This window comes from Trichoplusia ni, chromosome 6, assembly GCF_003590095.1.
Source record: "Trichoplusia ni isolate ovarian cell line Hi5 chromosome 6, tn1, whole genome shotgun sequence".
Classification (NCBI taxonomy): Eukaryota; Metazoa; Arthropoda; class Insecta; order Lepidoptera; family Noctuidae; genus Trichoplusia; species Trichoplusia ni.
In genome coordinates this window covers 5,011,949-5,084,037 of record NC_039483.1, presented here as the reverse complement: position 1 = coordinate 5,084,037, position 72,089 = coordinate 5,011,949, and the positions used below count along the sequence as shown (strand labels likewise).

At 33.5% G+C, this 72,089-nt stretch overlaps 1 protein-coding gene across 1 annotated transcript; it reads right to left on the bottom strand.

Moving 5' to 3' along the window:
* Positions 1-23,958: 23,958 nt before the first annotated feature.
* Positions 23,959-48,566, bottom strand: LOC113495012 (dopamine receptor 1-like). The gene is made up of 7 exons (XM_026873571.1): positions 48,165-48,566; positions 44,828-44,915; positions 41,829-42,009; positions 40,198-40,326; positions 33,713-33,958; positions 26,965-27,212; positions 23,959-24,972 (listed from the first exon to the last, which is right to left on the bottom strand). The coding sequence occupies exons 1-7, from the start codon at positions 48,192-48,194 to the stop codon at positions 24,665-24,667; spliced, it is 1,230 nt and encodes a 409-aa protein (XP_026729372.1). The 5' UTR covers positions 48,195-48,566; the 3' UTR covers positions 23,959-24,664.
* Between the last annotated feature and the right edge of the window lie 23,523 nt (positions 48,567-72,089).

The following is a 72,089-nucleotide window of genomic DNA, read 5'->3' as shown; positions in this document are numbered from 1 at the left end:
CGTCTGTTTTTTACTGTTATCGAAGTGAAGTATCAATTCATGTTTAGAAAGGAATGTTGCTTTTAAATTGTAATGTTAAATTGGCGTAAAAACAGAAACTAAGCGGCTTATTCGCAGTTCTTGAATATTATTATTTAACTAAGGAAGCAAAGACTAATATACGATACGTTCAGAGTAAGGCCTTTTCAGTTTGTTTTTTTGTTGTCAGTATTATCCCGACTTATCCCCACAGCTGAAGGCGGGGAAAATTTCAGACTATCCACTCGAAAAAGATCTTCGGTCCCTAGAATTACGAGACCGCTCATTCATGTTCTGCGAGACTTTCACAAGCCTTTTTAACTTTTTCTTGGGAAATGGATGTAAAAAGTGAGTTGCCCTAAATGCCACCTCCAGCCCCTTGTCGACTAACTCAAAAATTCTATTACTTCCTTCCTTCATGGTCCATTTGTATTTTTAGTCTCCACCACGAAGTGAGAGAGTCAGTTCTCCTTTTTAAATTAGACTGTTACAATCAGCAGGAGAGATATAGGTACGCCGTATAGTGAGCGCACAACTGTCTACTCCCTTCTAACAGACAAACAACAGTGATAGTTAAAGTTTTCAGTTAAGCGCTATAAAAATAGATAAATAAAAATAGAAAGCCATAGTAATTGGGTTTTGCGAACGGAATCATGTTTGAGAGATTTGAGAGTGACATCACGATTTCTTGTAATTAGCTTCTTTTAAAGCAGCGTTTAGTAATAGAAGTATTTTAAATCAGACACATTTGTTGCGTGTAGCCGGATAAATGTGCTGATAATATTCTCTGACGGCAGTCGCTAAATATAGTACATTTATTCGCATATTAGCCAGGTGATTGAGTAAACGGGTCGGGTGTTGTCTGCCCGTGCGTTGTTGTTTCGCAATATTAATAAAGAGCACAATATATGTTTCTTAACGTAAAACATTTGGCCGGTTTAGTAAAGCAGTCCAGAATATTGAGCACTGCCAGGATGCAGAAATAAAAGTCGAAATAAAAAAGCCACATGAAAAAATGTGCTTCCGTTGTTGTGTAATGCCTTTCTTTTTTTTTTAAAGGCGGTGGAATCCTGAAGGACACCCGCTCTTTCGGGGGAGTTAACGGGTAGTGTCAGACTCTTACTGACTAAACCTGAACCGCCGCGCGCAATTCTACGTCATCCGCGCTTTTATGTCTCATGCGTCAAAACAGGACTGAACAAATTCTAACCAAACTTGGTACGATTGTAGTCCATGCTCCTGGACAGGTTGTATAACATAACGCTAAGACACATGGGAGCTGAGCACTGAGGATAAATTTGAAGCAAGTTAATGACAGCGTGCTTTCGAGCTCTTATCTTCACATACGTTGATTATACACTTAAAGTATATTCTAAAAAGACAATGATCTCCAAAATATCTACAAAAAGGTTTCAATAGTACAATTCTATATTTTATAAATTAGCCAGAGTAACGTGCTTAATCGTTAGGAATTTCTTCAAAGGGTATTAAACTGTGTGGTGGAAAGAGTGGGAGAGTGTATGTGTTTAGATCTGTTAACACTTCACTAGCTTTTTTTCTCAACTGCCTCTAAAAGAGGGTACATGTTGTTAACAATATATACGTAGGTGAGGCTGCGCGCGACAGCTAGTGTCATTGTGAAACTTTTGGTGCACTTTGAACCTTCTGACGTTATATAATCGAGTGCACTGATCCGATGTGATGAAGGAAACCTTAAGAATGTGGTCTCTGTACGTTTAATCACAATCACAAAAGACAGGAGTATAATGTGCAACATGGAATGTAATTTACGTTCCTTACTCGCTGTAACGTTAAAGGCAGATTGAAACGATGAAAGATAATTTTGATGGCTCTTGATTTAAATTTTGAATTAGGTGTTAGGTGTCATTAAATAACCTTAAAGTGCCTGACATATTTTATGTCCCTATGAATTTAGTCAGTCATGTAATCCAGTTTATGTTATAACAATGACTGATTGTAAAAATTTCACTCATTATTTGAAACCCACAATTTATGCTTTGGCAGAAATTTGAATAAATGGATGTGTTACGTGATGTAACCCCTTATCAATTCATTGTGCGAATGCTGTGGATTAATGGATTTAATCTATACTCTATACTAATATATAAAGCTGAAGAGTTTGTTTGTTTGAACGCGCTAATCTCAGGAACTACTGGTCCAAACTGAAAAATTCTTTTTGTGTTGAATAGACCATTCATCGAGGAAGGCTTTAGGCTATAAACCATCAAGCCGCGACTAATAAGAGCGAAGATACAAAGGAAAATGTGAAAAAATAGGGCAGGTATAAATCATAACTTATATCTTCTACCCTCGGGGACGAAGTCGCGGGCAACAGCTAGTCTGTACTATAATTATAAAGAGGCTCAACATATAGCCGAGTAGCAACAGCGGCAGGTACTGAGAGCTATAGCTCAATGAAGCATTTGTGTGATCCGCGAAGGTTTGACCTGGGTCTGAGTGTCTTTGTGCTTGTAAATTTAAAGTTTGTGAAACCTCGGCAAAACAAGGATTAAATTGAGTAACGTAAGAGTCGTTTTTTAAAGTTCAAAAACTTGCGACTGTCTAAATTTAAATGCTTTATCCTTCCGGTCTATCTTATTATGGGTTCAGAAAATGATTTAGTTTTGAGGGCATTTTTACCTAATTAACTTTTGATTGCACATGTGTTGACATGAAGGTCAGATATTAAAGGGAAAGATTTTAAAAGTCTTTTCACTGTTGTTGTCTAGTTCAATACATTTAAGAATTACTTCAGTATAAGCCATTTGAGAAGGAGTAACTATTGATGATTATAAATGTTACGAAAAATAAGACCAGGTGCACACGTTTGTGTCCATGACGCACATTCGCGCGACGTCGGGTTTGCGGTTCGCGGTTACGAGGCGACGCGCGACCGTACGCGTCAACATTTCGTGGTTTCGTTTCCTACGCTAACTGAATGTTTAAAAAATCTTTTCTTTTGTGAAGTAAATTAGATCTTACTGCCGTTAAAATTCTCTTATGTTTTGACTATAAGGCTTTTGTATTATGTAAAACACTACTTTCACATTTTCATGAAGCTATTTAAAATATGTGATGTAAAATGTCGTTCACGTAAGGAGTTTTTCATTTTGTTTTCTTCTCTTAAGCATAACTGTATTACTAAAATAACAAACAAGCTTAGTCTATTGTAGGTACTTAAATTACTGAAAAAAAAAAACAAATTATTATTTGAGTAGCATTACTAAACACCATTGTTGTATAAAAAGTGTTATTACAGGACGCATTTTGCGGTGTAGTCTGGGAGGTAGCGATGCATTTAGTCAGTGTTTTACGATCGGTAGCCATCTTATCAATAGACTCCTTACTGAACCTAGAATAAGCTGAAGCAACAGTGGGTTTGAGTTTTGTTAAACTAAGCCGCCGGATGAAAGTACTTTCAATGATATTCCAAAGTATACTGAGATAAAAAAAAACATGGTCACAGCAAAACAGTGACGGAGGCCTGAGCCCCAATTCTGCTATGTACAATGGCCGATGAATGAATGAAAATTCGGTATGGGCCGGTACACTCAAGATCAATACAATGAATTTTCAATTATTTAAAAATAAAGATAGATATAAATTTATTCGCAAATATGGGTACAGTACATTTTAATGGTTCTGCCATCTTTTGCCATGAAGGCATGCAAATTTTAATAATAAGTACCTACTTACAAACTAAAATTTAATAATTATGTCTCAATCTAATAAAAACTATAAACTAAGTAATAAAATATTTTTCACCAAGGAATTCATTTATATTATTATTACTTCTTTTTAAATTTAAATAGGGGTATTTCTTTCCGTTGTTTGAGTATTTTATTATAAATCACCGGAGCCATGCAGTAAACGCTTTTGCGCATAAGTACTGTTTTATTTATTTTGTAAGCAATATTCTTAAGAAAATAGAAATAATTACAAATTTAATCCGATTGCTATTCATTCATCGGTCATTTTAAAAAGCAGAATCAGGGCCCTGGTATAAGTCATATTTAATAAGATCAATCATTGATGACAATGTCAACGTGCATTCGTGTAGATTTTTATTTGCAGCGCTGCCTCCCGAACTATACGTATGGGACGTTTTGCGGTGGCCGCCTGCCTGAGCCTGGCCTCGTCGGACAGCACGATTCCGACATTTGTGGTCTTATTAACACTAAAATTGTTGTAAATGTTACTGTATTTTTTATAAAATAGGTTTTTATAATTTAAATATTTCAATTATCGTTTCACACGTCTTAATAGTCCTTTTTCTTAGACACATATCGTCTAGATCCGGTGTCGGTTAGTGTTTGTGTCTTGACTAATTACTTATTATCTTTTTAGCTCTGAGAATCTCAAAAGGTTGAGTAACTACTTTTTAAAATATTAATTAAAAAGAACCTAACATTTTTAAAGTAGAGAGAATTTTAGTACTTTTTAAGTTATGCAACTTTTGTAAACCAGGATCAAGTTTGACTACAAACGAACTGTGTCCCAGGGAAACAACTGGCTGCCTAGGAATCCGCAACAAATAGCTACGGCAGATTTTTAGGTCAAGGGTTTTAAAAGCGTCCCATAATGTCGTAGCGTAGTAAAAAAAAAAAACTTTTTCATAATTTTTTGGTGATAAGATCAGGTTTATAAGGCCAGGTTTAAAATTAATTAAATTACAATAACGGATTGTTGCTTTTCCGGATCCGCCATTTTATTTCATGCAAGGAGGTTACATTGCGAGACAAATAATTATTTTATGTTGAATTAACTCATTAATATTTTTATTGACATAAGTAATGGATTTTGTTGTTTTATTTATATGTTAATAGATTTTAATAAAGTACAGCGTTGAAATCTTATTTTGAGACTGGGCGCTGGCTAAAATCCTCCTTATTCCGAACCGTCAAAATGAAATGTGACATTTCGTTTTGACTTGATTTCTGTTATTTTAGGCTGCCTACACACTAGCGATTGTCCACCCCACGCGTTCGATGAACGTATGCGTCGCGTTGTCGTAACGTTTGCTCTGCAGTTGGAGAATTACGGTATTATTATGAACAAAATGAATTCCAACTAGGAAAGACTCTCTATGGCTGCGCTTTAAAAAAAATAACAGGACGACGGCAACAAGACAATAAAAATAAAAGGATATGGGAGAAAACATTATGGAGTGTACGGTCAAGTGAGAGTGATTATTTTATGCTTTATTCTAAACACATTATAAATGATTCAAATTATTTTATTCATACTTTCGAATTGCGGACCCCTATTTGATGAATTATTACAAAAAATACAAATTTGGATACAATATCAGGATACACATTTGGGGCTTTGTGTACAGGACTTGTCAGGGCTGGCGAGGAGAGGTCGGATGCTAACAGGATTGTACATGGCACCACATTAACGCGGCGCATACGTCGTGCACACGCGGCTCTAGCACGGCGTACTGATTGTTTCAGTAGAGAAGCGGAGACATGCGCTGCGCGTACGTTATAAAACGCCTACGCTGGATAAACGCTAGTGTGAAGGCAGCCATAATCAATTGGATTGGATATTAACGTGAGAGTCGGTAAAAGAGTACAACGGTATTACAGTACTCAGGGTTGGAATTACGTTATAAAAAAATATTTTATTTCTTAATAAAAACAATATGTGTACAAAAGTTCATGATCGGTTGTGTATTTTTCGAGTGTAAGGTAACAAACAAACTCACTTTCACTAGTAAGTAATTTTAAGAAATAATCATAAGGATAATGGCATAACCTATAAAACTTCTGAGCTTAATAAATCATAAGCCTGGCCTTCTATAAATGCCGTGTTTTTTTTCTTATGAATCAGCAATACATGTTCTTTAAAATGAGACATATTTCATTTAGGGACGCGTTTTTGGGTTCCTACCTAAAATGATGTATAGAAAGCTGCCATAGCCCTTTAATCGGAAGTATAAACAGGAGCAGTAGGTACAAATATGTTCTCTAATCAACTGTAAGCGAAAAACAAAAAAAAAGAAACGGTATTCTATCTTGACATAGGCCCTTTCTTTTTTTGGCCACATTGCAACTAATTAAATGTAAGCCAGGATTTACAATGAAGCCAATGAAAACCACCGAAACACTTAAGATCAGTATGTCCCAGGGAGAACAATGAATTGAATTGGAACCCGCAAATAAATTTATCAGAAATAGTAAAAAAGAGGAGTAAGAAAAATTGTTCCACTTCCCTACATGAGACAAGAGAAGAAATAGTTAGTTGAAGCAAAGAAAAGAGACTGAGTTAGGCTCAGTTACCAGGCATCAGGCACCTCTAGTATCTTTCTCTACCCCTCATAGTCCTTACGTCATTATCTGTTTTTTTTTAATAGCCTGTTTTAGATCCTATTGCTGGGCAAAGGCCTCCCCCTTTCTCTTCCAAACCTCTCTATCCTTTGCAATTTTCGGCGACGTGCGTCCCGCGTATTTGACTATGTTATCACACAACCCTCGTCGCTGACCACCTCGTCGACGATGTCCTTCCTTCGGATTATCTGCTAAATTTAAAAGAAATAAACCAATCTATTTCCGATAGCTAATGGTTTAACTCCCCTTCATCCCTATTCTATTCCAAAACTTTCCTAATTTTGTGTAGGTGCGAATGAGAATTAAATTATCCGTTCGGTAAGGGACGCATTACTTCGTGAGGACAATGCGAGCGTATGAATATGAAGTAGTTATCCGACTATGTTTGTTCACATCGGTTGTGCCTTCGTTCTTTAAACATAGCGGTGTTCATTTTTGATCGTCTAGGGTTGTCAAGTTTAGGAAAGGGCTAAAATTTAGTGGTTTCTTAGCTTTACGCGAATGTAAGACATTAAAATAAAACTAGTTTTACTGAAACTGTCCGTGACCATGATACCTGCAAAAGTAGTTTTATTTCAATAATTTAATTAATAAATGTTTTTTTTTAATTTCTTGCTCCACTAGATGTATTTTTACAATCTACCTTTTAGTTCATCAAATCTTTGGAATGGAAAACCGTTAATAGAGGGTTATTCGATTAAGTAAACTTATTGATATTAAAAAAAAGGTAGACCCAGTGTTTTAAGTTTTTTGGCAAAGATTATTAAAAAAATAACCTTGGGTCGATTTAAGGGTATTATAATTAGTATAATTCGTTTCCTATTCGAGTTCCCTGATTTCGGATGTGTTCCGACGATATAATATATGTAAGGTAAGGTAAGATATTAATAGGTGTACCAATATCAAATATTATTAATAGCCATAACAATGAAATTATTATGAAAGTTTCTTAATTGTATTAGATTTCACTTGGCCAGTTTTATCAGAATTAAAATGATGAATAAATTTTATAAAATGACTGATGTAATAAAAACGGGTCAAGTCAAATCTAATTTTCTTCTTGTTTTGGGTACATCGTAATGAAGACTGCATCAAGAAACAATTTTGATAAAAACTAAAACTTCTAAAAAGAAAATTAACAATAGAATTTCAAAAAACATTTTAAATGTATTTTGTAAAAATGAATTTTGTCGAATGAAAATTATATTTAAATAGTTCAGAAAATATTTTAGTCTCAATTAAGAAAGAAATCTGAAAAATATCCTCGAGAGGCAAATGTAGGGAAAAAAATAGAAAAGTTATTGTCGTCTTTGAATCTTCTTTAAATGTTAGCTTAATACAAATTAAGTACCATTGGGAAATTGGATTTTTATTTGACTTTAGATATTCCAGATGTCGAAGAAATATTAAAGCATACAGAATAATTGATATTCAGTAAGGCCGATCTTTCTGATTCAACTTTAGGCGATTTCAATCGAATTGATTAAATTTCTTAATGTAGAATGGCATGTAGCACTTAACTTATAGCAATTATTGTCCACAACTTATTTCACGGTCGGTCACCGATCTTAATTAAATTGTAATAACTGTGTTTTGGTACCGAATTGAGGTTATAATAGTTTTTTACGGGTATTTTGATCGGAACACTATACCAGTATTTCTAAAAAGATAAAGAAATGGTAAGCTTTTGAGAGAAGACTAAATATTTTCCCACGTTTTTATTTATTATACACTACTTTTCTTTTTTGATTGTATCATATTGACAAAAAAATAATTCCATATCATAAAAAAAAAAAATTGAGGCAGACTTTCATTCCCCATGTCGCGCATCTACATTAGTATTTCGATGGGAATTCCTCGAATGGGCGAATCATCCCTACTTTTTACGACAAGAATAAAATTCTCGTAAAGACGGATTCTCGAGCCCGAACGACACATGTATGAATTGCTGTGGCGGTAAAAGCCGCCTCTGTACATTCCACACGATATAGGATCTAAAACAACGATTTTGAACGATTTGCAGTTTTGTAGACAAAAGTTTAGCAAATAATTCCAGTCATTATGACCTCAGGTACTAGATGCCAATTGTTTTCAAAAATTAAGTTTTTTATGTTTCATAGATTTGGTCTGTTTTCGATTGTTTAAAAAAATCTAATATTAACCTTGCATCTCTCAAGGTCTGCATTTTTTTACAAGCTTTTATTTAACTTGCAATATTTGTAAGTTTGTTTAGATCAAATCTTGCAAGTCAAATGAGAACCACTTCTAATTACTCAATCAATCTGAAACTTAACAGAAACCTGGTGGTGCAGCCTCTCGTGATCAGGATCGTCTGATCACGAGAGAACTCCTCTATGCCACTCTATGGTCAATAGTACACAACTAAAACTTGAAATATATATGGAAACCAGATAACAATGCAACAATGCAATGCAAACCCTTACGTTACGCCTTAAGTAGAGTCAAATTGCTAGAAGGAGACCTTATTGAAGAACTTGACTGTACGAAATTAACAGGTAAACGACCATGTAACAATGACGCACTAAATGAAATGGAAAGACAGCGAAATATGTCCAACGAAATCTAAAAATTTAAAAATGTAAAAAAAAAACAATTTCAAAAACAAGCTTTATCATAACACACTTTACACGGTTATTTTATTTTTAAATGTTTAGTTTTCGTTGGACTAGGCGATGCAAACTACTCATTATCAGGAACTGCAACACTAGGAGCTGGTCTTCCTTTCGCCACTTGAGAAGCACGCGAAATTTAGGGCAGCAGACATCCCCTCTGCCGACGAAAGACAAATATGGGAAGGTGGGGTAAGACGGGGTAGCGAGGTAAGATGGGGACCCTCCAAAAATATATAATACAGTATTAATTGAAAAGTTATTTTGACGCCATCTAGTCGTATTTATCAGTACTTGTTAGAGTCGCAAAAAGTTTGTTCGAAGGAGCGCACGATTCTTCATGGTAAGTACATTTTTAAAATTTGAAGTGGTTTTATCTAATTATTGAAGCATATAAAGAGCATGACTGTTATAATGTATGATAAACATAATGTGTGACATATTTTTTTTGTTAATTTGTATTTATTTTACTATTGTAAACTCATTAATTCATGCCGGTTTCTTTTGATTTATAACCTCTAAAAATTCAATACAACTTTTAAGTCCAGTTTGGGAAAGATGGGACACTTATGTGGGGCAAGACGGGGTAGGTACCCGATCTTATCCGCTGAGTTGTTATTCAGTTTGTATTGAGATTGCATTCAACATTAACTATTTTTTTATAGTACAGTTCCAAAAACAGTAATGTTGTCATTTCCTGATGCTTAAATGGCTACACCGCCGTAAATCATTTAGCAAACTCTCCACCTCCACCAACTGCTTCAACCTCATGTCTCAAGCAGGCAACAGTAAATGATTATATAGATAATGATGCATTCCATCTGGTTAGCCCGAAAAAGTTAATGCCTTATTCGCGATTCGCCGAAAAAAGACCAAGACAAGTTCGAAGAAGGGGAAAAGCAGCTATTATTACTGCTTTTCTATATAAAAAAGAATGAGAGGAAAACTAAAATAGGTAGAAACTAAAACCACATGTAACAAACAAAAAGTAAATGACAAAAATAACAATAAAGAGAACTTGAAAAACCGAAAAAGCGAAAAGGCACAGAAGAAGAAGATACAGAATGTCTATACTGTCGCGGCTTGTATTCCGATTATCATACTTGTATCACTTATCGTACTTGAGGCAAGTGAGCGCATTGTGTCTGTGCAGGAGTGGAAGACAGCGATGACGAAGCTGAACATATCTGCCCGGTTTGTGAAGATGACGGCGCTTAAATAGTCTATACCCCATCTTACCCCAGGGGTATACCCCATCTTACCCTATAGGTGGGGTAAGATGGGGTGATTCAGTTATTTTTTAAAAGTTTATATTTTTATGAGAAGAACTTATTTTTTTTTGTTTTGACTGATTGTTATTAAAAGAAGAAAGACTGATTATTTAATTAATAAAAGTTCCTACGTTGTGCAATTAAAAAAGATGGGTTTTATTTATGAAATACCTTAAGGTCCCCGTCTTACCCCACCTTCCCCTAAGCCTCCCTGATCGGACATTTTCATTCAGTGAAGATTTGTATACCAATTTTATTTAACAAAAAACGTTTTCGTCGTATTGCTCGCATAGGAATGCAGAAAGTATTATTCGTTTAAACGCTTACTTGCCGAACATTCTTTTCTCGTAACGGTTTATTCAGGAATTTGTTTTTTTCTGATTCATTGTTTTGATTCGGAGGGTTTGTTGACGTTGTTTTCGTGGGGCAATCTCTACAATTCAAAAAATTAGGTTAAGAATAATATTAAGAATTTTCAATTCAACTCATATTTGCGCGCAGCGCATGTGCGGATAGCTCTTGTAAATACACAGTGACGTTGTTTACTAACACACAGCCGCCGCGCACACGAATGAGTTGAACTAGGAATATGAACGGTATCGAATAGGCAGAGAAGCTTTATGTAGGTAATCTGTATCTATACTTCTATACTAATAGATAAAGCTGAAGAGTTTGTTTGTTTGAACGCGCTAATCTCAGGAACTACTGGTCCAAATTGAAAAATTATTTTTGTGTTGAATAGACCATTCATCGAGGAAAGCTTTAGGATATAAACCATCACGCTGCGACTAATACGAGCGAAGATACGATGGGAAATGTGAAAAAAACAGGGCAGGCATAAATCATAACTTATATCTTCTAACTTCGGGGACAAAGTCGCGGGCAACAGCTATTAAAGATAAATGGGATGGATGTAGGTACATCTCATACTGTACTGACTTCTCCTACCTCAGATGCAGCGAAAAAACTTCTTATCTTAGAAATTCTGTAACAACATAGTCTTGAGTTATTTTAGATACATCATTAATCTATTTTTTATTGTTCTTTTTGTAATAGATTTATCCTGAGGTAGTAGTATTTACATATTGTTATTTAATGTTATTTTAAGTAGTCTTGGGTTTTATGTTTGAGATTGATCCTGAATGTCGCGCATACAAACTCATGGATAGCATTGGAAGGCAACCTTATAATGTATTTATTAAATTTTGAAAGCTTGAGCTAATTTCTGTCTGAATCTCCTTTAGTAATGTATCTCTTTCCGTTGTGGGAGGAAAGCGCTACTACACTATTTGATATGTATGTATGTTTATATCTACATTTACATCGCTCGATATAACAGGTAAGTCCTATATTATGAAAGTGTATGTGAGGTATTAGATGAAAGTTCAAAATTTTCTAACAACCGGTTTGAGTATCGGTTCGGAAATTAAACTTCAAGATCAGCGAAATAGAAGGCTGGTTGGTAAGTAGAACTACTTACTACAATAAATCCCTATCCCTATTAATTTAGAAATGTGAAAGTTAGTTTGTTTGTTACGCTTTCACGCAAAAAGTACTAAACCAATCGTCATTGAACTTTGTACACATATTCTTGAAGGTATTAGAAGTATAATAGGATACTTTTAAAAATATGTTTTTTTTTACGAACCGTAAATAATTGTTCCAACGCCATCTAGCGGTTCATTTATGAAGTTCCAGTCCTGAGTACTGTAATTCCGTTGCAAGGTTTTACCGACGGTCACGTCAAGACCCAGTCATCAACGAACATGAAGAAACAAACTGAAGCCCACGCAAACGGAGTTCGCGGGCAACAGCTAGTAATTAATAAATGAAGTATCACGTTTTAATTGGCGTTTATTGTTTGGGAAGGAAGGTGTGGTATTCTTTTGAAACGGATTTATTAGAAAACTCTACTATCATCTGACTCTTAATCTTCTATCTATCTATCTATCTATCTATATACTCGTATATAAAAATGAAATGCTATTCGTTAGTCTCACTTAAACTCGAAAACGGCTGAACCGATTTGGCTTTTTTTAGTCTTGAAGTATTCGTAGAAGTCCAGGGAAGGTTTAAACGGTGAGAAAATTCGAAAAAATTGCGGAAAAGGCAAAAAAATAACAAATTTAATTTACTAAGGTAAAGGCACCATATTTCGATATTGTAAAAAAAACGGTCTTATCAAAGCAAGGTCTTATTTAATAAATATATTTAGCTGTTTTTTTTTTAAATATTTATGTACACACACAAATAGTCTTACAATTAATGATGGCTTTGGTATGTGTAGGTTTTCTAATAATCGCTCAGTTTAAGGCTTGTAGCTACTTGAATGCATGTTTCATACTAAATTTGCTGAATAGTGTTTAAGATGATAGTTTTATATTGTGTGAGTTTTTGTTTAGTTCAAAATATTATGAGGTTTATATTTTTTATCGAAAACACTTAACTCTTGAGTATGTCTTCACGAATTGAGGAGAAAATTAAGTTTTTAAATACTAAGATTGATTTAAAATCCAAAGACAATAAAGAGATTAGCCTTTCTTCTTTCCTTAATATTTTTTACACTCAGAATTAGGATCAAAATGCATAGGAATGTTAAAATCGGAATAAGGTGCCTAAGACTTCTTTACATTTTACACTATTTAACATTTTTTATCTTTTATACAGTCAATCTGTGAGTATATTTCAAAATTAAGATAAATAACACTTCTAATAAAAATTGCCAATTCTACAGAAAGGTATATTAAATACTCAATTTATGTTCTTTTAATTTATAATGAAAACACCGCGGAATTAGGTGCCTTTACCTTACTTTCCTGTCAAACATTTAACATATTTTAATGTCTGTCATAGTTTGAAAAGTAAATTAAAAGAATTTTTATGGTTTTATATATTGTCATAAAACCTACGTAGTAGCCAGCGGACCAGTCACTTACATTTTACTTGATCAGGTAACTTCGCAATAAAACTATGACCATGACTAAAAAAAGGTAAATCTTTCCCAACGTTTCAAAGGAGCTAAAATATGGAGGATCATAAGGTCCCAAGAATCTATCGAAGAGCGTCAGGAGATAGTTGATGCTGTTTGGGAACATCAGGCTGCATCTCGCTCCGTAGCGTTAATTGCGTTCGATATCTCAGCGTATCTACGCATCTGCTTCTAGATCTCTAGAGGCAAGTGCAAAACATGATGCGCGACAGTCCGCTGGTCGTGAACGTCACGCATTGTATCGCGAGTCGGAGACGTTTACTGATAGAAAATTATGCTTGAGTTCTCAGCGAATTTGCATATCTACTAATAAGTCTTTTGAAACAAGTGATGAACGTGATGGTCAACAGTTTGACCGAGATAAACATAAATTGTACCGAACACTCTCACACTAAAATATTCATAATCAATTAGAAAATCAGAAAGAAAGAATAACTGGAGAACGGCATTAGGAGACAGAAAAAGAGCGCAACGAACATTTGAATTCTGATCGCCTTCGACATTCTTTGAACAATGTCGAAATCATCTGACATAACGTATCGGTTGTGTCTCAAAATGTTGCCGCAAGGCATGGCGGCCTTTTTTAGGTTGATAAGGAACGGAGTGCATTTTCCTATACTCCTATGATTGACTGCGCTACAGATTCCGACATCAGATATGGTTCGGTATATATTATGAAGGTGTTACATGGCAAAAAGAAACAAACGGTATGTTCTTCTCAGTTGGGATAGTACGTATTGAAATATTAAAAAATCCTTCAGAAATATTAAGACTGCTAAGCGGTGACCATTCACATTCCATCTTTTGGTGCAACAGATTTAAGAAGGCCGATTTATGCTGACATTGAATGTGTTATATTTCAGTGTTATTCCATTAACTCAGGAAGGCAATAGGATATATATCTACTATCAATCTATGATTAATAGGAGCAGATCAGTAATGAAATATGTTACAACTAAGGGCAGAAACGCAAAAAAACTAATCCGATTAAAAAAAAATCCTAAGTTATATTTTCTAACCACGCGGACGAAGTCGCGGGTAACAGCTAGTGTTTAATAAAATTACAAAAGTTTTGGAAGAACATATAATTAAACGAAAGTTGTCCAAATAAATCAGATTGTATGAACCCGAATCCGTCAACAAGGAACAAAAATTAATAAAAGAAAAATACTGAAATAACACGGAACAAAGAATTTGATTCGATTCAGACATATCGAAAATGGGGGACCATCTTCGAATCCTTTATACTGAGAACGAACGATATTTTTTTTCAGCTGTTACTCGTAAAATCAGACAAAGAAAACTATTAGGCGATGTTTTTGTATTGAAATGAGTTCTACACATTAATAGAAATATTTTCCGTCTCGTTATGATTAATAAATATTGCTGACTCGGTTTTGTTTTGCTACAAATAAAACTGTATTCATGAAATGTTTATTATTGGTTTGTACCGAATTATTACTAAAGTATTAGTAAGTAACGTTTGGTTGACTTGAGTTAGATTATATTAGTGAAAATTCACGTCTACCGTTATATGACGGCAGAATCTAGGGGCACGGCAGCGACTCCGCCAAGACGAGCCAAGCGCACGGGCACTACCTACCTTTTCTCGAAGCGCTTCGTCGTTTTTTTGAACCCTCATAACTTGGGTTTGGATTATGCTAGATCAACAATTTTTTCGTTATATATTGTCAATAGCGGACTTTTTCAATATATAAAGTTTTAATTACATAGCTGTTATACTTTAGATTTTGTTTATATCTAAAAAAACGCTGATTTCATCACCGACTCACTGATGATCATCAAAATTCTTAGGGTATTTCCTAATGTCCTAGAAAGCTGAAATTTTGTATGTAAGCTAGTATTACAAACAACAAAAAAAATATAAAACTTATAACTTTCATCCCCCACTCCCTTGAACTAGGGAATGGGATTTTGTATGGGACCTGTAATTTTCAACTTTGACGCTAGAGGTGTAATCTGATCTAAAACTTGATATGTGCAAGAAATACAACCCAAAAAAAGAAGAAAAAGAAAATTGTTACAAACAACTTACAATATAGAACTTACAATAAGAAATGAAATCACACCAAAAACATTTTCATGTAAAATGTTGCCAAGAGGAGGCCATATGACTCGCACTGTCAAAAAGTTATCAGATCTCATGTCATCACTACACGCCCTAACTCTACGAGGCCTAACTTCACAAACTTTACATCTTAGTCAAAATATGTGGATTGGCCTTGGGACTTTTCGTAAAAAATTTTTTTTTTTTCTTATGAGAAGTATCCTATTATACTTCTAATACCTCCAAGAATATGTGTACAAAGTTCAATGACGATTGGTTTAGTACTTTTTGCGTGAAAGCGTAACAAACAAATTAACTTTCACATTTCTAAATTAGTAGGGATAGGGATTTATTGTAGTAAGTAGTTCTACTTACCAACCAGCCTTCTATTTCGCTGAGCTTGAAGTTTAATTTCCGAACCGATACTCAAACCGGTTGTTAGGAAATTTTGAACTTTCGTCTAGTACCTCACATACACTTTCATAACATAGGACTTACCTGTTATATCGAGCGATGTAAATGTAGATATAAACATACATACATATCAAATAGTGTAGAAGCGCTTTCCTCCCACAACGGAAAGAGATACATTACTTAAGGAGATTCAGACAGAAAATAGCTCAAGCTTTTAAAATTTAATAAATACATTATAAGGTTGCCTTCCAATGCTATCCATGAGTTTGTATGCGCGACATTCAGGATGAATCTCAAACATAAAACCCAAGACTACTTAAAATAACGTTAAATAACAATGTGTAAATACTACCTCAGGATAAATCTATTACAAAAAGAACAATAAAAATGGATTAATGATGTATCTAAAATAACTCAAGACTATGTTGTTACAGAATTTCTGAAGATATCATGTAGTTTTTTCTTTGTAGTTTATTGAGATTTAATTATACTTTTTATTTTTCAAGCCAAACTGACACCTGGATCACCTATCACATCAATTAACACTTTTTCCCACGTGTTCTTACACTCACTCTCTTGTTTTATGTCTGTTTATCGTTCCGGTTGGCATTTTGTACCTCAATTTTGAGTGATTTTACAACTATAAAAATGCCTGTACCGATTTTGATAAAATTTGAATTTGGTGACCTTTAAAAACGTGAGTATTTCGATTTTTTTACTCCAAACAGACACCTAGATCACCTATCACATATACATATGTAATTTGATAATATTTAAAATACGACATCGGTAGCAAAGCAATGCAACAGAATGCCCTAATTATTTCACACACAATTTTCACGACCTACTTATTTTAAGATCATTACTGCTTTTGGGTCCCTCTCTCTGAATTTCGATCACATTCCACCTTTGGTATTCCACAAGCATCGAATAATTACTCACAATTATTATTGAGGTGTTCTTAATATTTGACAAACGAAAATACTGCAACGACTTTATCAAAATATGAATAGACATTGATGAAAAGGAGAAGTGTTAATTTGAAGTTGTTTATCGACTTCTTAAGTCGTAATAGTTTAAAAATGAAGGAATGTTCTTCGGAAATTGTACTTTTAATAATTAATTGACTTAAAAAATATTAATACCCAAGCGTCATTTCCATTCGAATGCATCGAAATCGGTACAGCCGTTTATATCCCACCACTTACCGGAGAGTGCCTCAAAATTTAATTACAAAATTCCAACCGGAACGACAATCAAACAAACACACAAACAAGAACGTGAGTGTATAAAAACTGGAAAAAAAAACTTGGGAAAATAGAACCCAGTTTCAAAACAGAAATCAATTAATTTTACGTTCCGTAGACTTTTTTAACTTTATCAGTTTTTCACTTCCTTATCGTCTTTCAATATTATAAATGCTAAGGTATCTCTGTCTGTTTGTCTGCTTTATAAATGCTTTCGTGAATATTGGCAGTTTCAGGCAAGTTTATCTAGAAAACATGAGTAATGGTTTCTTTTCTTTTTCTATACGTTACTGAACTTCCATGAAAAACACGTACCTACGTAAAAAGGTAAGAATTTTATTTTTTTCTAGAAAATTTCAAAAATAGCAATTTATTACATGCCATTATTTCAATAATCGTAATACGCCAATAAATTGGAAAACTGTGAATTTATGTGATCATTAATCGTTACCTTTTAAATCTTTGGCTTGCTGTTGACAAATTCATTTTCTTTTATTCAGCGAAATGAACGTGAAAATAATATTTTATACTTTTTTCTTTAACAAACAAATCTTGAAAGTGCCATCTAGAATTATTTTCATTTAATATATTTTTTTTATTGACAAAAACTTTTATACTCATAACCTCTAATGAAACAGTTTAATGAATAGTGAATAAAACTAGGAAGGATTATTTTTAATATAATTTATTTTCTGACTAGAAATTTTTAATTAATACCAAATACCAGCTTTGGAATCCTTGAAGGTTACAAGCCGTCAGACACATTTAGATCATAGAAAATATTATTTACAATGATGGATGAAACTAACATTTCTTCCCTTACAATAGTCATTATTTCCTAGTCGACTTTACATAGAATATAAGCTCTCATATTGCGTAGACGTCGGCTTACATATTATAGAGAAATACAATAGTTTATATTCATGCGTCAATGTATGTCAGACGATGATTTTTAATCGTCATTAAATGCGTTTTACAATAAACAAGACAGAGGCGGACATTCTGTCTGTATTTTTACACTGAGCCCACTAAACGAAAAATATCGACATAGGGGTACTATATTAGGTGCTAAATTCCGAGCCTTGTCAATAACAAAGGATTTTTTTTAAAATATATCGTATTTGTAACAGATTTCAGTTTGTCAAACACCTTTTTAAACCCTTATTTACCAACCAACACTGAGGACGACAACTTTCATTATTTCACATTAAATTATACATTTTACTACTTTTTTAATTGTATTTTTCAAAACTAAGCTGTTTTTGCTTAAAGGGAAAATTTTATGGTTTAACGCACGATAAAGACTTTTTAAGATATCAGAATAAAACTTTTTTTTAGAACGAGTGATTACTGGAAAAATATCCAATTGAAATTGAAAGATTATGATTGGAAAAAAATAATTGATTACGTGTTCTTTCTCTTACTATCTCTTACTCTTTGTCACAAAGTTATCATCGTCATTTATTGTTCAGCATTATAAACTTTTAACTTAGTCCACACGTAGAGCGGATAATTCTTCTATATTTCTTTCATAATTCTTCTGTATTGATTTTTCGAAAATGAAATTAGTGATTGTGATGAATGAATGGCAATAGGACTTTTGACAGTATTCGTGTTCTCGTAAGCATTTTGCCAAGACAATAATATAAATTAATTGTATGAATAGTGTCATTGATTGAATGTTGTCATGCACGAATATTTTTAAACGAAGTCAGCTTTAGAAATCTCATATTTTATTTTGGCTTGAGTTGAGAGTTGTATTTAGAGATTTTAGTGCTTAGAGTTTTTTATTCGCAAAGTCTATGACTTTTGTGATATATGATTATATTTTAAGGTATAATAATATCTATTCCTATGGAGTGTTTGAAACATATATTTTGAAGTCTTAAGCCTTATTTAATACCGCAGAACATATAACACTTATTATCATAATACTAATATTATGTAATCTTTGGTTAGAAGATACTTTTAAATAGTTGAATCTGAGTTATTAATATCCTAGATTTTATATGGTTATCTACATACATACAAGTATTCGAATAATGTTAATTAATACTTTTGCTTCAATGTACATTCATCTACTTGATTGAATTGAGTATTTTCTATTCTATGTAATAGATAAATAATTACTTTCGTTTTTTTACAAGTAATCTATTTAAATCTAATATTTTCCATACATAGCGATTTTATAGCTTTTTGAAGAACGTGATATAAATTCTCTTAAAGGTTTTAATTGTCAATGTAGTTCAACTCAGCCTGCGCGGTGCTGTGTTCAAGCTATTGTCCGTCATCAAAGGTTGCATGCAAATTGTTAATTTATATTACAGTGAAAAATAATTACACCCAGTATAAGTACACAACGCCACTGTATTTACAAGTGATACTCATACAAGGCGCCGTGCGCACAGATGAGTTGAGCTAAACTTATGTCACGAATAAAATATTTACAATTACAAAAACATTTGAATAACGAATCTGTTCTTACAAAATAATCACATATATTATATCGACACAGTATAATATATGTGATTATTAGACAACAGTATTTAAAATTTGAAATATAGATCTCTGTTCAACCAACAAGCAATAAACAATTGAAGATAGAGAAAAACTGATTTCATGTATGCAATGCAATCATACGTTGCATACGACAAGCTTGACAGTATTACATTGCAATAACATTGTTCAATGAAAGTGGCATTCCCTTTTCATAAGCGATGTGACTGAATTGAAAATTTAATACAACGAAGTTGATCAGCGTTAGCACTACAGTCATGTAAGCATACGTTAGCTATTAAAATAAAACTTCTTATATGGATTTTATCGCGGTTTAATTTTAGAATTTAGTTACCGACGTTTCGACACCTTTGCAGGTCTCATGGTCACGGGCAGACTGAGACGGCGTTCATCTTGAAAGGAGATGTTGCCTATGAATTGAAATTTAAAATTAAACCGCGGTAAAATACGTAAAAGTAGTTTTAATTCAATGTCTAACATTCGCGTAAACCTAAGAAACGACATCCGTTGGTTGTCGAGCGATAGTTTCGTACTCCCACACGTATTTGTTCCAGTCTTTGTTTCCTATGTACCAACACGATCTCCTTTCGTGTTGCATACTTTGCGTATGTGAAAAAAGTTTATCTCTCTCTTCAATGAGTAAATTACATTTATACAAAAATATTTACAAGAATAACATTAAATACATCGACGTGATATGTTCTACGATAATGCTGCACATCACTAATGTACATTTACAACTAATAAAGTTCAGTAGCGCTTTTCCCCATTTATATAATATATTACAACACTGTGCTTAAATATTTTATCAGTGGAAGGGAAATTCCTAAATGACTAAGACACAAACATCGTTTGAAGAGTATTGCAGATTTTTATGTAAATCATTATACTATTGGAGGATATAAGGGGATAGAAAGAAAATTCTGGGTAAAAAGAAAAATATATTTTGAAAAATTTAAGCAAAATTAATTGTCATCTTCATCCTAGCCGTTTACCAACTATGTTGGGGATAGCTTCCAGTCTAACCGAACGCTAAGTACTGGTGTTTTACAAAGATTGATTGCGTATCTGATCAGACCTCAAGCCAGTTACCTGGGCAACATCCCCTTAGATTCATAATGCTTGTCAAAGTTTATATCTTATAATTATCCGTAACAACTGTCAACATTGTGTAAATAATAGTCACTATTGCACGGATAGCTGAGTGGTTGAGGTCACCACGCCAAACCCACTCGTGTCGCGGTTTCAATCCCCGCAAAGGACAAACTTTTGTGTGATCCAAAAATGCTTGTTCTGAGTCTCAGTGTCTTTGTGCACGTTGTTTGTAATTTTATGAAACCCCCCGCGACACAAGGATTCAATTCCGTACTGCGGGAGTCGTTTTCTTTTTAAAAAAGAAAGCCCACAGTCTTGCCTGCCTTCCGAAACACGGACGAACTCGTTATGACATATGGTCCCCGTTCACGGATCGACCGTCTCAAATGTGTCAGTTACGAACCTCATACATCAAAATTTTAGCAAAAAATGTATGAAAATCAGCATTGACCTTTTCACTTTATCATCATTCGTTAAAATAATCAGTAACATGTTCTTTCTCTTGAAGTTCGGCGTTGATTGACATTTTTCGGTTTTGAATTAACTGTAGCTTAGGAATATTAACCGTAACCTTACATAATATTAAGTAAAATAGTTGGGAAACAGCAATGTTATTCGTCATCTTAGCTTTTGTGTCTGTTCATGGACTAATAAAGGTTCCAACTTTAAAATATATTTTTTGTAAGGAGGTTACATTACACGCTCTTGCCGCTAGCCACTAGCCTTAGGTCATAGTAGCTTCATGTTATTAAGATCAAAGCCAACCTTGATAAAAATGCTCAGTAATACAAATATATTTTCTAATTACACTAAGTAGTATTACTGTTCATTTTCCAAAAGTTCTGCGTTAGTACGTAGCAAAATATTACGTAGAACCCGAAAATAAAATTGGAAGAAATCTATCCCACCAATATTATAAACGCGAAAGTTTGTATGTGTGGATGTTTGTTCCGCTTTCACGGAAAAACCACAAAACGGATTTGGACGAAACTGAGTACATGCATAGTTTATTACTAGGATTAACACATACTATAGTTTTTATCCCGATTTTATGTTCTCGTGGAATCATTTTCGATTTGTACCGTTCCGGGCCGCGGGCAACAGCTAGTTTTCTATATTTTCTACATCATTTTCCTCTTAGATCAAGGTGGATTCGAAGCAATCATCTTAAGTCGCTTCGGTCACAGTAATGCATAGCAATAAGATGCCCTATTTCTTAAATCATTTTATCTCAAAACATCTGAAAGCGGGCCGATATTATAACGTAACAATGAGACTTGTTAGCCTAGCTACCTGAACATTATTAAAATACAAAATAAGCTTCGTTAAAATTAATTTCGTGTCTTTTGTGACGACATTTTTACCTTAATTGTGATAATTACTTATTTGTTAACAACTTCTAAAGGTATTTTATGGAAACGAAATTCACTTTTTTCAAATTCTGAGAAAACATTAAGAAAACGATTTGATGACTTTAAATTAGTGATGTATATTTATTTGTTTCGTATCTCATTTAATTTTGAGAAATAATTCAACCTTCTTTACCATATTTTCACAATATATTACCATTTTTTGTTCGGTAAGCGTCGGTTGTGTAAAATCTACAAACGAAACGAATCCAATAACGTCACACTGTAAACTAATATCCGGTGTTCGGGCAATTTCATGAAAAGTAATATACGCGAACTAGATATCGGGATTTTAAAGCAGAAAACTGATTTTTCATTGTAAAATAAATACTTTATCCATTTTGAATGTATTAATAAATATTTTTTTGAAAATTAAATCGGATTTATCAAAATTAAATAAAATGAAAAAAAAAAGAAATTCAAAATTTAGTGCCTGCGTTTACAGTTAAAATGAAGATGGATATTACTTTAAAAATGGATAGTACAAGGAATCACAATAATAAGGATGTATTTATAAACTCTAGATCGCTTAGTCTAGTAACATTTCTAAAAGCGTAAATCGAAGCAAACACCTTAACAGTTAATTGTTATGTAATTAAATGACGTGAAGGATTGAAAATAAATGTCATTTCCATACATTTCAGCAATAATTGACAAAAAATAACTGTTTGGTCCTTCAGACAGATTTCTAAAAAATATTGGATACGTATTTTTTCATTTATATCGTAAACGAAAAATGTATGGGATACATTGACAAAACCTCGCGTGACGTCACTCAACAGTACGCTTTTTACTAGCAGCCCTAAGCAGACTTAAGTGCTTTTTATCTTTCTAACTTTTAATGATACATGTGATAAAATGAAAATACCTATCCAATATTTTTTGGAAATCTGTGTGACTGAACAGATTTATATTATTAGATTTAGTTAAATGCCCTATTTCCCTACGTTTTTATACTTTCACTTTCTTATTTGTTTGTTTTTTTGTCGTTCCGGTTGGATTTTTTCAACTCAATTATGAGGCACGAGGCTAAATTTTCAGGGTAGCTTGAAACACGCTGACAATGCAATTTACAATTATAAAAATGGCGATAAAATTTGAACGGAGTGACATTTTAAGAGTATTTCTTTAATCTAGTTTACGTTTGTTCACTTTGATAAAAACGATGATTATCTACTTGACTAGATTGGTATACTTTGCATATTATAAACATTATTATGACATATTTCTGTAAGCTTATTAACTATATTTTATCTATACAAATCTATTTATAGAAATACTTTGACTATTATATTCTATATAAGTTAACAAAACCGAAATAGAAATTTTCTAAAGCTAATTTATACTGATAATTGCTTTTCTTACATCCTAACTTTCCTATAGCTTTAAAATAGATCTGTCGCAAAAATAAATCAGTATCTGATATGAAATTTCAAATTATAAAAATTAATCTCAAAAAAAAAAAATGGCAACTCTCCGTAATTTAGAATTGAAATTATATCAATAAAATGTACAAACGAGAAGATTCACAAAATTCGTTCTAGCATACAAATTAATATAATTTTACGTTATTTACCTATATTAGAACATTTTACATCCCTAACGATATTTACAAAGCAGAAATACATTAATTTATTTACAAAAGTATCACAGGAATTGTAAATGAATTAAAATGGACCTGTTTTGTTTGCGTAAATTATTATTTTAGGTTATTTTGGTTGAGTTTCCACTTTTCTGTTTATATAATCTAGTTTCATAACTTGTATAAATTGACTCAAATTAGGATGAAACATTTAGCTAACAGAAACACAAGTAAATTTCAGGTGTTCTCTTTCAAAAAACTCTTTCTATTTTTAAGCCACACCACCGTAGGACCGGTAAAAAGCTTATCTGAAACCCTTATTATTTCACTTAAACATGAGAAACATAAATTCGTTCTGTGATTTATAAATTCAATTGTGTTTTTCATTCTTCCAAGTTAATTAAACTGTAAGACGTAGATAGAAAGCGTATACCGTATAAAATAATATAAGTTAATTAAGAAAACAATGAGAGAAATTCTATTTAAGAAAATGATAATCCATGCGGAGTTACTTTGAAATGTACACGTTCTTAATGATGCCAAATTTGAGGAAAATCTACAAAGGATTTCAATATGTTCATAACATTTATCTATTACGTTAAACCTACTATTTCATATTAAACTTTGAATAAATTTTCTTCATAGATTTTATGATATCTCTATATCTATAGCTAATGTAAATATTCGATTTAATTATAATGATAAATATGATATTTGAACAAGTGACAATCTATGGAATAGTAAAATAATTGCTATGACACATCTAGTGCTTGGCGTCAAACCTCTGAGTCTTCTTAAGGCTATTTTTTCTTTTCAATTTGTAATGCTAGTATCAAAATTCATACAAAAGACGGCCAAGTACACTATACATAAAATATTTTACAAACTTTTCTTTGTTACACTCCTAATCCGGCGAGTTTTCAATCGATAAATTTCGCCAATAAGACCTCTTTTTGAGCTGCCGCCTTTTGTACGTTTTGCATTTACAGTTTCTAACCCATTTATGTCTTCAGGATTTCAAACCACGTCACTTTTATCGAGCAGTCCATTATTGCTGTTACCGTCTTCTTGTCAAATGTGGTATTCCCGGAGAGGGCGAACAGACTCGGCGGAAGATCGCGGAGTAGGGTCTACTCCCGAAAGACCAAGGGATCCACTTCTGCGGACGACGAGGGTCTTGGTGCCGTAGTCAGTCACGAAGTTGTCATTCCGAGTTGGAGTGTTTGCCCTCACGCTTTGGTACCCACAGCAAGGAGGATACCTTGACGTCAAAATCTTTTTGAAAGCTTCCCTGAATTCAGTGTTAAATATCGAGTATATTATTGGATTGAATGCCGAGTTCGAGTAGCCCAGCCACGTCAAGATCTTGAACGCTAAATCTGGAACAAATTGTTTCATTAGAACCAAATTATAATATAACTTTTCTCTTCTTACGACGCGCGACAAAGCCTTTTGATAAGTTGTACATGTTCATTCAAAATGTTTTGTAAAGTCCATTAAAGTTGTGTTCGAAGTTTCGTATATCATTTATGTCTATAATTTTGTTATCGAAAAAGTTGAAAGAAGCCGCAATATAAGTTGTAAAGAGACCTAAAATATTGTACGAGAAACTTAGTCAAATTCATACTTATTTGGTAATATGGAAAATTATTGGATTGTATGTTATCATTTTGTTGAAGACTTTAATAATTTATTATTTTAATTTATTATTTGAATATTGTCAGTAGGAATAAAATATTTAAAAAAATAAAACCAAATGGATCAAAATTGATTGTTTAATAAATTTAGTAATGCAATCTGTTTAAAACAAACGATGATTAATTTAAAAAGTGTCAGAAGAATATTTTTTAACGAAGTTATATCAACTTTTGTAGAGTAATTAGCTAGTCCATTAATGCAGTAATGAGCTGAGTAAAGTTTTAACTAAAAATAAACAGTGTTGGGTGAAATATTACACGAATTAGCGCAAGTTGACTCTCATTTTGGATAAGTTGTCAAGATTTTTATTTATTTTTGTGTGTGCTACTATCACAGCACGGATTTTTTTACATTTGAAACTATGCTGAATAAGATTGTGTTATTTTGTGCAAATAAGATACTAATTGGACGAAGACTATCAGCTTTTTAATCGCTGTTCAAATTTCGTCTGCTGTTGTCAGTAGTGAAACTGACAAGTTCTTCTCTACCTATCAAAATCGTCAATATTTAGAAAAAAATAATATGTGTCTCTCTACCCCAGTAGTCTATTGTGAAAACCTGTTAGATAAACAAACCATTTTCAAATCTAGTCTCGCTAAAGATCTAGAATCTTCTGAATAAATGTACCTCAGCATGTCACAGCAACTGAGGGTTCCACATCGACTTATAAAAAGTCCGATGACGTAAAATAAAATAAAAAAAATGCTTTTACTAAAATACTTTTACATACTTGTTCAGTTCACTTACTTCGGTTTTTGGTAAATAAAGGCAAACAATTTTCAAATGGTACAAGTTTCGTTATAATTAATCAAATCTCAAGTAATTTCGAACTCAATGAGAGTGCTTCGTTTAAAGCCGGTTAATATAATTTCCTATTGTTTACTTTAATATGGATAATAATAAGGTCTAATATTTCAATAAACAATAAAATATTTATCTAAAATCCGTACATTAATAATTCAAAGGAATTGAGAACATAGCGTTTTGCTCCTAATATTGAATAAAACTTAATAGAACCGCGCTATGAGATTAATATTTAATTCCAAACGGGAATGGCTTAGGTATTCTTCTTTCACAAAATTATCATAAAAATGCAAGGAGAAAGTGCGGCTCGGCGCTTTGCGACGATATTATTTAATAACTTTATAGTTTTTTAATTAAAAGAGGTCAGAGCTTGGTATAGCTTTTTAACTCTATTATATTTCTAGATTTAATTTATTAAACGCTCAACTGAATATATTTGCGTTGTACACGGTGGTAATGATCTATGCTATTTGGTGAGCCTCGCATTCAAATTATTGCAAAAAAGTTATGCTAATGACTTCAATACATAAATTGAGACTATTTGTCAAGTGGAGGAATTTAACTACTTAGGCTACTTATATACGTTTTTTTTTGTATATAGCAAATGATTGTACTGTACACTGTATTGTAATAAATAAATGATAAAAGCAAAAAAAAAAAAATTGAACATATTATATTTGATATTCCTTTAACATTAAATTCTGAATGAAAATAAAACAAAAGATTCTTATACCCTGAATTCATTGTAAAATATCAGATTTCAGGACTCGCAACTAATGTTAATAAATTGAATTGAAAACTCCTTTGCGACTACCATTATAAAGTCTCCATCGAATGTCTACTACTCTATCCAGACAAAAATTACTTACCCGGTATACAAGTTTTGCAGAATGCAGCAACAATATTCACACAGAAGAATGGTACCCAACATAGCAGGAATACACCCATGATGATCCCCACTGTGATCGCAGCCTTATGATCAGACACGTGGTACGGGGACGAGTGCACGTGTGTGTGTACCCGGGTTCGGACTGACTTTGTCCGGTTATCCGGCATTTGAACCGTTCGGGTGACTGCCCGGATTGATTTGACGTGTTTTTGAGCGTAGCAGTAAAGTCTGTGGAAGAAATTTTGGTGTTAGATATGGTAAGATTAGTTCCATTTCGGTGCAGCATTTTCTTATGGGTTAGTAACCTAGCTTGTTTTGTTAAAACTAATTTATTATTGCTTTATTAATTTCTAGATATTATAAGATAAGATCAAGGTTTTCTTCAAAATCATCGACAAGAGCCGAAATCGTATCGATGATAAAATCACTCAAATGGAAATATTACTTTTTGTGTAGGATTACGGAATATAATGTTTTTCAAGGTCGTCGCCCTTCGTAGATTCAACAGGCTTCATATAATACCAGGTAAATACATCATATAAAAGTAGAAAACCACATGAATATTTTGTTGCCGTGTTTCATTGCCAGACAATTTATAACTCTCTGGGCGCCTATAAAAGTCTCTTATTCCACAACATCGGTAATAAATATGGCAGAAGACTTTGATGTATTCGCACAAGTTTTACAGTGTTTAAGCATTTTTAGAATCTTCGAGCCAGGTTTAGTAAAGGACTAACTGTTACTCGTGAATTCACTCGCTACATATCGAAAATGATCCCACGGGAACATAAAATCGGGATAAAAACTATCGGGGTAGCAAGTTTCGTCTAAATCTGCTCTTTTTTTTAACGGGAAAGAGGAACAAGCATCCATGTAGACCAACTTATTTTACGTGTTTTTTTTACTATAGAGGCAAAAGAAATTTCGATTGTCTAGCTATAATATTTTTTCATAGCTGATAGACGGACGCACAGAGAGACAGTCTTGAATCAGTAATATGGTTCCGTTTTAACCGATTTTACCGATCAAAAAGGGACGTTAGCGAAAAATAATGTCAAGAAAACACACTCAACTTAGAACTCCCATTATATATTTAAGTAAACTTGAATGAACGTCGCTCGATTGTAAACCTAAAAGCTTATAAACTTTGAGACGTTAGACTTGACATATTGAAAGGTTCGATCAAAATTAATTGATCAACTTTCTCCTTTGGCGCTCACATATTGAAATAGAAAATTTGACGTGAGACCAAAAAGTTCCACTAACGGAGTTTCATTGAAACTTGATGAAAATTTTGTGTATTAAATAGTATTTTATTCCAAAACTAACCATGAGGCATACTTTCTTATTTAAACTCGATTTTATGCCGCTCCTTCAGAATCTAGTCCATCCAAAGGTTAAAGCGATAAGACCACCCATTGCAGCACCATGTAAATATTTACTTGTATCCAATCCCGTTCTTATGTGGTGTGCAATAAAGAATATTTTCTCTACTTATCTTTAAGAAGACTTATCCATTTTTCTGCTAATAGCATAAATGCTCCTCGTTTATTATAAATATTCCACTTTTGGGCATGATTTTGTCTAGCTAGTGGACTGTTAAGTATTGAAAAATTTGAGTATTGATTATCTGAATATGGTAAAGTATTTAAACCCTGAACGCAAGCCACTTGCATTGAACTCAGTACAAATGACTTTTATTCCATTTGAGAAAGAGACCAGATCACCGCGCTTTCTATCATTGGCATTGCCATCCCTACTAATGTGATGATGATTCAATTGACCGTAAAATTATTGTAAAAGATTTTTGCCTAAATAAAAAAGCCACAAGATAATTAAGATCTTTCGTACAAAGATTTACAGACAAGTATATTCGTCCACTATGACTTAACTAACATAATATACTGAAAGGCTTTTCTTCTGGGATACACGTTTAGGAAACAGATGGAACTCCATCAGTCTGTGCTAAGCTTATGTATCAACCTTGCAGGGCACGTATTTGTTTTGTTTCCACTTGTTTGCTTAGCGGCAAGTTTATTTGACACACAAAAAGTGAATTGGAGAAGTATTATGATTATAATCTCCTTTCTTTAAATATAAACATAATAATTACACTTTAAAATATCCATAAAAATAATATATATTTAATAGAAAAACAGTGTCCAATCGGCCACGGTGCAATTTGCTGGTGTGTGTGACTAGCAAATTGGACCGTGGCCGAACAGCTATTTTACAAATATTGAACACAGAATCAAGAAAATTATTTAGTTAACAAAAAAACAGACAAATGAGACCCTGTTTCTTTCTAAAGTCTGTGGATCCAATAGGGCAACTACTCGCCAAATTATTTTTTTAACAAAACACGATCACAGTTTCTCCTCCGAGCTATAAAAGTTGATTTTATTTTTTCAACAAGATGAATCTCTAGCGCGGATTATAGGTAATCTGGTTTCCTCAAGCCTTGTGTACTTAAATTATTATGGGCTTAAGAATCCCGGCGAAGTTGCCGGTTGCCGTTTAATTTAAATGAATAACACGAAAATCCGTATCTATAATTAATATTTATATTACGTTGCTTAGGCTTCGTAGATTTATCAAATCTAATAATAAACGATGATATTTTGTTGAAATTTGATTTTATTTTGACGAATAAAACTGTTTGCGGCTAGAAGATTGGCTGAAATTACTTTTGAGTCATGAAAGTCCGCCTAGATTTTAGATTGCCCTTATGAACTTAACATAAGGTGACTTTATACTTTTTATTGACAGGACTCTAGCATTAAACAAAGTGCTATGACCATTGGACAGCTTAGTGAAAAAACATGTATCCGAGTCTTGAAATACACCACTACGTATATTTTCTAATTCATGGATACATTTCAAAGTAATTTTCACCTACTAAAATCGGTGAAGGAAAACAACTGGTGTGTGGGGTTGAAACTCTACACTAATTATACGAAAAGAACTCGTTTTATATTACCTAATATAAAAAAATATGTAAATTTTGTTTTAGAAGGGGCATAAGACAAGTAACAAGCAAAATAATATCCAAGGCTTTACAAAACCGAAAATCACAAAACAGAGCACGTAATATTAGTTGTATAACCGTTCAAGGGTTCTTATGGACGTCATGAATCTCAGTTGCCGAAGTGTCATTAAGATAATATTTCCATTAGTCGCTGTATAAGGGAAATAGAAGAGGAGATATATTCTGTCTCAGTCTGACATAGGCCATTAGCTGAGATAAAGTAATAGGTAGGCGATGTATATGTATCGCCTTTTATTTTTGAGTATCAGGAGGGGAAAATGCATTGTAAAGGTGTTCAGAAAATGGGTGAAACAGTTATGATGAAACCAGTAATCGTACTTCGTACTAATATAATAAAGGCAAAAATGGCTACTGAACGGATTTAGACGAAACTTTTAACAGATAGTTTATAATCCTGCTTTTATGTTCCCGTTGTATCATTTTCGATTTTTTGCGGGCGGCCCCGGAACAAAGCTAATCTGTACTAATATATAAATCTGAAGAGTTTGTTTGAACGCGTTAATCTCAAAAAAAAAATTCTAACCACGTGGACGAAGTCGCGGGCAACAGCTAGTAGATAATAAAATGATAATAGCAATTCACAGTCAGTTTATTAGTTGTTAGATGATTTATTATATATTAACTTGTAATAATACCCATATCTCTCAAACTGCCTGCTGTAAAAATTAGACCTTTTAATGCAGTGATTGATGAGTTTCTAATTTCTATAGCTTTTGTGGACGAAACGTCGAGAAAATTCTTTACTTTTTTGTTTCTTTTTAATTTTAGTAAATTATTTGGATTTCATTTTTTAGCGAAGATTGATTCTTCTAATAGGATTCAGTGCTCATTACCCACATATTATGTCTGATTTCAATCATATGTAAAAATACTGTATTTGGAGTTTGGACAAATGTAACGTTAGAAATTAGCCTCAAATTACATTGATCTGAATTATTGCATCTTAAAACTCGAAAATAAATTCTTTCAACTTCATAGCTAATATGCTTCAAAACTCAGACAATCTTCTCGTTTTGGTTTATTCTTTGCTGTCTTTTTGACGACTATTCTGGAGACTATGTTTAATTTTCAAAGATTCGATTATAGAAACATAATATCAGGATAAAAACAATCCTATGTTTTAATCCTGGGTGTTAACTATCTGTGTACCAATATTCGTCTAAATCCGTTCCGGAACAAACATCCATACACACAGATAATAGGAATAATTATTGAAAAAATAAAAAATAAGTCTACTATTTTCAAATCGTATTGCATTTTAAATCAAACTATTTTAACAAATGTTTATTATTTTAATATAGACAATTGTGTGAAAAGGTCAGAGGTCATAAATCTTTCCGAAGAGCGGACACATTGGTCCCTAAAGTAACATTATTTACTTCCTTATATAATTATAATGATGATCATATTTGATAGATCGTCGGACCCCGCTACATTTAGATGGAGTTTGCCTCAACAAAACTGCTTATTTATTTTATTTGGAAATCGTGATCTATCTAAGAAACCTAGTGATTTATTGGTCAAATATTGATACATTGAAAAAAAAAATCATTAAGTTGATACATTGAGTATAGTAAATTTAACTCCACGAAGCGAGTGGTTGAGGTCGCCAAGCGAAACCAAATGAGCGCGACGTGTAGGACAAGCATTTGTGTGATCCATAAATACTTGTCCTGAAACTAGGTGTCTTTGTGCATGATTTAATGTTTGAATCCCCCGAAACTCAATAATACTCATTGCGGGAGTCGTTAAAAAAAATGTTGTTGTATCATATTTCTAAACCATCAGCAGCTATACAACACATTTTATCGACGTATGTGTGAGACGGTTTCATCTCTAGTAAGGAAGGATTTTCAGATAATGAAGGGAAAGCCCCCATTGCGGTCTGTGGCTGGGTGACCATTTGTAAACACACCAAGACCCACAATACACCTTCCGTGGCTCGGTAAGCAGATGAGCTGCAACCACAATCTTTTGAAGCAACAAATTGTTATTGAGGAAAAGAGTCGTATACTACGTGTAGTGTGCAATTTTGCTTTCAAAACTGTAAATTTTCTATAACGGTATACGGTGGGCCTCCCGGTAAGGTGGCCGTGGTTTTGGATTACATGATGTTTGCATGTAGAATCTTAGTGTCTTAATCTCATGTAGAAAACATTTTTATATATTTTTGAAACTAAGAAAATGCACCCTCTTCAATCATACGTTAGTTTAAAAAACGTGGGTGAAATAAATTATTAATTTTAAATTAATTATATTAGGTAATATGAAGGTTAAGTTCTAAGCAAGTATTTTGTGTTCAAAAAACTCCAGGAAGCTATTTTATCGTTTGTATTTTAAAACCTTCGTCTACATTTTTTTGGGAGGTTTAAAGATATATGTTTGGTATCTATACTTTACTTAATATATAAAGCTGAAGAGTTTGTTTGTTTGTTTGGAACTACTGGTTCAAAACAAAAAAATATTTTGAGTTGAATAGACCTTTCATGCAGGAATTTTTTAGGCTATATACTATTACGCTGCGACTAATAGGAGCGAAGATACAAAGGAAAATGTGGAAAAAACAGGGCAGGTATTAATCATAACTTATATTTTTCTTACCACATAGTTGCAAATAAAATGATAAAATTGGAAAATTAAATTATCCGATCATGCCCCTTTGTATGTTTAACTTAAAGATCTAGAGATCTAGAAATATATCTGATTTATGTACCTAATCGCTCGTAAACCTCATCTTAAATTCCAGTTTGAGATAAAAACATACAGAAGCTTTTTAAAATCAGGGAACTGTTAAAGATTATTTATAGAATACTTGAAGTAAATTGCTTAGGATTTTAAATTTCTCCCTTGTAACAACAAGTAAACTAAAATAAATACTGACAAAAGGAACTGTTTAGTCTGTCAGACAGATTTCTGAAAAATATTAGATACGTATTTTTAATTTTATCTCATACGCAAACAATGAAGGTGATACAGTGAAATCTAATCTCGTGTGACGTCACACACCAGTACGGTTTTTCTAGTAATTGATGTTGCAAGTATTTGAAAAGATCAATGCTTGTTCTTTCTCTTGACAACATTAGTTCAAAAGTTGGAGATTTATAGGCCGGTATCATATCATTTTTTAGACTAAGATTACTTCATTAGGAGATCACTGGGGACTGAAAAACTAACAAGTCACAAAATTACTTCATAACGACTTGGGAACAGATAATAATTATGTAAAAAATTATGCGAAAAATCTAAATAACCACGTTTTTAAAAGCCACTCCATTTGAATGCTATCCAAATCGGTTTAGCCCGTTTTATAGCCGTAAATTGCATTGGCATCGTATTTGAAGCTACCCTGAAAATTTCAGCTTGCTAGCTAATCGGAAAGTGCCTCAAAATTTAGTTTAAAAAATCCAACCAGGACGACAAACAAATAAACATGCAAAAAAGCGAGTGTACATAGACGTGGGAAACATATCCATTTCGATGTCTCAGAATTGAACCAATACCATAATCCTTTATCATTGGCCTAGCCTTTTCCCAAATATGTTGGGGTCGGCTTCCAGTCTAACCGGATTCAGCCAAGTACCAGTGTTTTACAAGGAGCGACTGCCTATCTGACCTCCGCAACCCAGTTACCTGGGCAACACTGAACCAATACCATAATATAATAATGAAATTAACTCACCTGCAATATATACTTATCATGACAATGCAGGGCAATATGAAGGATATACAGCTCGACACGACGGCGTACGTCGGCGTCAGTACCAAGGCGCACGTCGGGTACCGCGGCGGCTTCTGCGTGGCGAGAGCCTCTTCGTCAGGTCTGTGGAGACCGAGAGATATGGGGAGGAAGCTGACCAGGCCAGCAAGCAGCCAGATCATGGCGATTGTTACTACGGCAACGCGCCGAGTCACCCAGCGACCGTATCTGTGAACGAAAACGAATTTAAAGCCTACGTTAGTCCTAGTACTATTTTTTTCCAGTGTGTATGTATAATAATGGATACGTTTAAGAATCACTGCTGCAATAATATGGAATATTTTAATCTAATCTTTTTTCCTGAAAAAATATATTGGTCACATTACAGTGAATGAAACTTACGCGTCACAATCCTTATCCTTACATATTATAAAACAAAGCCTGTCTGTCTGTCTGTTCGCGATAAACTAGAAAAGTACTGAACGGATTTTTATGCGGTTTTCAACGATTGATAGAGCAATTCTTGAGGAAGGTTTTAGTGTATAATAAGTTTAGGTTTTGTGTAAACTGACGATATTACAGCGATATTAGTTAAACATGTCGGAAAAAATTAAGCCATTCGAGAGCTTTCATCGAGAACGCTGCCAAAACCTTTCGAGTTACAACAAAACAATGTATGGCAAGTTTGTACCTCTTTAATAGATCTGCAAAAAAGTCCGCGGTGGTATATGTCTATCTTCCAAGGATAACCCACAATAACCATTTTTATGTGTTTTCTTAATACAGTAAAATTATTGGTTACTTACGAACCTCTTTTTAACAATACAGTATTAATCCTTATCAAAATAAATAAGTTAGATATATTATGCATGTAATATAGAACAAAATTGCCTTTTACACTACGCCAAAAATGTGTTAATAGGTAATGAGTTATCGTAATATTAAAATCTCCGCGCGAAAAATTTAAAATCGATGAAACGTAGCGAAGATATCGTTGGCATCTATATACTAATTGTACTATATATATACTAATTACTATGTATATACTATGTATGTACTATGTTTATACTAATTGTTTGTTTGATTGTTTGTTTGAACGCGCTAATCTCAGAAACTACTGGTTCAAATTGAAAAAATATTTTTGTGTTGAATATACCATTAATCGAGGGAGGTTTTAGGCTATATGTATATCATCACGCTGCGACCAATAGGAGCGAAGAAAAAGTCATAACTTATATCTTCTAACCACGCAGACGAAGTCGCGGGCAACAGCTAGTTGAGTATAAATTTTACCATATCGTTACGTCACAAGCTCTCTCCTAAACTTTAAAGCAGCTAATCTTTGTCAATTTTAGTTTTTTCTGGAAATGTAAAAAATACTTGTCTACTTTAAAATTATATAACTCGGGGACTCATTAGTATTTTTATTTTTATTCTCAGTTATCATCCCTATTATGAACGTGAAGGTTTGTATGTGGTGGGTGTCATATTATGGATGTATGTATGTTTGTTACCCTTTCGCGCTAAAGCCACTGAACAGATAAATTTACGTATCCAAGTTAAGTGTAATATCACGAAATTATATAATTTATCACAACTAATGTTGAAAAGTTTACAAATAACAAAAGATCTTTATGAAGGCAGAGAAACGTATTGAATATGTATTGTGTATTATTGAGATCCATTAGGGAACACTGTTTTAGTTTAACTGTAAAGTTTATAGTTGTTGAATTGAAAACTCTTTTAAAGTGGTGATGGATTCTACTTGCAGAATAAATTGTTCATTTCACTGGACCTACGAACACCTATGTACAGCTTACACGTATAAACAGCCCAAAAACTTCTCAAATGTGAGACTTGCGAAACAGGGTTTTGAGAACAGGCTGAATTGAAACAATTAAAAAAAATGTCATCCACCAAACGTAACGTGTGAACATTATTTTTTTTAACATTCCTAAAGCTTATTTTTTTTGCGCCTGAGTAGCCATTCTTGTTTGTTATTAAGTAGTATAATTATTTTTTACCTTTCTATTATGTGCCTGTTACTATACCTAATAAGTGACAACCACGATTGAAGTCAATCATAAAAGTTAGTTAGCTATAAATTAATATTAAAAATATGAGTGTGTTCTGGTTTCACAGATAAGTTAAGCAATAGATTACGATAATTCAATAAACTGGCCATCGTGATGGCTATGATGATAGCGTGATTTATACGAGCGAAGCCGCAGGCTAGAGTGAGAGCAAATTAAGCAGAAGTGGCCTGTGGCTGTCAGATCAGCCGAAATGGGCCGAAATGCAATTTTGCAGCAGATTAACGCTCTAGTACTTAAAACTGGCGTACCCACTGGTTAGCTATTGAATTTCCAATTTCCTTTCAATACCAAAGAAGAGAAACTCATGATTTTATTCGCAGATCGCTAGTTACCTGAGATGACTGACTAGGAATTGCGTAAGAAAATCATCGTGCATCCTATCATTATGGGTATTGAAACGCGTCCAAGCCATTTTCACCTCTTTATGATGATTCGATCACTCAAGCCGGCCCCCAAAATGCAACAGACTGTTAGCTTAGTGTGCTGACCTCTGTCGTGTTTATCAATAATTTGTGTCATCTATACTAATATATAAAGCTGAAGAGTTTATTTGTTTGTTTGAACGCGCTAATCTCAGGAACTACTGGTCCAAATTGAAAAAATATTTTTGTGTTGAATAGATCATTCACCGAGGAAGGCTTTAGGCTATAAAACATCACGCTGCGACTAATAGGAGCGATGATACAATGGAAAATGTGAAAAAAAACAGGGCAGGTATAAATCATAACTTATATCTTCTATCCACGGGGATGAAGTCGCGGGCAACAGCTAGTCTATTCATAATACTTTCAATAATTGACCTTTATATAAAATCACTAGCTTTTCGCCCGTGGCTTCGCCCGCTTCGAGGTCGGTTATATCGCGTTTCCAAGAGAACTCTTCAAAAGTCCGGGATAAAAACTATCTTATGTTCTTTCTCAAGGTCTACTCTATCTCTGTACCAAATTTCATTAAAATCAGTTCAGTGGTTTAGACGTGAAAGCGTAACAGACAGACAGAGTTACTTTCGCATTTATAATATTAGTAGGGATTATAGTTCTCGTTCACAGTCAATATTGATCATTAAAATATTTGGGACTCAACACTGGTATACCTATAGTCGCAATGGGTCGTGACGAAACGACTCGAGACCTATTTATTAAGAAATTCTCGTCATAGTTTGAGGAATAGGTACCTTTTACACGTATTTAGTTTGCACTCCTATGTTGGTTTCTAGGTTCACAAGCGGCTTGGAGTAAATGTATGTTGACAAGAACGAAGATTAGTAGAGTAGAGTAATTTTTGAGCATACTCAAACGAAATTAATACGAAATGAATGTCGATAATGAATTTTTAGGACTGGTAAGATTGTATAAATGGAGGTTCAGGTTGTAAAAACGACTCTTTGCTAAAACAATTTAGTACAAATAATGAGGGTTTTTTTTATGAATATTTATTATAAATTCGGAATGTAAGTATATAAATACTGTCTACTGTATAAGCTGTCAGTGTCACTTGAAGGGAGCTGGAACTAGCTGGAAAATATAACGAGATCTAGGACAAACTATGTACAGTTTGTTTTTCTTGACACAGAAGAGAAAAATTTACTATTTAAACATGTACCTTTGTAACAAAAATCAGAACAAATACATAAGCAAAATCGTCTAATATAATGAGATAAAAAAATATTAAATACACAATGTTTAAGATTCGTCCTTATGAATGTAATTTTTTGAGTATAAAATATTTTTTAGACAAAGATACTCTGTTTTCAACATCTTCGTAAAACCATATTTTAAGCAAGTAAAAGTTATATTGATATTATTAAAAGTGGTACTAGTTGTGGTTTTAATATTTCATTCGATACTTTTGAAACGAACCCGAAACACATTTCTTTTGGAGTCAGAGTGTTCGCAATGCCTCAACGAACAACTTAACCTAATAGAAAATGGGGAAACAAACGAGAATCTCGTAAAATTGATCCCATGAGCTTCAGTTAACATGAACTGACGTCTAATAAATTATATGGGCGTCACTTATTGCCGACCATTTATTGGGCTGTTTTATCGGGTTCATATCATTTTTTTATATCCGTAGGTCCGTTCGTGGTCACATAACGTTCGGTAGGTTTATGTATCGTAAAGTCATTTGGTTTTAATGCTGCGTAGTGCCTCCGACTTATATAGATTTGTTGGATTTATGGGTGTTGCAGTATTCGGAGTAACTGCTGGAGAAAGCTATTTATTGGTACCAGAAGTAGGCGAATGGAATGTGTTGTTAGTTCTGGTATAAAAAGTGTGGACTTTTTGCAACATAACTTTTAACATTTCTTTACTTATTTTGATAGAATAATTTTTGATTTATATTTCTGACATTTAGACTACTAGCTAATGGTTTTGGCTTCACCTGGCTGGATATCAGTTTTAGCTGTAAAAATATTAATCTCATTTGACACAGTCGAATAAAATAGGCTAAATGATCCAAGGGGTCAGCTACCTCCATCCAATTTTCATCGAAATCAGTATAGCCGTTTGAACGTGAGGAGGCAAAAATAACACACACTAATAGATTGGTGACTCTGGGCTTCTCTCAACGGAAAACAGGCCAATTTAAAGTAATCTGTTGCACAACCCTTAAGGGAAGAGTTTCAGAACTTTCACGTAACCACGCATTCTAAGTTGAAGTAAGATGAACGAGTGTTAACCCCTTTCGGCGGGAAACAAACTTTCTGTGACAGAGGGTCTTAAATGCTACGCATGAGGAAAGTAAGGGGTGTGTTTAAGCAATGTTTTGACTGTGTTTCTGTATTTGGTTTGAGGGCATTTGATAGAACAAGAAAAGTTTGTAGATATAGTGTTTTCTTTTGTCTAATGCTTAATAGAAGTTGTATTTTTATCTTATTTTATGGAGAGTACATTTGAATAGGAAATGAATACCAAATCTGTAATCTGACATTTTTGAGAAGTAAAGTGACTTTGACTTGTCTGTTCAGTACATTAGAGCAGTTCAATAAGCGTCAACGCTCAGTTTTTAGTATGTCGACTCGAAAATGTCGATTCTAGTAATCTTCATTTGAAATGACAGCACCCGAATAAAATAAATGATTTCATTCTATTTATAACCGTTGAAGAACGTGAACATTTTGTTACCTACCCAAAAATTAATATCATCATTGTATTTTCATCATCAATAATTTTTTTATTTAATTGACTGCCATCACATAGCTTGCCTGTTGGTCTAGTGGCGTGGTTCGATTCCCAGCCAAGTAATATGTCTGTGTGTTTTTACACGTCTGTTCTTAGACATATTGAATAAAAAATATTTTTAGCCTAATCGTGTGCGACGAAAGTTTATAACTATTTTATTAGACGAATGTCCCTAATTTTGACAATAACCAAATTTCTTGAACCACGTGTTCAAGCGTTTGAAACAGGTCTGATTCTCTACAAATATTTGTTGCATGCCTGAAAGGGCTTCGTTACAAAAGGTTAGGCCTCTAGACTACCGTGTGGGTTTAATTGCACGGTCAATGGCACGCCGAGTGTTCTCGAGCCCGAAACGTGAACGAGGTAATATGGGTTAGTTGTAGACTAGATTGGTGAGCTAGGGAAGTGTGAATATATCGTCGATTTCATTTGTTTTCCAACCAACGTCAAAAAGGAGGTGGTTCTCAATCCGTCTGTGTTTTTTTCGTTTCGTTTACCTCAGATTTCTGGACTGGATGAAACGATTTACATTATCATTTTTCATTTAACTTGAAACTGCTGTCGTTTTCGTTAAAGTTTCATCAATTCTGTCTGAGTAAATTTTATTTAAAGTCGTTTTTTTGTTGGTAGTTACTACTGGATTTTTCGTGATTCATTTATTATTGTAGTGTATTTCCCTTATATTTGTGGTACCGAAATGTGTTACGGGAGCTGGATGCGAGCAGCCGAGGATAGATCTCGATGGCGTGCAATTCGGGAGGCCTATGTCCAGCAGTGGACGAATATGATGCTGATGATGGTGGTGATGTGTTACGTATGATGTTGCATTGTATGAAAGAAATAAATTTGAATTGTGTGTTTTTAAACGAATACACGGTAAAAAATATACTATAATAAGTCTTAAACATAACATAGTGAGTTTTACATCGCCATCCCTCCTTTACAATATTTAAGTCAAAAATACTTCTGGGGCTTTTTAGATAACTACACCAATGTTTCACCACAATTGGATCACTACTTTTGACGAATAGGAGAACAAACTACCAAAAAAACAAGTGTTAAATTCCCTTGTAGATGATGTGATGATATAATGAGATAAACAATAAGAAAATTAATCAAACGATTATGAATACATATTCTTCGACAACAGAATCCTTAATTAATTTATAACTTAGTATAGACTCACCTCAAAGGGTCTTTGATGTGTATGTATCTGTCCAATGAGATAGCACACAGATTGAGGATGGAGGCAGTGGAGCACATGACGTCACACGCAACCCACGTGTCACAGAACTGCTCACCGAACACCCAGTACCTGTACAACAAGATAATGAAACGTTACAAATAGGTATTCGAGATAAATAATTAAGAACTATCAAATTCAATAAAAACAAACAAAATTAATAGATTAAAAAATAAAAATACCCACGTTTTTAAATGTCATCTGATTCGAAGCTAACCTGAAAATTTCAGCCTGCTAGCTTATCGAGAAGTGCTTCAAACGTGAGTGGCAAAAATCCAACCGGAACGACAAACAAACAAGAAAATGAGTTTATAAAAACGTGGGAAAATCAATAGTTCAAATGTCATTCCTATGGAAAAGAACTGGAAAGAAAATACATAAGTTATAAAAATGCAATAAAATAATCTTTTAATAACATACTGTAAAAATAAATTATTACAGTATAATCTTATACATCTCTTATCGACTAGTTTTGGACGGGGTCCATAATCTTCAAAATTAACGTGAGGAAATTAATCCTAAACAATTACATGAATTCATTATCAACACAAAAGGTTTAGATAAAAATGATGTTTTCAACTCTAATATGAATATGAATATGAATTTGAGTATGAAAGGAATAGGAATAGTCATTGTTATTTAAGTCAGCCGATGGTAGTTATCGGAAACCGTTATTCATTAAAATAAATTCTATACAATTGGTCCAAATACATCAATCCACAGCTAATTCTTAGTTAAAAAATATTTGGTATTTAGGCGATCATGAGATATGACTATTTACATGAAATATCTTTTCCTACATTTTGACGTGTAAAAAGGGTATCAATTAAAAAAAATCTTGCCTTGAAAACATTTAAATCGCATCGCAAAAAATTAAGTCGAAACCCTTTAATATTGTCTAGTCTTCCTAATAGCTAGATTTAGCACAATTTAGTCGGCTGATCGCACTAAATCTTCTATTAATAACACCATTATGTTAAAGCATATTAATTAATAATGTACACACAAAGCCGATGATTTAATGCTAAATAAATAATGTTGCATTCAATTTTATGTTAGCACAATATTAATTTGACGGTAACTAAACGTGACGTCATTCTAGTGTCCGCACATTTGACAGGTGTCAATTAGAAATGCAGGATTTCAATTTGTTGTGTATTTGTTAGTTAAAGTTTTACATAATTCTGTCATGTCGTTTAAATTACTAGTATTATTATTTTATTCAGTATTAAAAGCTTAGTTCCATAAGAGATAATGATGATGATTTGTATGATGCTCTAAAATAGAAGATATATATTTTCAATTATTTTTAATGTCAATAAATTGTGTTTCAGATCATTGCAAACGAAGAAAAATATTTACACTACAAATGAGTTCGCTCGAAACGGTAAATAGATAAATAATATCTGTTGGAACATAAATATATACCTACATACATAAATAATAAAATTAAAAAATCTTTATTACACCTATATTGTAAATGCTGTGTGTATCTACATATATTAGGCATGCACACGAGAAACGATGTTATTCGTTATGCTGTTGGTATAAAATACATAAATAAATAAACTCACCCGAGTAAGTCATTGACTCCAGCAAAAGTCATGACAGCGGCGGCAACCAGCATGTCAGCGATGGCCAGCGACGCGAGGAACAGGTTGCCGATGCGTCGAAGGCCGCGGTCCGTGTAGATCGCGATGCACACCAGTATATTCCCAGCTACGCTCAAGAATATGAGCAACGATAGGAATATACCTGCGGAAAAACAGAATTTTAAAAGATTTTTTTAGATTACATTAACTGGTCAAGAGTGACCAGTATTCTTAACACTCTATCTATTTAAATGACTTACACACGTACAGTAAAATTATATAGGTTTTTAAGAACATAAATGTTCAACCGACTTTAAAGAAAAACAACATGTCTACTGAGCCTAATTTGATGAAATTTTTATGACATCAAATGAGGACTATTACACGTAAAAAAAGAAACAAAAACGGGTAATCTAGCTTACTGAGGTAACAGACAAAATAAAAAACTGACGAATTGACGACTTTGTCCTTTTTAAAGACAGTTGAAAAAAAACCACGTAAAGATTACACTATACTAGTTATACCAGCAAAACAATAAAGTCGTATAATCTTCGATTCCAAAAGTGATGATTACAATCAGCATACTTCCCTATCAACTTATCTACCTTAACAGTTCCAACTCCATGCCCGCTTATCCAAAGTCACGTCGCACAACTTACGAAGATCATTGATACGAACGTACCTGTACCAGTCTGTTAGTTTCAGGAAATTGGGCCGCTTAGTACCGAACGAGGCGCGAAATAGACTGGAAATATTTGCCCGCCCCCACCGATAGCACACTATATGTTATGTCATTTCCTTCATTTTGTACTGGAAAAAAGTGTGGAAAGTTGATAGTGCGACATTGGGGAAGTATAGAAATAGTTGCGATAAGTTTCGCTCAGTGTCAACGTTGACTTGTTTATAAGGATATCTGACATTTAAAATATTATTTATATTATATTTTTAAAGTAAAACTTCTTTAGGCGCGACTAACTGGTAGCTGGACGACAATGCAATGGAAGTCCGTTAAAACAATATGGTTTTTAAATGTTTTTTCATAGTTTATAAACCAATCAATCAAATTTAAAAAGAAAATAGCTATTTGTGGAAATATTATATTTTGCATTAATAAAAAAATATACGTACAATATGCATAAATTCTTGTTTGAATGATATTTCACTTTCTTCGTTCATCTGTCAAAGCTTACGATCTCATTTCTCTGATCTTCAAGTTAAGTACAAGTACAATGAGCAAAGAGGTTTTACTTCCATTGCGTGTGACGGTTACTCGCTCTTTCTTTTCAACGTTGAAGGGTTGACAAATAGCAATTTTAGAATTTGAAAAATTCTATCAATCAAATGAATTTTTAATTTTGGTTTTTATTATTTTGTAACTGAGTTCAATTTAAGTAGTCTCAAGTTATATCGACACACAAATCTGTTTCAAATCGTGTTCGAATAGAAGTCAAATTAAACAGACATTATGAAATAATTATTTCGTTCTTCTTCGGTATTACTACAAACATAGCTAAAGAGGTTTTTATTAAAATTGTTTGACGTAAAAATTAAATAGTTACCACTCAGAGCAGTTTCAATAGTATTATTTTGCTGTGACTTAAACTAAAGGGTCTACTGTTTCGTTGTTTTATGATCTATAAGTACTAATATTAAGACTACAATGGAAACCTTATTCTGTTTGTTTTCAAAACCATTTATTGCCAAACCTCTTTACCTATGTTTTTTTTCAGGTGCCTCAGACCGGTGAAAGGAAATAGGCCTTTTAGATACCCATGTGTAGCTATTTTGTATTATACGTGTTTCTGTGGTTATGGTACCGATCAATCTGATGGGATTTTCTCAGTGCTTTCCAAATTTCCGTGGAACGATAAGCGACCGGTAAACTGCGCTCACTCAGGCCTATACTATGAGCTGTTTGAACGGATACGTTGGTAAAGAGAAAGTAAGACGGCTAGCTATATTATACGTAGCGTTGTCTCGTTTCAGCAAAGATCCTGACTCAATTATATCTAGTAAATACCTACTTATGCTATAAATCGGATATCTAAAAGAAAATACAACGCAAAAGTCACATAACTCGAAAACTACTAAATCCCATAGGTGCCTCTAAGTGGCCCCAATCGCTGGGTAACCTTTCGTTACTACCTTGTCCTAGTATTAACTTAAGTGTACTGAAGCTAACAATCACTTTGTGTCAAAATGCCATTAACCTGCTAACAATATGAAAATAGATTACTCTGACTTAAAACGCGGAATTAATCACTGGAACTTAATCAAGCTTTGGTTAATGAAGATAAGAAACTGTCGGAGAGAACATCAAACAGTTTTACAAAGAACTCTTTGTGATGCCACCATGGATCTCCATACAAATCGATTTTGGGATCTATTAAAAGGTGGACATTTATCTATCAGATCATTCTATTGTTCGCGTTCTTGATTGTCATTTTTCGGTATTTGGATGTCATCAAAATATTATTTGTTAATAATATTATATACGTGGGGATTTTTAAGGTAACAAAATTTGGGAAAAGTACTGAAAATCTCAGTAAACCAAAACTTCTTTCTTTTTAAAACTAAGTAGTGTCTTTTTATTTCTATTTCGCTTTCTACTGTATGTACGTGTGTATGTCACTGAACTCCACCTAAACGGCTGAACCGATTTCTACGGGAAGCAGGCCAACATTTGTTGTAGTTTGTAATTATTACCATAATCTAGTAAAATATTGAGATGCTAACTATTTCACTTGACTGCCACTGCTGACAGAGACCTCTTTCACTTTTAGTCAATGATTGAGCATTCATTACCATTGTACACTGTATCAATTTCAGGATCAAGTATTTCGAATTCAGTTATCGGGACGATTTCTTTGCACTGTTGTTTTTATTTATTTATTTATCCTTAATGCACAACGTGTACAGTCGACCTTAGGGTGATGCAAAGGTGTCTTAAGTAATAATAACAGAACAATATAGGTACTAACCGACTAGTAGTATAGACAAAAGCGTGACGGCGTCCGGGTCATCTCCATCGTCGTATTCCACCGTCGTCTCGTTCAACTGAAGCGCCACCTGTGACGTCACATGAATTATTCAAGCGGCCATCTTGAATGCTATAATTGATGGTGGCTTAGGATATGGGATTTCTGGCGTTTTTACGTGGTATGTGTTATAAATGGATGGAGAAAATCTTGCTAGTCATAAAGAAGGATGATTGCTTTTTCAATGTGTGTATAGTTTGGAGACACAGTTTAATATACTCGACTTGTTTGAAAAGGCCCTTCATAAAGATGCTTCGGTGCATCGAAATAGTAAGTAGTGTAAGTACATACTAAAAACAGCAAATTCTCACCATTCAATAATTGGACATCCTAAAGGAGTACAACGGCTGATCAAAGTACATAAATACTTGACTCATTTTTTTCTTTTTTTCAATAAACTATTTTTTTTTGAGAAATCGATTTTTAATATTGTTTAAAAACTTTTTATTACACTCGTCATCGAAATATTTTAGTGATTTTATTAAGCTTTTCTTATTTAATACAAAATTTACAAAAAAGTACGTGTGAGAGTATTGTTAAAATAAATGAACGATTATTCCCAAAATGGTTCTTATACTATCAAAACTTTAATTTTAACTTCATATTAAATGGCTGAAGTTAACTAACAGCTTGTTCTTTTCAAAATATAAGTAACTTTCCCATCAACTTGTTGAAATATCGGGAGCGGTTTTCTTGCAACGTAACATAAATATTTAACACTTGACCGAGATCAAAGAAAATATTGGCGAAAAGGTTATTTTGCGATATTTTTAGAACGTGTTTTGATCAATTTTTGGTTAATATTTATTACGAACAATACTGAAAAATGTATTTCAACTTTTGGTTTAATTATTATTTAAAACGTACAAAAATTATTGCATTTGTACAGATATTATTTGAAAACTTTAGAAATCTTTGATATTGTCTGTATTCACATGAGGCACTCGCCAACTGATTATTGAAGATTCGCTTTAGTAAGTTATGTTTGACGGTAGAAAACCTTTTTCTAGAACAACTCCCGCAAAAAACAAAAAAAAAACTATGTAAGTATTAAATACTTATACACGGTAATTTTTAAATCGTCTTACTAAAGTAGCCCAGTTCATGTATCCGACGTAAAATACACCATGCGCGATTTTTTTTTTATCATCAACTAAGATAATAAGTTGGTACGAAGGAAATTTAAACAAGAGAAATCTGAAATATTTAAAAAAAATGATAAAAACGCCGCCGCCAGCGCCCCTCACCATTGTTACAAGGCTCGGACCGCGTTCACATCAGAGCTGTGTTTCTAAAAAACTACGAATTGCATAATAATATTGAATAAAAATTGCATTTTAAATTTATTCAAATCTCATAAATACCTATTTTTTTTATTATGAACGTTTTCTAGTCATTGGATACATGAACTGAGCTGCTTTTGTAAGACGACTAAAAAATCACGGTGTATAATTCCTAAACACAAACATATAGATAATTACATCCAAGCACATAAAAATTTATCATCACACAGATTTGCTCTAGCTGGGAATCGAAGCCATGTTCTCCAGTAAAGCAGTAATTGCCACTAATCACTAGACCAACAGGCCATTCAAAATCAGTGCAGCAAAATGTTATTTTGTATAATCCCTACTTAATATTATAAATGCGAAAGTAATTCTGTCTGTCTGTCTGTTACGCCTTCACGTCTAAACCGCTGAACTGATTTTACTGAAATTTGGTACAGAGATAGAGTTGACTTTAAGAAAGAACATAGGATAGTTTTTATCCCGGATTTTTGAAGAGTTCTCTTGGAAACGCGATATAACCGACATCGGCGCGGGCGAAGCCGCGGGCGAAAAGCTAGTAGTCGTAATACTTTTATAGCACACATCGGAGCTGCTTGTAATATTATTTATCACAACTAGTTGAGTTTCGGTAAGATTATTTCACTCAACTTAGTTAACACGATTAGTTGAGTAGCGGAAATTAACGGAAATTGTAAATACGTCTTGCCGAAGATGATAATATTAAAATTGGGATAAGACGTATTACTAATAACATGTCTTAACTTTGATGTAACATGTTTTGATAAAACAGAGGGTTTAATAATTTTCATTTGACTGATTTTTACCTTTATTGATGTTTTATATATTCTGGAGTTTTATTGGATGGCATTAAATAAATGTGAATCGTACGTATATTTAGGTATATTACGTCCAAAGGTACTTAAATATGTTTTCCCTTACGAGCTATATATTTTACGTAACTATATTACCCAACTAAAAACTGTACTAGGCTAGTGCTATCACAAAACGTGGTTAGCATAAAGATAATAAAGTATAATATTTGAGCTTTCTCTCAATAGAAATACAACAAAAACAACACAAGGCAAATTGTATATTGAACTAGCTGTTGCCCGCGACTTCGTCCGCGTGGTTAGAAGATATACATACGTTATAATTTATACCTGCCTTCTATCTATCTAACTGCCTTCTATCTATCTAACTGCCTTCTATCTATCTTGTAGGATTCAGTCAGCGTTTGCAATGTAAGCGCAAAAAATGTGTTTTTTTACGACCTCACATTAGAAACCTCAAAAACTGTAGTCTATGTGTTATTCTGATGTATAAGCTATATTGTGGTAAAGTTTCATTCAAATCCATTCCGTAGTTTTTACGTGAAAGAGTAACAAACATCCATACATCCATACTTACAAACTTTCGCCTTTATAATAGTAGTAGGATTAACTTACGCATATTTATCGGGATAGCCAGATATTAATGCCAGATATATTGTCATGATAGGCCTCCGGTTGGGTCCGAAACTAGTCGGGCTATCCGGATAATATGCATTAGTAATATATAATCCTTTTACTTTTTTAATAAAAAATTATATGAAATAAATCCTCCGCACCGCCAACACCGCCATTGCTATGCAATATTAAAAAAGGATCAAACATTGCCTCATCACCCTACATGTTTTATTTATTGATTACCAACAAAAGTGTTTTTTTTTTTGTGTTCAGCGGACTGACTGAATATACCAGTTCACTCAGTCTGCTTAACTCAAAGTTTAGTATCCTGTCCTCAAAAGCTCACTGGAATTCCATTTAATTTGGTGTAGAATGTATTAATTTATTTTTGTTTAAGAGACCTCAAAAGGAATTTTTAAAAAGATTTATTTTAAATAATGACTGGCGAGGAAGATATGTATGAACTTGCAGTTATATTTGTGCTGTACCATTTCTTGATAGGGACAGTAGCAAAAAGGTTTAACAGTCAGCAAAGATAACACTTACATTCGTCGGTAAAACAGAGGCGAACTCCATTTTAATGAAGTAGACTCCACCGGTGTTTCATCCTCAGGTCTTAGTGTCAACCTTCATGAGAAAGCTGTCTGTCTGGCTGCGGTCCCACGGCATATGTAGCGCCATTGTGTGATGTCACATATCTGTAAACAAATACAGGAATTATAGTTTTGACGTACAATCAACAACAAAAGCATAAACAATACTCAATACTTTATTGCTTCCATAATATAGTGAAAGTTACAGGTGGTAATTTTAAAACTGTCAGATCGACAGGAAAGTGAAACCTCTTCTGAATTTGACTTGAATGGGTGCAGAACCGCGATATAAGGCTAAAATTCCAATGTAGTATGAAAACCCTTTAAAAAAAAGTAAGTAGCTATAGCTAGTCACGTTAGGAAATAAAAGTCTCGAATCTTTTGAAAACTTGATGAACATCAAATTTTAGTACTAGCTGAACATTTATGGTGACTTTTTAAACTGACTTTGTTCAGCGACTTTTGTTCCTGATATTACTCGTAGTTGTAGAAAAACGCAGTTGTCCGATAGAACTCGATTTTGAACAAAAAGGTAGAGGGCAAGTTCTGTCATGGATTTTGTACTGACTAGGTTGTTGGTAGTGAAACTGCGTCTATTATTATGTTAGTGTCTGTGTTATAAAGTTTAGTAAAGTTTTTAGTTTTACGCGTATTTGACGCACACTACCAACAAGACTTAAAAAAATGACTCCCGTAATAATGAATTTAATCCTTGTGTCACATGCACGAAGACAACCAGACTCAGATCAAGCATTCGTGGATCACACAAATACTTGTAGTGACGCGCTCCGTGGGTTTGGCGTTTGGACCTCAACTTTTCGGCTCTCCGTGCAGTCAGAATAAGTTAAATTAAGACTTCGATATGCGGAAATGAGATAGCAAGCTACAAAATGTAGAGCTGGATCTTTCATCCTCAACTGCAACGGATTCACTTTAAGAGGTAAGCGCTTGAACTTCACCTTTGTATTAACAATTGAATATATTTAAGTTGACTGCATGTATAGCCGAGTGGTTGAGGACACCACGCCAAATGCTGTGCGCGCCGCAGATTCCCCATAAGAATCTTTGTGGCCCGAAAATATCCTGAGGTTGTCTTTGTGCACACCCAAGACAAGGATTAATTTTATTGCAGCGTTTTTTTTTTATAAAAAAGACGAAAACCTATAGTATAATCATATTATTATTTTTTTTCTTCTTCAAATACTGTTGCGCTGTTTTGATTTCCTTTTACATCAAATCTCTCTGTCACTCTAAGGTTTGCTGTAAGAGAACCCAACTCTGGGTTAAGCTCGCCTTTGTACATGAACTTTCCAAGAACATATTGTCCAAGTGTGTGCATTTCATCATTGGCCTAGCCTTTTCCTAACTATGTTGGGGTCTGCTACCAGTCCAATCGGTTTCAGCTAAGTACCAGTGTTTTACAAGGAGCGACTGCCTATCTGACCTCCTTAACCCAGTTACCTGGGCAACGGGATACTCCTTGGTTAGACTGGCTGTCGGACTTTTTCAAGCTTCTGACTACCTGTAACGACTGTTAAAGATGTAGGAATAACAGCCGGGACCCACAATTTAACGTGCCTTCCGAAACACGGAGGAACTCGTTATGACAAAGATGGTCACCCATCTACGGACCAACCACGTCAAGCATAGCTTAACCTGTGATCGAATCACTTATGCGGTTGTAGCTTAGCCACGAGCTCCTCTGTGTGTGTGTGTATTTATGTGCAATAAAGTATAAATAAATAAATAAAAAAAAACCCTACGTTGTTTTTTGATGTGACAATCAAAACGCATTTAATTAAAACAAACTGAATTTCCAGAGGAAAACAAAGTAAACTGCATTGGTTTAAAATATTTGTACAACAGACTATCGGAAATGTATTATTTTTTTCGATTTTCCAATTTCGTCGAGATCGGATAGCATGAGAGAATAATTGGATCACAGGAGTTTATTATTATTTCAGACAGCGTATCTATACTACGAAGCAATTATTTATATACTTTTATCCATGTAGAAAAAGAACAATGATTTTATAACGGAACATTTCACTTTATTTTCTATGTATGTTTAAGAAAAATAATCACACTTATGTAAAAAATATGAAAATATGTCAGCACGTTTCGATGTGGTATGGTGTTATGTATTTGTATAAAGGATTGCAACGCATTGCCATATACCGACACAAAAACGCGGTAGACGTAGCACGGCGGTTCAGGTTTAGTCAGTAAAATTCCACCCACCCCCGAGGACGTGGGTGTCCATGAGGATTCACCCGCCTTTCCAAAAAAATGGTGTAAGGTAATGTTTTGGTAGGTATAATCGACGTTTTAGTGAGCGAAGCGTCAAGCAACAGCAGAAACAAAAATAGGTGAACCATCAAATTTATGACGGAAATAAACTTTGCTCATATTTGCTTTGATTACTTTTTAGTGTAACAAGATAAATATGTATATTATACTTGAAAATTTTAAATATCTAGCATTCACAGTTCATGAGTTGCTGCCTTGTCTCACAAAGTCGGACCGACAGCGGAGCCTTAGTAATGGGGGTTCAGATTTTACCCTTTCCGTACGGAATCCTCATCATTTATTTTTTTAACATAAGTATTTTTTTATGTTACCGAGTAATAATGAAAAACGAGAAACTAAGTAACACTAAGTACTGTGGCACTAATGATGATTTGCAGAACGTTTTACTTGTAGTTACCTAGACTATTCTTGTCACACTTTAATTTTTTTCTAAAGATCTTTCACAGCCAACTTTGGTGAAAAAAAGAGTAACATCTGAGTTAAAGAGGTGATCGTGAGCTAACTATTACGGCACAAGTTGATCGATCACAGGTCAAGCTACGCAAGAAACAGTCAGCCCGTGGATGGGTGACCATCTATGTATGTCATTTCGAGTTCTTGAGTATTTTGGAAGGCATACTAATATGATTGGGAAAGCGTTTAGTTGAATATGAATCTGTACTGGTTATGTTTAGTATTAATCCCAAAAACAAAATTAAATGAAAACCGAAATTGTGATCTATCTATATATTATCAAGTGTATAAAACTGTAACGTACATTTTATGATTCATGAGCCATTTCCTATTTCCTACCTCAAATCAAATTTAATTGAAATCAGTTCAGTAGTTTAGCCACAAAAGCGTTACAAACGAACACATGCTTTGGTTTTTGCCTAACAAATACCTGCTAACAATGTTATACTTTTTAACAATATCAGCTGTTTTGTTAACTTTCTACGAAGTTTCGAGTGCTTTTCTTAACTTTTGGTTTCTGTATCTCTCTCGCCGATGGGTCACGTCCTTTTTTCAATATGATTAATCCCTTAAAGTTGTCTGGCAGTCTGCCAAATTATCTACCCAATAACAATCCCCCGAATAATTTATTTCTCAGTTAATTGTTTGAAAAGTTGAACTTTAGAAAGATTGGTATGCTAAGAGAAGTTCTTTGGGAATTAAAATAAATTATTTGATTTTTTGGTACTTAAAAGTTGTTTTTTAATTTTATTTTTGTTGTTAGCTATTGAATTGGTGAAGAAAGTATTTCGTTAACTTGTGCTCGTTAAGCAGGATGCTTACAATAGGGATCGACGGATGTACAACAAAGATATATCGTTTTCATCCGTCAGACGGTTTATTCAAAATTTTAGACACGGATTTTGACTTCAAATTATATACACAGAAGTGACGTCATGACTAAGTTCCATTCTTCGTAACTAAATTTATGTTTAAAATGTAAAATAAAAACTATGTAAGTATTCATTATTAATGATTAAGAAATATGTTGAAATAAATCAGAAAGTGCAGAAAGGAGATGCTGTTTATATTCGTGCATAGCGCCATCTCGCTTCAGGAATTTCAACTTTTCATATTTTCTCATAAAAACAGTATTTTATTCAAAACGCTGAATATGAGACTTGGAGTTAGGGAGTATCAAGATATTGATGATACAACATTAAAATTTCTTAACATCTTAACCTTAATTCTCTTCAATAATTACCGATCATTTAGCTGCGCAACGGAACCACAGTCATTTGTCTTTTAGCAAACCAAATTACGTCGAAAATTGTTCGTGAAATTATCGACAGCTATTTAGTCACTTGCCCTGCCCCGCGGTTTTGCTTACCAATATTGTTTTTAGAACTTGGCTAATAATTGTAATACTGTTAATAATTTGATGATCGAATGCAAATTGTGAAATAATGACTCTTAAATGCATGCAATGCTACGACTATAAATATTTTTCAATAAAAGTTTCAGATGTTATAGCTTAAATAGTTTTCAAAAGTATCTTACAATAATGACTTAAAACATTTTTACAATCATTTGCTATATACAAAAAAACATAAAAAATAGTTAACACAAGGCATCAAAAAATTCATCGGCATCGCTGCCGGCTGGGAGTGTGCCCAAAAGGCTGGCAGCATTGCCACGTTGAATGGCAATGCTAATCCTCTGAGCAAGGTAAAAGCCAGCCTTTGGGTCACGAGAAGTGTCAACGAGACGCTTTGCTAGCTCTTTAAATTTTTAAATCTTTGTAAATATTTAACACTGAAGTATAATAAAAGCCTTGTCATTTTCTTGTTTTAAAAAAAAATACAACCAATGTGGTACCAACCAATGGTTTTTCCAATGTTGTATGAAAATAATCGTATATGGCCAAACAAACTCCCTCATTTCATTCTTAGTAAGGCTTGTAAACTAAACACCGATATTAATAAATCAAGTTTGTAAACTACTATTTAGATGTTGCGGTATTTAGATGACGGTGAGTTTACACGAAATATATTGAATATATTTAGCAACTAGCTATTGCCCGCGACTTCGTCCGCGTGGTTAGAAGATATATAGTTATGTTTTATATTTTCATCCTTTATTCCACATTTTCCATTTTATCTTCGCTCCTATTAGTCGCAACGTGATGTTATATAGCCTATAGCCTATAGCCTTCCTTGATATATTTAACACAAAAAATATTTTTTCTATTCGAAGCAGTAGTTCCTGAGATTAGCGCGTTCAAACAAACAAACTCTTCAGCTTTATATATTAGTATAGAGTATGGATTAGTTATCGAAGCCCGTTTAAAATTGCTTTTGTACTTATATGATATAGTAGAATGTGTCATAGTTCGCGTTAAAGTTTATTTGGAATATGTATTTTAGGTTTTAACCTATTGGCATCATTTTAATCCCCGATGAAAAAATAGGCGTGGTGGTGGTGCGCCTGTCTGTCTATGGCATCATAGCTCCTGAACGGGTTTTGACGACAACAATATTTTTTATTTTGGATTAAAGGTGTATTATATGCGATGTTAATGTTTTTGTTTTTAGTTTTTATCAGGTTTATTTTTTTATGGACTCAATGACGACGGTGAATAATGGTTTAGTGGCCTTGATCAGAAAGGAAAAAATATTGCCTATGGTATGAAGAATTAAGATCGAATATTGATCGAATTGAATTATAAGGATAGATATGGTTTCGAAGCAACAATGAGTTATATGATTATGATGAGCCATTTGCTAAAACCAATCATAGTTATATCAAGATTTTAGTACAAAACATTTCACAACAGGCATATAAAGACCTATATTCGCCTATTTGTCAAACCCTGGTCACTTCTACTACAGTTTCCGTTCTCCGTCAGCCATTTGACACAATGACTGACACTTACTGTAATGGTTTGGCCTCTCTTTGACCGGCGGATCTACAATAGCATGTTACAGGCTATGTGGCTTGATTGGATTCGGCCTGCAAGGTTGCAACATAGAGGCCTTGTCTAGGCCTATCAATGTTGACGGGATTTTAATTAGGATATGTTGAACGTTATACCGAACGGGGTATGTGTAGATGAGGTTGTAGGGAAACTGAAAATGGAATTCAAAAAATATTTTTAAGAGGCGGAGTCGTACTTGTGGAACTCATTGTGGTCACCCATCAAATTTCCGACCGTATCAGACGTTGCTTGGCTTTGATTTTTATCTACTGTACTATAACTATTAGCTGTCCTAGAAACGTTGTTTTGCCATACGAATTAGTTCTAGGTAAAATAGGGGTATGAAAAATAAATGTTGTCCAATATATTCACAATATTTAATGAAAATCGGTCGAATCGTTTCAGAGGAGTTTTATATAAAAGATTTTTTTAGGATACTCATTTTTATAAGGAAAGCTAAAATATACCATCTGTAAAATACTTAATCGCACGATTCATTTATTAATTATGTTACAATTAATTTATGATATACATCTAATGCTAGCCAGGCAAAAAAAAATTTTTTTTTGGTTCGGTATGCTTTGCAGACCATTCTATGTACAGGTTTCACTTTTCTACGATTTTATTATAATACTAGCTGTTGCCCGCGATTTCGTCAGCGTGGTTAGAAGATATAAGTTAAGAATTTTTGAACGGAAACCCTCGAAGATAAATAATTTTCCCTGTTTGTTTCCACATTTTCCATTGTATCTTCTCTCCTATTAGTCGCAGCGTGATGGTATATAGCCTAAAACCTTCCTCGATAAATGGTCTATTCAACATATTTTTTTTCAATTTAAACCTGAGATTAGCGCGTTCAAACAAAGAAACAAAATCTTCAGCTTTATATATTAGTATAGATATAGACTGGCAAACTAACTAGGTATATGGACAAAGGGGTTATTCCGTATGTACATATTCGTGTAACATAGCCTACACAACCTAATGAGGCAGTTTGCGTTTGCAACATGCCGCCATCAATTTGACTATTACTGGTGTATTACTCTGGCTTGCTGATCCATTGGTTCTCGTTAACGAGACAACCTACGTTTGTCACGTTACTCAATAATCAATATACTACAAGGCATGTTTGATGTTGGCAACAGCTTTGATTCCCTTGAACATAAATTTAACTAAATTAACGTTGTTGATCTCTTTCTCGCGTTTTGAATTCGAAGAAGACAGATATAGAGAAGAGCTGCGAAATTTGAAGTAAAAATTGAAAGTTATTAATCTGTCTAGATCGTCAGATAGGTTACCAATAATTTTTTGATAAGTATTATTCATTTTAATACTTCATTAAAAAGTAGGGAAGATTTAAAGCACTTATGACGATGATTTGGGCTAGCTACATCACTTACTAGTAAAAAGCTTACTGGTAAGTGACGTCACACAAGATTTTAGTTCACTGTATCCCCTTCATCTTTTGTGTACGAGATATAAGAGAAAACACAAGCCTAATATTGTTTTTGAATCTATCTTGCGGACTAAATAGTTTTCTTGTCAAATATTATAATAAAGACAACGCACAGAAATATGCTTTCAGTTCAATTTTACATAAGATATTGTTTCATTCGATATCGCTGTCTTCTTCTTTCATTATTATGTTGATGAGACAACAATAGTTTAGATAGTACTGGTATGGTATGTTTGCTACAATCAGCGCCAATATTGATGTGTATTATTCAGATATTGTGTATTAATCCATTAGAGACTTGGCTTGGTTTGCGAATTTGCATTTGCTGTTAAACACAAGCTACAGCTTCCTATCCTATTTGATCCAATCGAGTAATGAGATGGGCAGTTGTGATACTGTTAGCATTTTATGTGATGAAATACGGTAATTTGGAGTTTTAGAACTGTTGCTCGGGTATTTTGATCTCAGTTATAGTACCTGGTTACAAAGAAACATTTAATAGTTAAAGTTTCTTAATTTAACTCCGTTAAAGGTCAAACTGTAAATATAGAGTTTTTTTGTTTACTCAATCTTACATGAAGTTAAAGATTTTACGTCCCGTCGGATAATTTTCGACTTCGGTAATAGGTAGTAAAAATAAAATCCAAAAATCACGAATCTCAACATCCCAAAAAGCTAAATCTCTCACAAATCAAAATGCAAAAGATATTGATATAAAATCAAGTTGAAGATGTCCCAGCATCACTTCCAGATTCCAGTGCCCTCTTTAAGGGTACCGCTGAAGAGGCGAAGCAATTTTACTGAAGTGTGTACGATAATGCCTCAAGTGGTGTTATTGGGTGATCACAATTTGCATGCCGATCCCTACCGAATATTTTATGAAGCTATTTATTTTTGTGATATCAATTTGTTGGTTCCGAAATGACGTGTTTGGATTTTTATATATTTTTTAGGGTTCCTTACCTAAAAGTTAAAGTCAGGACCTTATAACTGAGGCTTGGCTGTATGTCCGTCCTCCGTAATAAATAGTTGAAATTTTTACACATGTTAAATTTCTGGTGCTGCTTTAATAAAAATATACGTAAAGCTCGTTGTTACGGTCATAAGGTTGTTGATGTTAGTCAACCACCCAACCGATTTGTTTAGTCTACCTGATGTTCGTAAGACAGTGGGCAGGGAAGGTGACCTGGGCCCCGATTCTGCTATTTTACAATGGTGAATGAATGAATGGCGATTGAATTAAATTTAAAATTATTCCTTTTCTCTTAAGCATTTTGCCAATACAATAATTGGAAGTTAATTGTATTAACCCTGAGTGTACCGTCCCGTGCTGAATTTACAATTATTGTGTAGAAAAATGCTTAAGAAAATACGAACATTTTAATTTTGAGACAAATTTCATTCATTCGTCGGCCGTTGTAAATAGTAGAATTAGGGCCCTGAAGATCGAACTCAGTAGCATGCCATTGGACAGACTTATGTTCAGCAGTGGAAAATGACCTCAGATTCCGACGTGCTCCTGATAGTTTTTATTTTTTTGTTTGATGGAAATAATCCTTTAATTGTGGGTCAAGGCTGTTATTCATGACAGTCGTTATTGGTAATTAAAAGCTAGAAAGAAGCTTGACAAACAGTCTTACTAAGGGGTATCATGTTGCCATAGTAACTGGCTTTAGGAGGTCAGATAGACAGTCGTGGCTTTTAAAACATTGGCACTTAGCTGAATCCGGTTAGACTGGAAGCCAAAACCAAACAATATTCCCAAGTACATTTGGAAAAAGGCTATTTCGATCAAAAGAATGATAATAAATATGTTATCATCATAATACGAGTAGATTGTCTAGCTATATCTACATCTAGAAATCAGATCAGAGTAGGTACGTTGAAATGATATATTCTTCAATCTATTCAGTGATAATAAAATACAATAACATAATCCAAAATATCTACCTCTGTTATTCAGGTGAACCTTTCAAGAAAAATAAATGGGGTAGCCTTACCTATCTCATCTTCAGTCCTTCAAATTATGCATAAATAAAAAAGCTCTTACTCTCAGATATTTATTTCCCCAAGGTTCAACTTGCGATTGATTTAAGGTCTATTTCATATTTTCATATCTGAACGTGTTGGGAGCCCTTGAGATTCACTTTTGCTTTCACACTGTGTCATTAATGAGTCATGAGTAAAACTAGCGATAAATCTTGTCAAGTTACTGCTGACTTGTAAACAGTTAAACTTGCTGTTATTTGTTGTTGGTCTGGTGGTTAGTGGTCCTGACTGCTATACCTAAGGTGGTGGGTTCGATTCCCACCCAGGACAAATGACAGATGAGCACGATTTTTTGTTCTATTTTTCTAAAATATGTATCTTTATCAGTTGTCTAGTATTCATAATACAAGCTTTGCTTAGGTTGAGACTAGATGGCGTTGTGTGAAGGTTGAGAAATATTATGCTTTGCAGTATACCAGTGTTTTCCCGTGGATTGGCATATGCCAAGTTGCCGTTTACTCGTTGACGATGGGGATCCTCATTTTCAGAAGAAGAAATCGTATCTATAGAACAAATGAATTTATGTAAATACAAGGAACGATAAACAGTGCATAAAGCTCGTAGCTTAACATAAAATCCTTAAAGGATTAAAGAAAGCAAAAGTTAATAAGAACGAATACCAATAAAGTCAGCAACAATATATTCTTGATTAAATTGAGCCCGGAATCAAACTAACTACCTTTCAGTTTCGTACAAAATCATTTTCTTTTTTGACCAGGAAAACAAACAGCAAAGCAAAGGCGTCACTAATTTATAAGAAAAAAAGTAAGGACTCAAATCTTCAAATACTGGAATCGTTTAAAATTATCTTTGTAAATACAGTTGTTTAAAAAAATCTGCAAATCGTTCTCATCTTGATAACCCTTTTAAAACAAAACATTGTAATTTGAGTTTTATTTCAGGGCCCTTAAGCCTCTATTTAATTGTAGGGATTGTAGGCTTAAATTGTGTTTTAACGGCCACGACGGCAGTTTACAGACTGTTAAGTTTACATTTCGAAATTACATTTATTTTACTATTCCAGATTTGGTAACTGGTATTAAAAATAATGGCTTGGAAGTTATTTAAATGACCTGACAACAGCTAATAACAGTAATTGCAAACCTCGTCGAATGAATAGAAATTTGGGACTTTTATATAATCGTTGCAGGTTTATATTACACCGTATCGTAACGAATTATAATGAAATTTATTTTCTACCTTTTAGTTCGGATTATTCATAGAATCCCTACTAATATTATAAATGCGAAAGTAACTCTGTCTGTCTGTCTGTTACGCTTTCACGTCTAAACCACTGAACTGATCTTAATGAAATTTGGTACAGAGGTAGAGTTGACCTTGAGAAAGAACATAGGATAGTTTATATCCCCGACTTTTGAGAGTTCTCTTGGAAACAACCGACCTCGACGCGGGCGAAGCCGCGGGTGAAAAGCTAGTTATATATATATCGAATTAAGCTTTTTTTAAGCTTTTTTTTACTATTATTTATTTTCCATTTTTCTGTTCAAATTATTGTATTGTCATTGGTTGGTTGGTTTGAATGAAATCTGACTGGTCGAAGTGGATAACACTCAAGTCCAAAGAAGACGCTAGTAAAAGCGTTACAAAAATCTAGTATAATACTATATGTATAGTGCTATAGTACAATATATAGTGTATTATGCTATGTATAGTGTACTAGGTATATGTCCTAGCCTATTGAGTAAAGATACGTAATTATTTTAATCCATTGATATATTATATAGTTAAATTAAATGCTTTATCCTGAATACTGTACCACAATATTTGAATTAAATACAGTAATAACAGGTAATTTTGGTTTTAAACCGCAACCGAAATTTCGATAAAGTCACACGCGGTATCGCTCATATGCTGCTATTTATTAATTTCGAAACGTTTTAATATATTATGATTTTGTTTTCTCTAATTAATTAGCATATAATATACCACACTATATACGTCCCACTTTTGGGCTAGAGCTTCTGCATTGCATTGATACATTGATTACCACGCGCCACGCTAGCTCACTGCGGATTGGCGATTTCAGATTCTAATATTTAGACTCCATTTTTCCTCACGATATTTTTCTAGACCATTTTTCAGTGTATCTTAACAAAATTAAGAGAGTATCTATAACTTTGAAAAGCATCATTGGCACTTTGATTGCGTTGGGATTGAATCTGCACCTCGTATATACAAAACCAGGAATAGATCCGCAAATCCACCACGGTAAGGCTTAGGTAGCGTGGCCACGATTAGGTAACATTTGTGTCTCATGATATAAAAATAACAGACTTAAAATACCCATATATCAACGCTAAGATGTACCTATTATCCAATAAACAAATTAATTTTGTATAAACCTTTTTTAATGTATAAAAAGTTTGAACATCACCACGCAAGTACTTTGAATCCAAAATCCACCATAATATTTTCTTTTGGCAATCGTCAGCAATATTTTTGAATAACATGTCATATAGTATTGTATGTCTGCATTAGGTTTGATCCCACGACGATTTACTAAATTATACAAGTATTAATTAAATGAAATTGTAATAAACAGGTACCCTGCTACATAATTAATACAAAACATAATTAATCCGGGTTCTGTTTCATTATAAGTTATAAACATATTCTCTGAAATAATTCCCGAGAGGTGACGCTTTACTAATTGATTTTCTGGAATCCATTCATTAGTCTTTAATGAGTAAGTATGAGAACATCTGGCTGTGTTATACAAAATTAATAATACTTATCGTGTTAAAAGATGGTCTGGTAAATCAAATACCATTTCATAGAATAGAAAGAATTAAAAAAAAGTATAAATTAATCCTCTTTATAATATTTAATAAATAAATAAATAAATGCCGACAACATCACATACATTGTTCTGAACCCAAAGTAAGTTGCTAAGGCACTTGTGTTATGGAATTCAGATACAAAGAAGGTACCACAAACACCCAGACCCGAGACAATGTAGAAATGTGAATTTTTACATTGACCCGACCGGGGATCGAACCCGGGACCTCAGAGCTAGCGACACCTTGAAACCGGTGCGTACGCCACTCGACCACGGAGGTCGTCGAATACTTAGTTTACTCTAAATATTTAGTTTATTTAGAGTAAAGATAAAGAAATAAATAGCAAATGCTAAAAGAACAATTTAAAATATGTTCGGACTAATAAATGCAAATGTAAATAAGTTACTAAAAACTAATAAAAAACAATAACTTTCCAGTTTCAAAAAGTTTCTTATCTAGTAAGTCTATTCAAACTAAGATTGCAACCATTTATAACAATAAAACCTTAAGTTTTCAAAGTTACTTTTATAACTGACCTGACCTGTCTAGTTTTCCACTACATTACTATCCCTACTAATATTATAAATGCGAAAGTAACTCTGTCTGTCTTTCACTTCTAAACCACAGATTTATAATTTAATGAAATTTGGTGCAGAGTTAGAGTTGACCTTGAGAATGAACAGGATAGTTTTTATCCCGGATTTTGAAGAGTTCTCTTGGAAACGCGATATAACCGACCTCGACGCGGGCGAAAAGCTATTATATAATAAATACTTGTTAGCATGAATATAAAACACAATTTTATTTCTTTAATTTAATAAAGTTAAATTGAGTTTCGCGTTAACACTAACTAAACTGTTATTTTTTAAGAAAATTGTCTTCGCCAATTAGCCTGTTTGTCAAGTGGTTAGTAATGACTGCTGTATCGGAAGGTTGTTGGTTAATTTCCCATCCAGGAAAAATGTTAATGTGAATCTTATTATCAACAAGATTCTTGTGCCACTAGGATCGAAACGTGGGTTTGGCGTGGTGACCTTTACCACTCGGCTAAATTGTGCATTCGTTATTCAATGAGGAATTAAAAAGGCTTACAAGCCGTAACGTAGCTTGCCATCGTATCGTTCTTAAATACAAATTAAAAATTCCTCTCAAAACGTGACGTCAACAAAAACAAATATATTTCACAAGACTTCTGTCGTCCGACGTTGGTTTGTTCATTAAAAACAACTTTTCTACCAACTCAGAGGAATAAAGCTAGGCTTAATTAAAACTAGAGGAAAACGGCAACAAGTTGATACGAAAACTTTCCTTGTTTGTATTAACGTGTTCTTTTATAGCAACTCTTTTAGGATGCCTCTTTAATTGCCTCTCCCAAGTTTTCGTTTACGATTGTGCTGTAATGTTTTTATTTTTAAAACTTGGCTTATTTTGTTCTTGGACTTAAGTAAGAGTTTAAGTTAACGTGTTTAAAAAATATCGATTACTTAAATAGATGAAAAGTGTTTGTCTTGGTTCATAACAAGCATTCAAGATTAAATCATCACTAGGCAGAAATATAAGTTAAAAACTTAAAACATTAAAATCACACAAAATATATTGGAAGGTTACAAACAATTTAGCAAGGAAAACTTCTTTATGTAAAATCTGGTTCACAGTTGATAAGACCCATAAAAAATGTACACAAAAGCTTAAGTTTTTGCTTCCTCATCTCTAAAGACTTGTTTAATCTTAGAATTCTCGTCAGTTGAGTAATTGCTCGGAGTTGAAGTCGAGATAGCCCAAGAGACATTAATTTTTAAAAGTATAAGAATCAGCGTGAATGTTTAAAAAAATATATCTATTGGAAAAGTTGTTTTCAATAAATTACTTATAGGGATGATAGTATGATAAAAAGAAAAAATCTAATTACTCATTCATTTAGATAATTTGAAATAACGTACCTACGACACGTGTTTTTCATTTTTCAGATAAACTTAAATTGACAAAGATTAACTGCATTACAAGACGTACATTGGGAAAAAGAAATTGTCATCATCCCTATTGTGATACTGAACTTGTAACGGTGGCAGAAAATAGGTAAGTTTCATAAAAACTAAGGATATTGACAAGTAGGCAACGGAAAAATCTATTTAGTCCGACAGTTAGATTTGTTCTTGATTCTGTTAGTATAATATATGATTCCGTTCTCTCACTCAATTATTAAAGCGTATAAATCTTGTAACTCTATGTAAAGAAAAAAACTTATTGTTTTTATTTTCATCTGAAATTGAGAGGAAGAAAAAATAGACAATTTAACAATTCTTTTTAGTTAGATATCTTTTGATTGTTGAGTCACATAGTAGGCTTCGTATAGAACAGCAAAAAAATACTCGACCAAACCACGCGAGACAGGTATAAATGTGCTTTTGTGTGAAAAAGCCTACTGTCCATTTACAAATGGAACGGTCGACTGACCCTAGCCTATACCCCAGCAAAAAGAACAGGTGAATATGTAAAGGTTGGAATTGAAGTAAATATTTTAGGACCCACTATCAAGGTTATACGGGGTTCCAAATATATGTACAACATTCAAAACCTTCGCTCATGTTAACTGCATAGATTTCTAAAAAAGTATAATAATACGAAAGGTGCTGAACTTTGTCTAAGGAATTAAATTATTATTATTTCGAATTATCATAAAATGGCGGGAGATGCAACACAATGAGTGCTTCAATGAACGGGGCTTCTTACATCTGTTCTTCCTCTTTTAAGCAGAAAAAATATTTTTTAGCATGAATATCAAACACAATTTTAGATGTTTTCTACGGCTACTTAAAATGTGCTCAAGATCCTTATTAGATATCCCTAAAATTCGTCTTCGTCGACGACTTACAAAACAAACTTATGTATGGAAAGTATGCTGTCGCGAAAGTCACATGAATAACAAACTACCTACCTGGGAGATCACCAAAACTTCTCAAAGAGAGAAAAACGCCGTTGTTAAAGAGAGATGTCACTCTACATAATGTAGAGTGCCGTCTCGCTTACTCACCGGCAACTGTCTTACTGTAGAAAATTGTAGTTTGCTCCTAGTATCCTTAAAACGTTCTCTCTCTGAACTAAAGTTGAAGTTCGATGTAAAGTTTGAAAGGTAAGTGAAGGAATTAGTTAGACCTTTAGCGGTGTAGTTCGCAGCTCTATATTTTACTTTAAAGATTAGCGCGGAAATGAAGTCCTAAGGAACTTGAGCACAAGATATTTTACTAGAAGCTTTGCTAGTTGAAAGGCGAGAATCTATTGAGAAATTCTTCACAGGGAACGGGGTCATTTTGTTGATTATTTTCAGTACTTTCAATTTCTTAATGCTGGTACTTTTTTCTTTTAAGTTCTTAGGAATTTACAGTGGCAGTGAAGTCCGCTGTCACTAATGTATTATGTGTATTTTTAGTACACCTCTAAGAAAATTGTAACCATACAATTTATTTTTACTCTAGTTTCTATTTCTGAAACATGTCAACATGTCTTCTCTTAATCTCCTCCTACGTGGAAAGAAAGTTATTGTCAGTTCGTCTGTCTGCTTATTCATGGCTTCTAACAAATGGACAAAAATTTTGCGACTTTTGTAAAAGCAACCTTTTTGGTTTTGTATCAGCTCCTAAAGAAAGAAAATCAGTTCAACCATTTACAAAATTTGGCTAAAAAGAATATTCAGACTGGATTTCCCATTTATAGCAATATATCCAAACAGTTTTATTTACACATTAAAGTACATAACCCCCGGTGTTTTGACACACAGCCTAGAAGACAACCTTTGCCAATCTTATTTGTCAGAAAACATCTAAGATCCCGCCTTGTCAACCGTAATTTTTCGCAAAACCCCGCCATTTTGTCAGACCCTATGAATCCCGGGTAATAATATTATGTCTCTCAACGTGTCCATGTCGCTAACGATAACTTCGTTCCCTTGATTATTTATGTTCGAAATTTACCTGCAATTTTAGAGGGATTTCCATTTTATGCATGTTGGAGTTAAGTAGTGTTTAACATAAATTCGTCGGCCATCGATAATGTTACATGGGCTAATATTTTGAAACAAGACCACTCAAAATTGTTTAGCAGAATTTATATTGTACGTTAAATATCTTAAATTAGAATCTACATTAATTTGGAAGTTGCTACATTTTTTTGACTTAAAATATCAAAAGACTTTGAAAATTGTAAAAAAAGGAATTCAGTAATTTTCAAGCATAACTTTTTTCTTAATTTACTTTATTATAATCATAGACAAATCTATATTCTCGTTTAATGACTTTTGAGTGAAAATCGAACGAATAAGAATTGTAATAAACCAATACGTCTAAGAGTATTTTAAAAAGTTAATTATAGCAAAAACAAACCTTTTCAAGTTTTTTTTGTTCATTCAAGTATAAAAACAACGAAAATCTGTTGACTTTTCTTAACATTTACCTTTTATAAGGTACTCTGAAAGTTACAGTATTACAGAAACACACAATAATCCTCCTTCAATTTACCCGCCTTTCCCCGATGCTTGACTTAACACCCATTTTCCTTCTTCACCTATTTAAGGTATATTTCCGTGCCTTGCGACATATCGCGCGGTCTATAGTTGCTTCTGTGACTTCGCATATCTCCAACTCTGTTTCGCACACCATGTACTTATATTTAGGTCTCGCTCTAACAAACTTGTATCATTTTACAAAGTAGCCAAGTTATGTTGCGCAAGATGTTTAAAAAATTATGACACTATTTCTAGACTGTACGACAGATGATTTCCCTCAAAAGACTAAAGTTTATTGGTTGTGATAGCCTAGTGGAAAGACCGAAAGATTACCAAGTCAAGATCGCGCAGGCCGCAAGGCACGCACTGACTATTCTAATGCTGGGAGTTTGCAGTTTGCACAACGCGAGTAGAGCAAGTATTAGTGTGATCCACGAATGCTCGTCCTGAGTCTAGGTGTCTTAGTGCACGTGACTTGAATGTTTGTGAAACACCCACACGTGGTTTAGTCATTGAAATGGGTATGCATTTTTAATTGCATATTCTGGTAATCACGTAAAAATTTGAGACCTGTGCTTGAAATTTAATAAAAATACGCTGCTTAGGCTCTCTGGTCTAGCCTATTGGCGTCCCATCGAGCTATGACAATATAATATGTCCCGCACGACGCGCGACTGGCTGGTATTAATATTGGCTTCATGCATCTGACATCTTTCGCATCAGACGGCTCCGATGGCAGCGATACGACTAGTCAGCGATTAGGCTGTGTTTCCATGAGGTATGTGCGAGGATGCGTAGCGAGATTTTTACACACATGACATTACCTACCATCGCATATCTCCGGGTGTTTGTGGTACCTTCGTTGTATCTGGATTCCATAACACAAGTGCTTTAGCAACTTACTCAGAATACATACATACAGAATACATATGTGATGTTGTCCGCGTTTATATATATTATTATTTATTTGCTCCTCTGGTGGAAACGCAGGCTTAGTCGTATTTCACGAAAACGTTCTTTGCAAACACCCAGTGTATCGCACAAGCCGACGCCATTATTATTTTTTAAACGTAACCTACCTTTTTTCGCTTTTTTTTGTTAAAATAAGGAGAATGGGCAAATTATGGAAATAAGATACGTAATGTTATTAGAGGCGAATTAACACGTTCTGGTTTCATGATTAATATTGTACTGTATCAGTAAGTGCTGTGACATAATATTAAAGTAGTTTTCTATAACTAGACGATTTGGTGAATACGTAAAGTTTTTATACATTCTCTTCTTGTTTGCTTGCTTGTCGTGCCGGTTGGATTTTTCAAAATCAATTTTGAGGCATTTCCCGATAAGGTGGGCTGAAGTTTCAAACCCGATGACAATGCAATTTACAACTATAAATGTGGGTGTTTAGACGATCACGGAGCCTAAAACCGCGTCGGAAAGTTATATTATTGCAGAAGTACACGTCGTCTTTCTTTCATAGCTACAATCAAATTACTTTAAAAGATGGCGGTAAGCAATCTGTAACAGGTAATCGTTTTGTTTCTAGAAACAGCTTTTTAAAAGAGATTGAAAATCAATAGATCTAATTTCTTCATAATTTCCCATTTTGCTTGATATCGCAAAAATGATATTTATGTATAAACTCTTTGTTCTGAAACCTTTTTTTTGTATTGCTTTTTAACTTTTATTTTTGTACGAGCATCGGAGCATGTCTTTTTTTTACTCCATTTCATCGAAAAAAGAATTACTAATTTAAACAATTAATTTGTAACTGTAACAAGCAGTTTTTCTCAGAAACTTGGCAACTACTCTATTGAAAACTATTTTTTACCGAATAATTCAGTGTGTTTTTCTCGAGACTAGTGAACTAAAATAAAAATCTCTTCATAAAAGAGTAGGTAAACGTATTCCACTTAAATAATAGCCAATATTTAAAAACTAATTCATGACAAACATTCAATCGCCTGAGGAGGATGTGTTAATTAATAGTCTTATCGAATGAATACAATAGTCTATTGTTAAATGAGGTTTATTAAACATATATAGATGAATCAATTTCATTCTCTCATTATATTTATGAATCTTTTTTTCAAAATGACATCGGCACAAACGTCAAATTGAAAGTCAAACGCAATTCAATAGAACATTTTATATTCTAGAACTTATTCAATATTCAAATATTTGAGTGTTTGCATTCCATATTTAAATTGAAATACCTAAGTGGTTAAATAAAATGGCTACAAAATATTCCTCTGTTTAAATTTCGAATATTTATTTTGTTCTTAAGCGGTGGATATGGCACGTTTTGATGCCAGAAATATTTGATACCAAAGAATTTAATTTCATCGACAAATTTTATTGAGAGAGAATCCTTTGAATTTTAATAATATTGTTCAATAAATATTTTGTGTGGGCAATGTGGACCTAAATAATTACGAGTACATAAATATGCATATTAAGGCTATACCATAGTAGCTTTTGTTTATAAATGTATATTTACTAGTTTGTAGTAAATAATCTTCTAGATAATCCTAATTCACATCAATTTCATGAAAAAAAGTTCAATAAAGAGCATATAAAAATATAAACAACGTGGTGCTACATTGGCGACATTAATTTGACACACTTAGGGTTAGTAGTCATTAATCATATGAGTCACTAGCTTTTCGCCCGCGGCTTCGCCCGCGTCGATGTCGGTTATATCACGTTTCCATGAGAAGTCTTCAAAAGTTCGGGATAAAAACTATCCTATGTTCTTTCTCAAGGTCAACACTATCTCTGTACCAAATTTGATTAAAATCGGTTCAGTGGTTTATACGTGAAAGCGTAACAGACAGACAGACAGAGTTACTTTCACATTTATAATATTATAGTAGGGATGATAAATTTTAATAATTCGCCAATTGAAACATTTTTTTTCAAAAAAACTAAATAATAAAATGTAACTCAAATAGTGAACACTCTGTACGAAAGTTCATTCGTGGAAATACTTACCTACGAATAGCAGGCATTACGTTTACTCGCGGCATCGCGTCAATTCGCGCGCTGGCAACTACGTGAAGCGCCTTGTAGGTCCTCATGTCTTATATTCAGTTCTTTGGCGGTATAATAATACCACAAATTCGGGTCGCACGTACAGATTGTTCAAAGTTGAATTCTTTTTAGATTTTAAATAATTCGGTAAACAATAACATTTATTAAAATTAAAATTCATTTAGTGACTGACAGTATGGAACTGTATATGTGTTTTAAATTAATGCTAACAATGTTGCGCCACGCTGTATATACTAATATATAAAGCTGAATAGTTTGTTTGTTTGACTACTGATTTAAATTGAAAAAATATTTTTGTGTTCAATAGACCATTCATTGAGGAAGGTTTTAGGCTATGTTACATCGCGCTGCAACTAATAGGAGCGAAGGAAAAATCTTCGAGGGCTTCCGTTCAAAATTTTCTAACTTATATCTTCTAACCTCATGGACGAAATCGCGGGCAACAGCTAGTATATAGCTAGCTAGTATATAGTTTCGTGTTGTTAGGACATACCTTTCTTAATTTTTCATCTGACAGTTCATGACCTTATCTAGCTTTTGTAATCTGGTCTTCACTATATTCCCTTAAAGCAAGACTATTATTTATAAATCGTCGTGGAACGTGCACAGTCTCGCTTCAAGCGCTTTTTATTCGATAAAGTACTGCAATTACTTTTAAGTGCACAACTATCTCAGCCATTAAAATTAATCTTTCCAGTTAACTAGATATTAAAGTTATCGTCAAGCACTATGAAGCATGATTTATAGTTCAACATTAAATGTAATAAAAATAATGCTCGTCTCCTAAGAGTCCATAAATTCAAACTCAATTTTAAAATATAATTCTTTGATTTATTGAGTTATTTCGTGTAATGTTTATGTATCTTCCAATGAAAGCGATATCTCCAGGGATAATGATCACATCTTTTCCTAATGTACGTAATTAAGCTAAATGTTTTCTAGATCTATTTGTAACAAGCAATTTGGAATGCGAAAATCACCTTTTAACCTTTAATTGCCCGAAAGATCCATTAGCGTTGAGAAGATTTTCGTCAGCAAATGTTTTTCATTAGCGCTTAAGACTTGCTCAGCGTTTGGGATTTCAATGTTTGTTTACCTATACAACCCTGTTTTATATGTAAAGGATCCATGAGATCATCAAAGTTTTATCAGTTATCGTATTCTCACTATACATGTTTTCGATTGGGTTTGAAGGCTTAGTCAAAAAAAAATATCCTACTAATATTATGAATGCGTTTTTATGTATGACCGTTTGTTCCTCTTTCACGCAAAAACCACTGAACGGATTAAGACGAATCGTCGTACGATGACAGTATTTGTAGCGATGGTATGTTTCCGTGGGATCATTTTCGATTTGAAGCAATTTCGATTTAATATATTTTTTTACTTCTGATTTTTATACTCACTCACTTAGTCATTCAAACGAGCTTCAAACGACGTTTTCTTGAGTCAAACATGTTTGATAGTCTCAAGGGCCTTTACGGATCAAGTTGGCTTGTGACGTCATACGTTACTTTGTAACAAGCTTTTGTTTTTCTTACGTGACGTGTAGAGCTTTTGTAAAATACAGAGAATAAATAAATACTCATAGTCCATTTTGCTTTGTTTCCTTTTGAAAAGTAAATAAAAAATCGACTCGTGACACTGACAGTCCTTAAATAAGCTAAAGATTTATGTCATTGTGGAATACTAAGCTCTAAAAAGAAAGATGACTTAAAAAATCCATCTTTGTTAGTACCCGTTGTTATAGCGGCAGCAGAAATATATCATGTGTGATTTTGCCGTCTAGCTATATCTACGGACAGGCAGATGGACAAACGGACGAACAGCGAAGCCTCAAGCCGTAAAAACGAAGCCCCTGTTTTACCCTAGATATTAAGACCTAACAAGAAATATATGTATGCGGCATAAAAATTCTACACATAAAACTGCACAATTTCTTAAAATATTGCATGAAAATCCATTCCAAGAGATATTGTTGAAAACCTGACACATTCCAATTTTCAAAAGGATTGAATGTAGGATTCGAGTTATGAATCGAAAAATAAAAATACACCTGGCCATACATAGCAAAGGAAACTGCAATAACTTTATTAAACCAGCCACGAACGCTGCCGAGAAAATACGATCGTGCACGAATGCAATCGCATTCAACTGTTATACCTGGCAGCTAACAAATGGTAACACCGAATGCTATGAATGCCAAAGTCCTTTTAAAATGTATAGGAATAGCAATCCTATTTACGTTGGAACAAAAGTTTTAATACGTTACATTTTGAGGTAGCAAATCCTCATCATAGATCGTAATGTTAGTAATAATCTTAGTTTCTATCTTACCTTTTATCCGGTCTAATGTCTTACTACTGCTCTTTGTGTAATAAAACAAACATTTATTTTAAGGATTTTACAACCCTATACAATATTTATGAGAGATTTCACCAGTACTGTCGATAACTAGGTCACATTCGCCACATATTTGTATCAATGAGCATATATGGCCGGTATGGAAAATGGAAACTTGGAGTCCCACATTATTCGGATATTTGGAGCGTACTGGCACATTTCGGGAAACATCGGTGCATTCAATTGTGATATGATATGAAAATAACGTTAACAGAATGTTGAATTTAAGTTTAAATTACTTGTTAATAGATGGCGTTGTTAGGTGGCATCTGGTGAGATTGTTCTAGTGGTAGTTTTATTGTTTTTAACTTTCGAATTCAATATAGGAGTTTAAATTTTTATTATTTTATTTCAATGATAGCTTTGGTATCGGATGATTAAGTAAGTATAAAAAATATGAAACGGTTACGTGATTTAAAAATTATCAAAACAAGTCAAAACTTTTTTTTATGTCCTCAAAATAGTACACTTGGTACTATAATAATAACATTATAAGTACTACTCCTTAACAACGTAAACATAATTAAGTCTGTTTTCATCATTATCATGTCCGTCGATCAAATTAACCGTTTGATCTTTCTAACGAGCCGGTCATTTGTTGGAGGAACGATGTTACATTGCATTTATAAAACCCATCCCATGATGAGCTGAGATTTATAATTCAGATATAAATTATAGAAATCACTTCAATATTATAATGACTAATTTGTGATGAGTCACTTTTTGGTTTATCAAATACCATACGCACTATACCATACATTTTAGTGACATAATTCCACTGAAGGGCAAATTCCTTCCTTCCTTTAGTCCTTTGAAAACATCGATCACCGCTAACAGTAGTCAAAATGTGTCTAGAGTTAAAACTGTTGAACATTTTGCTTCCTCGTTCATTTATTTATTTATCTGAATCTAAAACAAAGAAAGTACATGATAAATCACATAAAATACAATTTTTTAACAAAGTCTTCAGTAAGTGTATTCCTTCAATTATATATTAATATGTTGTCTATATCAGCATAAGCATAGTGATTAAATATACGAAGTCTGAGTTATTTAAAATTTCATATGGGATAGCAATAATGATGTAAAGCTTCAAGTACCTGTATACCGGAATAATTAGCATATGTCGTAGGTACACTTGTAGGTCCAAGTATTTGTTCTGAACTTAGTAGACGGGCGAAGCGTTTTACATAAACATGTTTGGAATTTGTTTCGTGAGAAATTGAACCAGAAGTTACCTTAGGAATTCGTAGAAGTGCGTAGTTGCGTGACTAAACGAGTGAAGTACGTAGAAAGTTTAATACCGATGTTTTTAGAATTTACGTTTGTGCTCATGTTTTGGATAAACGTCATCGGCAGTCAACGATCGGATCATAAAGATAATATATCTTTAATATAAAACAAATGAGATATTGCGAAATACAAGAAAAAAGTTCCTTCAGTAAAAAAAGTTAGTTTCAAGGAGAAGATACTTTTCGATACCTGATTTATAAACCTATTGAACATGTATGAACTGAAAGGACACATGGAAATCCGATCCAAACTGTTATTCTATATGTGTGAAACCTAGTATCTGAACGGTTCACCGATTTCAATATTTTTGTACTCGTAAGAATAGGTTATGAGATGAATATTTTAGAATATTTAAAGAGACAGTTCTCTTAATTAAATTTTTTTTTTAAACATTCCATAGTGGTTATTAACTTTTGCACAAGTAATTTTTGAAAAATCGTTTGGCTGAACAGAAGAAGGGTCTGGCTAAGAAATGGTAAAAAAAAAAACAAATGAAACTGACAACTACAATGGCATCCAAGTCTATTTGAAACAAAGCCAAGACAATGATGGCTAAGCACACAATATTATTCAGATGAGAGTTTAAAGGTTGCCCCTTTCAGCGT

Excerpts from the sequence above, each read along its gene's own strand:
- LOC113495012 (XM_026873571.1), bottom strand. The coding sequence starts at position 48,194 with ATGGAGTTCGCCTCTGTTTTACCGACGAAT. Across the intron at positions 40,327-41,828 it reads GGAGTCAATGACTTACTCGG|GTACTGGGTGTTCGGTGAGC; the intron begins GTGAGTTTATTT and ends CTTGTTGTACAG. Across the intron at positions 27,213-33,712 it reads ATGATAAGTATATATTGCAG|ACTTTACTGCTACGCTCAAA; the intron begins GTGAGTTAATTT and ends TTTCTTCCACAG.